This window comes from Pomacea canaliculata, linkage group LG13 (assembly GCF_003073045.1).
Source record: "Pomacea canaliculata isolate SZHN2017 linkage group LG13, ASM307304v1, whole genome shotgun sequence".
NCBI lineage: Eukaryota > Metazoa > Mollusca > Gastropoda > Architaenioglossa > Ampullariidae > Pomacea > Pomacea canaliculata.
In genome coordinates, this window is record NC_037602.1 from 17,926,588 (window position 1) to 17,986,558 (window position 59,971).

General features: G+C 44.0%; 1 protein-coding gene across 2 annotated transcripts; it reads left to right on the forward strand.

Annotated features, from left to right (window-relative positions):
• The first annotated feature begins 2,341 nt into the window (after nt 1–2,341).
• LOC112554530 (ADAMTS-like protein 1) lies at nt 2,342–50,275 on the forward strand. 2 transcript variants are annotated; one of them, XM_025222329.1, is made up of 17 exons: nt 2,342–3,563; nt 38,932–39,102; nt 41,320–41,553; nt 41,945–42,104; nt 42,790–42,919; nt 43,409–43,610; nt 43,828–43,966; nt 44,472–44,504; nt 45,320–45,419; nt 45,957–46,087; nt 46,490–46,594; nt 46,788–46,917; nt 47,109–47,319; nt 48,146–48,355; nt 48,952–49,224; nt 49,441–49,583; nt 50,072–50,275. In XM_025222329.1, the coding sequence occupies exons 1-17, from the start codon at nt 3,468–3,470 to the stop codon at nt 50,148–50,150; spliced, it is 2,547 nt and encodes an 848-aa protein (XP_025078114.1). In that variant the 5' UTR covers nt 2,342–3,467; the 3' UTR covers nt 50,151–50,275. The 2 variants fall into 2 exon arrangements, with proteins under 2 accessions (XP_025078114.1, XP_025078115.1); XM_025222330.1 differs by having other exon boundaries at nt 45,323–45,419.
• Nucleotides 50,276–59,971: the final 9,696 nt, after the last annotated feature.

Genomic DNA, 59,971 nt, shown 5'->3' on the forward strand with positions numbered 1-59,971 from the left:
CAGTGAATGACTGAATGAGCGATAAAATAAAGGATGAGGGAACAAGGATAGGAAGAAAGAAATGTCTGTATTACAGAAGTCATTTAGATTGACCTCTCTCTAGCTTGTGCTGTGTCATGAGTGAGAGAGTGTAGTGAACTGTATATGGCAACGACTGCAGACTTGTGGCGACAGACAGTGCATTCAGATAAGCGCGCGCACACACAAACAGATAGATACAGACACACCTGCACATCTGCACACACGTACTGCACCAGCTATGAGCGTGTGTGTGCGTGAGCGTGGTGTGTTTGTGTGTGTGTGTGTGTGTCAGTGTGTGTGTGTGTCAGTGTATGTGTCAGTGTGTGTGTCAGTGTGTGTGTCTGTGTGTGTGTTGGAGAGAGAAGCTGAGGCCTGTCGCGCGGACTCGTCTGTGAGAGTGTGACGCGCGCTCTACGGTTCGTTGATGCAGCATGACTTTCATAGCAAGAGTCGAAACTCGTCCACTGTTCACTTGCTCTCTGCAGTGACAGGCAGCTGCTAGCTGTTTAGCGAGGCAAAACAGAAAACATGTCCCACTTGTTAAGAATGTAAATAACCCTCCCTCCAAAAAACATACAAAAATTTTTTAAACCGCCAATGAAGAAAACATTTTTAAAAATGATTACCAGGACATCCGCCTGACAGTGAACACATTTTTGAACATCGCCCATGGATATAACAAGCCGCTTGTATGGGGTCAAGGACCCAATCTCCACATCCCACCGAGATAAGCGGACACTGCTCCGTGTAAGCTAGTTCCCGGATAAACAACAACAACCTTTATCTTCGACAGTTGTCAACTGTTCGAGCTGCTGTCCCGTTATCTCTTTCTTTTATCCTGCTTGTAAATTTTAAACCCAACCTTCGATTCTGGCTTCTCGCTCTGTGGAGGTTCATCAGAGAGGAGGAGGGAAGAGGGTGGGAACCAATCTGGTGACATCTTGTTTCCGCCCCGCCCTCTCAAAGTCTACAAACACAACTACGTGGCAATGATGCAACAAGAACGGTCTCAGAACATTCTTCTTTAACAAATTTGAGTTTTAAAACCGGTTTTAAAAAATGTGTGTAGCCTCCTAGGACAGACACTGTTCCTCCACACATGGCTAACCGTGGCGTGACTTCAAACATTCTATTTTTAGCCGCTATTCAAAAATCGTTCAGCGGAACATAACCCTGGCTTTTCTTTCTTTCTTTTTTTTTCCACCATGCCAACGGCAAGCCACGCTTTGCAGAACTGTAATTACATACAGGAGCCATGTCGCTGACACCGTATCATCTGTTGACATCAGCGACAGAAACCAGAGTCTGTGCTTTCGATCTTCGGCCTCATGTTTCCCAACACCGCGTGGTGTCGTTAGTAACCTCGCCACCATTTTTTTTTTTTTTTTTGTTTAGTGTGGTCAGAAGAGATTCTTCACCACTGATCCTCCTGCCATCTTGCATACCAGCGCTGGTTTAATCATAACGATAAATTCAGTATAATTCGCGCCGCCCTCTCTCTCAAGTAGGCGACGCGAGCGAAGGAGGAGAGGAAGGAGGGTGAGAGCGAGGATGGCAGGAGGGGGGGAGAGTGGAGAGAGAGAGACCACTGCGTGTAGAAAGTTGATAACTGGGGCTGTGAGCCCCTGTGGGCTCTGCCAGAAGCTACCAGCGCGCGCCGTAACGGAGGTTTCTCAATGGGTCGTAAAGGACTCGGGGCCAACAGGTAGAAAGCTCTCCCCCCGTCGCTCCATTCAGCGGAGGAGATACGCCGCGCGCCGAGCGGAGGGCAAGAAAAGGCGGCAGACTGACTCCTCGTCAGGGGAACGACGCGACAGCACTGGTCCTCCACGTTCTCTGACTTGGCCGAGGGGAGAACTTTCTCTTGCATCACCTGAACATGGTTAGGTCGGCATTATGCAGAGTCACAAGTTTATAGTCGCCTGTTTCCTTTTTCTAGTTTTTTCCTCCTCCTTCTTGAAGTCAGGTGTGTGGTTCGTGCAGCAGACGAAGAAGGACGATGTGGTACCTGTTATGTGGTGGACAGCTTATAGAGGACGTTGGATAATAGTGCGATGGTTACAGATGTAATCTGTTTGTAATCAAAGACAGCGATTCCTTCTGTTTGGATGATGGATTTATTTGCAGCTGCTCGGAACTAGGTGGAAAAAGGAACAGCTGCATCAGCAACATCAATAGTTGCAGCATCAACAACGACAACTACAGCAGCAACAACGACAAGTACAGTTAGCAGCCTGTCATTGACTAACGACGTCGTCAGTTCTTGTCATCAAGTCGAGAAAAATATTAAAATCAACGAAACTTCTGTTGGTTTTTTTTTATAATTTTCATTTTAAAACCAGACTTTTACTTCACAAATGACCCGGATGCCAGACACGTGCGTCTTAAGCTGGACTTGTCATTATTATTAACCTGCGACCAATTAGCTAATTGGCTTCTTGTCGCCGCAAGGCAAAGCAGCGCCATCTGTCGGCAGCGGCCGGCGGAAACGTGGTGAGGGCGGCAGTCACGTTGTATGCCGGGTCACGTTCACGTCATCTGTGCCCGACGACAGACACAGGCAGTGAGTGCACCTGTTCAGCGCCTGCCGTGTGGTGTGAGTGTGCGCGTGCGCACGCGTGTGCTGCACCGACTTCAAGGAATCCTGGGAACGTTCCGTCACTTCGGCGAAGAGGATACGAGCCACGACGACGACGATTAACTCCGAGAGGAGTGGGGTGGAGGTAGGTAGGTACCCGTAGATTAACTGCGCTGCACTGACTACCTGCACCGTGGGACAGGTGAAAAGTGCAGGTAACCTTCCTCTACCTGTCCCCACCCTCCATACACACCTTTCACCAAGGATTATGCCGAGAGCGGCGCTATTGAAACTGCTTGGCGGGGCAGGCTGACGACAGAGCTGGGGGGTGGACAGACGACTGAGCGCATTGTTGGTGACATTCCGCACCCCCAGCCCTCCACCAACCTTGAGAAGTCAGCCCTGTAGCCGCATGACAGAGAGCTCGGTGTGCTGGCGACGACAGCTTTCAGGAATTCGTTCTCGGCGACGTTTCCGCGTCAACAGCAACAAACCGCTTTGTCTGTGTTAAGTCTGTACGTCAACCTGCAATCTCATTCAAGACAGTCTGTCTGTCTGTGTGTTTGCGGAGGGATGCTGTCAGTCCCCGCCAGCAGAGAGTCGTGATATAAGAAAACTAAGACGCTCTTTAGCGGAGAAAACCACGGAAGAAAGAGGAAAGGGAAGAAATAAGCTTTTGTTTGCCGCATCAGCAAAAAACGCACGACACATCTGCTCGGTGTTGTCCATCTGCATCATCATCATCGCTCCTCCCTCCCACACATTGCTTCCCTCCTCCTCCTCCTCCTGCATTGCCGGCTGCTGCCGGTAAAGACGCCTGGATGTGAATGCGCGGACCTTACATCCGCTGGCGCTGATTTCTCGCTTCATGTCTTCCCGAGGCCAAGAAATGCATTTCAACGGAAGTACCCCGAAGTTATGGACTTTGACGCTGCTGCTCCGGATGGTGCTGCTTCTTGCTGCGGTAAGTGAGACTTCATTCCATTGAGAGGCCCTGGCACCCCCTTCACCGCCACACACCCCCGTACCCCATATCCTCCTACACCCCACTTTTTGCGAAGCCTTTCACATTCCCCTCCAGGTCACCTTGACCCCTTCGTCCCTACCCACCAGAATATCATCGTCTGATGAATATTATTTTTTTTTTTGTTCTTTTAGCAGGAGGCTGGTGGTAGACTGTTGCACGTCCCTCGTCCTGGTGGTTAAATCTTTACACAACATAGTGATAAAATCTTGATTGAGAAAAGAGTTTCTATAAACAATTTTCTTTTCTGCGTAGACCAAGCAATTCAAAAAATTAACTGTGACCATCGAGATGTTACACGACGAACGTTTAAATTGATGATTTTTTTTATTTATTTACTTTTTTTTGCCTCTCAGCGGGGGAACATTCAGGCTGGTAGTCATGAAAGTGTCACATTTTATACTGGTTTTTCTTTAAATAGCTTTGAATGACAGTCTAGTAGAGAAGCGTAGAAATGATATTTATTAAAAAGGTTTCACATCGTGAAACAATTATTGTGAATTATTAATTTCTACCGGACCTATCTATCGATCTTAAGAAAGATCCACGAATATACCAAATTTCAAGTTTTCAAACTGTGATATTTATTTCTTTCTCCCTCTTTCTCTGTTTCTGTGTCCGAAGCCTAAGTTATGCAACAAAGAAAAGACACTCAGTGCACTTCATCGCGTGTCTGGACCTTTCATTGCCGTCTTCCAACAGCCGTTAATCAGTTTTCTGGAAGGTTAGGTCGTAAATCACAGGACTGATAGCTTACTTTAATTTCTAAAAAAATTTAGGGAAACAGATAGCATGTGGTTGAACTGAAAGCCGCTTCATGATGTCCGTCAGAATAAAAGTTCTTCGCATTCTGTCCTTTTCTTCAACACACTGACATCATACAGCTCTTGTCTTTCTTTGAACCATCCGCTTATACTTCTCATTACACTTTTTTCTGCAGAGATAGATAAGATGGGAAGAAAATTTCAGAAAGAGCGAAAAAGATAAAGCGTGAAGTAGTGATCTTTTGCACGCACGCACGCGCACACACATACAGAGAGAGAGATTAAATTAGTTCCTCAAAATACTACCATAAAAACCATGTTATAAAAAATTCGAGTCCTACAAAATATTGTGTGCTCGCCATCTCTCCTGTTGCTGAAGAGGGAAAACTGCATCCCAGTGAGGTTAGGATGGACCTGAGGATGGGATGGGGAGTAGCCCTATGTCAGCCTCGCTATGGACTGACAATGGACGTGCTGCCGTCTGTCGTAGTCGCCGTCAGGTGCGTGGAAAGTAACGGCGCCGGCGAGACACAAAGTCTTCACCTGAGGGCAGGTTGACTGGTTCATGACTTACTTCTAAACGGTGTGTGTACTTAGCCCTCGATTTTAGTCCTCAAAAGTAAAGTGCAGCAGGTCATATCTCACTTTATTTCTTTATGTTTTTGTTCTTTCTCTCCATGTTACAAAAGGCTATGAACACGGGGACACACACACAGAGAGACTTTTCTTCATACACACACGTATAGATAAAAAGAAAATAATTGCATCCAGTCTCCCTCCCCTCTTAACTCACATTACTTAAGTTGTCGGTTAAGATGGTTTTTGTTTGTTTGTTTCATCCACATTATGACAATGTTGTTTCAAACATTTTTTTAAAACATCCCATGCTGAAAATCCCATGAACGGTCTGACATGTTTTCTATGTGATTTTACGCTGAACCGTCAGATGACAAACGGTTACCTGCATCACCCTCATGCATCAGTCACCTGCCAACCTGCTTCCTCTCAAACTCCACTTTTATTTCTCCCTTCCCCACCGCCTGCTCCCATCCCACAATCATTATCTAAAAAAAGATCTGCACGCCGCATTTAGCCTTAGAAACGGTCTGGCTTCCGCATGTCAGGCTAGAAATGGCGCGATCAAAACAAGAAGAAAAAAACAAACAAACAAGCTTTTTGAGGGAGCAATTTGTTTTATTTCAAGTTTCTCCTACTTTCGCTCGTCCTCTCCAGCCATTCACACAAGTTCCCACACCAAAACAAACAGCATCCCCTCCACAACGTGCAGCAGCAGCAGAGGTGGCGCTGGGGGTGTGGGGAGGAAACACGTCTGCCAAACTGCTTTGCAACACACGAGAGAAAACACAAGCAGACGTCAACTGCCGCAGTGCATTGTGGTTCGAAGTGCGGCGTGTGCTTCCGCCTTGAAGTCTGCAGTTTAATTTTCCCCGACATAATGGAGTTTGCGGTGTTTGTGTGTCCAGGGCGAGAACCTGGGTTCATGTTGCGGCTCAATGTTTTTTTTTTTTTATTATTTTTGTCGTCAGTTCCTGAGGGTTGTGATTTGATTGGTCCACCACGACCGACAACAAAATGGTGTCCTTCCACCATTCGACAGACCAGCATTCCTTGGAGTTGGTCAGTGGACAGAGATGTATCTCCTAACGACAGCAGCAATGTCCTATACACGCACCAGCAGACAGAGCTGGAAGCTGGAAGTAATTAATGACACCGCGGCTAACGGTCAATCTCAAACTGTAACCTCCAGAATAGAAGGATGTAGAATGATTGCCATGGCAATATTTTTTATCTGCTATATGGAGGTCGTCACAGACCAGCAGTTCCGTCAATGATGTCATCAGCTATCGCTGAGCAGAGCTCGCGGTGCCAGGTGGACAAGATAACGGAAGTCGTCCCCTGTTTTTATCGCCGGAAGTGTGGAAAAGTTTTCGGTTGCGGTGAACATGGCAATGATCTGATGCGTCCATAACGCGACAGCAAGGCTCGCTGTGCCAGATACGCCGCTCGCGACACAGATACATGCCAAACTCGTGACCTTTGTGAACCCAGGCGTTCATAAGAAAGAAGACAAACGCATACTACATGGCCATGGTTTTTTGTGTGTCTCTTTATTTTATAACTGCGTTGATGGATAGGATTCCAGGGAATGAGAACATGTAATGGAGGGTTTGACTGACTGGTTGTTGGTGACTCAGCAGCAGAGGCTGCATCCAGGACCAGCCTGTAAACAGAAGCCGCATCCAAAGAAAAAAAGTACATGAATCGGAGCCGAGGTCCGAACCAACAGCTCACGATCTTCTATTTTAAGTGCTAAGATGCCGTGGCCTGTTACACGTGTACAGTATTTAAAGACAAGATGTGCATGTCTGTGGTTTTAATTATTATTACCTGAATCTCACCTGCCTCTTGTCACGCTGAATTTGATGCTCTGCTTCCTTTGAGCAGCCCCTGCAGACCGTGAAAACTATTTTTACAGTATCATGTCTGTCTTTAGCTTCTCTGCGATAATTCCTTTCACTAGACCGTGGGATGTCTGTGGTGTGTGTGTCTGTGTGTGCGGAAAGCAGTTGGCGCAGACGATAAACATATATTTTGCTTGTGAAAATGTATGTTTTTAAATGGCGGCGAGCCTGGCTTTGCTTGCTGTACAAGTTTTATATCATTATAACATCACAGTTTTTTTTTTCAAACTCATGTTTTGTACATTTCAGGTCGCACTTAAAACTCATCTCTACTAATCTGTTGAAAAAACGATGTGTGCGCATGCTTGAACTCCGGAAGTGTTGGTTTGTAATAACTTCTTCGACAGGAAAACGCGAGAAGAGCGCGTGGTCACACAGTTTCTATGTCAAAGGTAGCTTTTCTCTCCTGACCTGCTCCCCCCGTGCCTCTTTGGTTGTTAAGTACTCTCGCCTCGTTTTCACAGATTAACTTCCGGTGCTGAGTAAACAGTTCGTGCAACCCATGCCACGTCCTTCTATTTATAGATGCAGGCAGGACCGAGCACTCTACTTGTTTTTGACCCTTTATCCGAGAACGAAAACGCATCAGACATCCTCCAAGGGCCTCTCCTGAGGGGCTTTGGTTGAGTAACACATAGTCCAGTAGACAATTAGTTTCTGTCATCTTCACGTGTGTATGTGGCTTCCATTAACTCTTTTTCTCCTTGTATTTTTAAAGAATATTTTAAAATTTGTTTCGATTTCTCACTCTGCCTTGCTCTCCTGCTAATTATGTCAATCTGCCCCATCCCTGCCCCTAGTTGTATTCACAGTGCCTGTTTATCTGAGGGAACAGGATTAAAAAAAAAAGAATGAGAGAGAGACATAGAGTCAGTGAATGAAATGTTTTTTCATTCTGTGTGACTGACAGTGTTTTAAGTGCAATGAACTTTGACTGGGGTTGGGCACAGAACTTTAAAAAAAAACCATTATTGTTTTGGTTGTTACAGTGAAGCTTTATGTTTGCGACTTGGCTGCACGAGGTCGACTGCTAGCTTCTTCCAACCCTCGTAGCTCGGTTTACGATCTTATAACACTCGAGTTACGAACACTACAAAGTCTCAGGCCCCTTCAAGCCACCTCCAGCCCTTATTTCAAACCCTGGGTGTGGACCCTTCTGTTACGACCATGCAAAGCCTATAAACTTCAGAGACAGGCACTGGGGGGTTGACGGTAGGTCGTAAGTTGGGTTAATTAAGTGGACCGAGCGGGTCATAACAGCCCTGCGGGACTTAACTCTTGTATCTATGATACGCAGAAAGGGCGATAAAGCACGCAGGGACCGACAACTCATTGCACCCGAGCCCCAGAGTATTGCGGACAGCACGGATGTGTGTTTTGTAGTATTAGGAGGGCGGTCTGTGCGTGTGTCACTCAATGGAGGGACGTACAGGTAGGCGCACGCACAGACAGGTACACAAACACACGTTCACAGCCTCGCTCTATCTCTCACTCACACACAGGCGGACGTACAGACAGACATAGACACAAACACACGTTCAGAGTCTCGTTCTCACTCACACACAGGCGCACACACAGACAGATACACAAACACACCTTCACAGCCTCGCTCTATCTCTCACACTTGGGCGCTCGAAAGAACTCTTCGACCAAATTATCGCTAATCTGATCTGTCTACGCCGGGAAGAGGAAAATAGAACGATGAGTGTGAGGTTTCCTTTGTCACATTCAACGAATGACGACGGTTGGGGTAGTGGTGGGAGGGAGATGGTTCTTCCCTTGTGTCTGTCCAATCTTCCAGCCACTCTCTCTAACACCCAGGGAGGGCCAACAATCTCATTTCGCCAGTTTTCAGCCCTGTGTGAAGGACCTGCTCTTTTCTGGAGCAAAAGGTCCTTTGGCCTGTCGTGCCGGATTACAGACCTGCGCCTCCCCGGGTTAGCGGATTCTGAGATTAGTCCCCAGATAGCAGCACATCCGGGCCTTTTCTTCTGGTCAGTGCTGCTCACGTCGCGGTTCCCCTTTCACTCATTTTCTCTCTGCTTCGGGTGAATGTGGGTTATTGTGTTTTTCCTCCGGTTTTTCATTTTTTCTGACAGGTCATTACCCTACGTGCTTTGTCAAACGACCGGCTTTCTATTTCAACCTCGCTCATTCCCTGATTGTTGTCTCGGTGACATCCACTTTGCCAGAAGCACGTGTTATCACAAATCTCCACGAGACAGACATTGAACTCAATCTTTGTGCAGGGTGTTCAGGATGGGCGAGGGGCAGAGAACTTCTGTACAGAATAAAGCCCTCAAAACGAATGACAATCTATTTTGCTGGAAATTATCTTGTGAGCAAATTAGTTTTCTGTCCAAGTTGTTTGCAAGAATATGCTGACAAAGAAATTCGCGGTTCTTTTGTGCATGTTCAGCTATTTATTTCGGCTAATCCGGGCCTTTTTCACTGACGATAATGGGATGAACATTAATAATCCAGAGATTAAGATAGCAACCGCTTTGTAAACTTCGTGTCCACGTCAGGTGACACCAGGATGTCAAGCTCATCTGAGGTCACGATGTCACGATGTCACGAGACACGTGAGGTCAAGATATCGCAATCATGTGACGTCAGGATTGTATCAAGAAGACCTCAGCATCATATTGTCAGCCAGAATAATGCCTGTAAACCTTTCTATCACCCACAAGTACGCCCAAGTCTTTAATTAGTGTCGACTTTGGTTACATAACAAAGATAATGAACATGTTGCACAAAATAATTAGAAGATTTTTTTTTTGTTCGAGGACGTAACCTGCAAATCTCTTCTGCCTAGAGGCCAGACAAACCTGTTTTTAATAAGCCAGCAGGTTAACTTCGCATCCTTTATTTCTTTTATTCGTCCATTCTTGAACAGAAGTCGAGAATAAATGCACGCGCTTGACAGTCTATTGTCTTTACTGAAGAACAGGCACGTGATGTGAGATCAGCCTTTGTTTGTTTATACTAACAAGATGTTGAAAAGAATGGTTTACAATTTACCAATGCAAATTCAAAAAAAAAAATCATAAAGGGTGTGTATGTATGTGCGCTCTCGATCTTGCATTCATGTGTGTAGGAGTGTGTGTTCGCGAACACTGTAGTGTGTTGGAGGACGGGAGGGGAGAGGGGCAATGTGTTGAGAGACCAGTATAGTCACAAGCCACCTGATGACAGGTGTTGTAGCTGTGACCTCCGAGGCAGAGCGGTTGACAGCAACATTAACCCCAGCATGACGCCCGCCAGGGTCTCAACGTGCGGCCTACTTTCTCTCAACTCTTCACCAACCGTCTCCTGGGCGCCGAGCAGCGTGCTTGTCATGGTGTGCACCTGAGGGAGGTGTGCATGAACATCATGCCGGTCTGCAGGTGCACGCTGGCACAAAACACAATTTTCTCCATTTTTTTATGCTGGCACAACTTTTTCCCCTCATTCTTTGTCGAATGTGTGAAGGTGTGTGCCTGTGCCTCTAGCTGCGCCATTTTAACGTCTGTCTGCGTGTTTGTGTGTCCGTACGTATGTTAGCGGGACGTTCTAGAACATGTTCTGCTTTTGTTGTTTGTGAAAGATATTTGTAGGACTATTTGTGTGGAGCACTGTACATGAACAAGACATTGTATTCACACGAGTTTGTACTGAGTTTTCTACCGAATGTCTATAAATAACCTTCAATGTACATGCCAAAAGTGAGGTACATGAGATCTTATTCACCTACCCACTCACCCACCCACCGCTGACTCCGCAGGTCAAATTTCACATTTGTCTGTGTGAATACAGGAGCGTATCACCAACTACTAAAGCTCTTCTCACATCAGTGACCCTGTCACCTATATACTTATCTGAACTCTTCTGCCCGACAATCTGAAAACGAAGCATCTGTTCTAGTTTTTGAAATACATAGACTAAGCAGCCTCAAATTTCAAAAATAAAGAAACGGCAGTAAATGAAAGGCGAATAAACAGTTCTAGAATGAGAACCCGGATGCAATGAAGACACCGTAAATGGGTTAATAATGAAAAAATTCTAGAATAGAAAAGACTTGTGGAATTTTGTTTAAAACACGCATGGAGTGCGATTGTTGAGAAATCAAGTGTTTCAACAATGTCCCATCCTGACGGTCACGTGACCTCGATAAAACGGAGCATTAACCACGGGATTGTTACATTTCAGACTAACACTACTCACCCACTTGCATATTCCAGGCATTAACACACGACACAGTCACCATCCACACTTTTAACCTTAAATATTGTCTGTCTGGGTCGAGACAAAACAGAGACATGTGCAACCGGATATGACGTCACGCTTAATTCTTAAGTTTCCTACAATCAAGCAATTGCGTTAGAAGGCAATTTACACCCGGTGTGCACGACAGAACACTTCTGTCTCTAGGCGTGAAATCATTTGACCTCTTGCACCCTGTCGGCGACTACAAAGCGGCGTTCGCCGAAGCTGTAAAGATTCTCAGGTACCCGAGCCGTGAGTCATTGCGAGGTGCGAAGGGAGCTAACTGTCCCACCAAACGCTGCAGGATAATGTCCCCCGACGCAGACATCCAGGTTGGCAGGAAGCGTTCAACTGGATGCTGCGGGAGCCTGCGTCGACAAGTCTTTACCCGAAAAGATAGGCATTTACATCCGGGAAGTTGGAGATTGACTTCCGACGGTCCTTTGTTTGGGTTACCTGATAAGGGACCTAGGTGGCGCTGTAACAGACGGAGTTTGTGAAAATCTGTCATCTCCCTATCCCTCCGTCCTGCCACGCTCCCATTTCGCTGCCTCTCCTATCAGTCTTTGACGGTTGCCGTCTCATTAACTCGTCATGCGCAGTCTGACAAGGGTGGAGATCAAACAAAAGGGGTGGTGGAACCTTCTCGCCTGTTTGCGAGTCAAGCTTTACAAGACCGGCAGCGGCCATGTTGACTCGGACTTCAGGGCGCGAAGCTTTGGGGATTTGGCCCCTCGGGTGAAACATGGAGGTGTTATCAACAAAACTAATACTAAGCGCTCCTGAGAGCTCGGTCACTTAATGAAGATTGTAACTTCACTATTGGTGGTTGCTATGGTAAACATGGCGACTGGTTTAGGGTGGGTTTAATTAAACATAACAGCAGGGTTCCCCATCACGTAGAAATGTGTGGTAGTCACAGAAGGAATAGTTTGTAACACTGCAACATCCAGCTTTTGTGACCCATGACCTGTCATTGGGGTCGGTGCACCCTGCATGAAGCGGGTGGTGTGCAAACGTGAATGACGTATTACGTTCAGGTAAATGAAAGCAGGTGCTGAGGCAGCCATGCCACCCTGAAAGCTGTGTGGGGTGCTGTTGTGCTCACCCATAACTAGTCACAAACGTCATACTTCCAGTTACCTGAACATTTCAGAATTCAAGTAATGATTTAAACTGCTGTTAGCACGAAGTCGCCATAATGCTTCAGAGATCCAGTTACCTGCAACGTGTGGCCGTCCCGTTTGTTTCCACTAGACACCTGAGGCCCCCCTTCTGTCCCCACCCCATCCTCCATACAACCCTGATGGCGCAGTGGAAAAGAGTGTGTCACCAAGACAGGACCATGGGTGGGGGCAACACGTTTATAAGGAGAGATAATTCTCTTCATTCTGGTCCTGAGTAGGTCAAGGGCTTGAGGCGAGGCACGAGGGGTGGAGTGCGCAGTTAAATACGTGGCGAATTCTCGGCAGATGTTTAGCAGAACATGTGGGATGCGCAGTTGAATACCCTGTGTATTTTGAACAGACTTAACAGACAAAATATCAATTTTAAAAAAGTGAGTATTTCTAACCAGATTGGGATCATCAGTTTGGGCAGACCAGCCTTAGCATATGTATAAATATATTTGCAGAAAGGGGATGAAGTGATATTTTGCCGTTCCTGGAGCACTTGGGGGTGCACTTGACGAACCGGTCGAAAGTAAAAATAAATAAAATTTCAATAATACTTGTAATAATTCAACACACTCTGGCAAAACTACAGCTTGACCAAATATTGCCAGCTAGTTTTTGTAGATAATTCTGTATTGCCCATGAATGATAGACATATTCATATTGCCCTTGGCAGAAAAAAGTTTCCCAACCCAGATCCAGTAGCTGTACTTACACATTTAGCTGCTGGGTTGGCTTCCCGTGATGCACTAGCAACCCACTCGCTGAGACTCGGTATTTAAAACACACAAACAACAACACACCGAAAATCCCATCATTCACTTCTTTCCTCATCACTCCAACTTGCCACACGCCACAGAGCCGCCTGTTACCAGAAGCCGTCAAACGAAGACGAGTTCTGTGGTACGGCGCGCATGCGCACAGACTCATTTCCGGCCTTCACGCTCCGCGCCGTTAGACAGCATCAGCATCAGCGCGCCAACTGCAATTATTTTGTCGAGGTTCGCATCTGCGGAATCGTTTCCGAATCGCTAAATATTTTGACGAGTTGATTTCGTGTCAGTTTGTGGTGTGTGCCAACTATTTTGCTGAGTTGAGTTTATGCTCGTGTAGTTGGTCTGTACCTGTGTCTGTTTACTCGTCCCATTCAAATGTTCGTGTGGTTTTTATTTATTTATTTGAATGGAATGCGTCGAGTGCAAAGGTCAACTTTTATTTTGCACACGATGGAATTCACTCGCTTGGTGTAAGTCTTCACACAACGCGTTAGTGTACGAGACAATGATGACAAGACTTTTGTAGTTGGTACACTTATACGAACTTGTGTTCCCGTCAGCACAATATTTCGTATCCACTTGTGCAACGCATCTGAATGGCATACACTATGCAGCGATGTTTGGAAAAGTCGTTTCTATATTCGTTTATAACGGTTTTATGTTGTAGAAACATGTCGTGCAGCTAGCCTCACTCGCTATTTCATTGTCTAAAAATGTCACCTGTCTGACAACCTTCCTCTTGCTTATGTTCACTGGCCCGTTTCTTGATGTGTAAAGGAAGCCATTAACTGCCTGTAAATACTGCGAAACTCCAAGCACTTTCCTTCTATCATATTGTCTCTGTATATATACATACACATAAACATAGTGTTTATATTGTGTTGGACGCTTGTACACGTGTTTACTCTTTAGTTGTAACCTGTACTGGTTCATTTTAAATTGTTAGCGGCAACTCAGGGACAGTATTATGACCTTGTTGAATAAAGACTTCTTGTATTTTTCTTCATTCTACCTGGAGACACCCGTCTGTCTGTCTACCCGAGTTCCTCCTGCCTTGTGAATTGTCTGAGGGTCGTTGTCTGCGTCTCGTCTGTCTGCATACCTACCACAACACATTATAAGTCTTTCCGACTCATTTCTTTCATAGTATATATATACCTTCTTTTACTCAGCAAAGTAATCTATCTGTACTGCTGCCTCGTACTGCGACTACACACAGAAGCCAAACATTCTTGTGTCTCGCCGACGGTTCTGGTTAACTGAACTCGTCCTGGGAGAGATCGCTTGTCGGGGTAGGTTCTGCTCCAGTGGAAAGTCTGAAAGTTCTCTTTGTCAAACCTTCACCTGAGTCTCCCCGTTACCTTTGGATACACACCAGGACAAATGTAAAAGTACTTCAGTGGAACGATACGTGCAGGACTCAGTTGTTGTTTTTTTATTTCTCACATTTCTCAGTTTTTAAGTCAACAGTAATTATGTGTTGAGATCGGATGTTGGTCACACGAAGCTTCTAGAGACCAGCAGCTGATACCAGACAAAGAACAGATTTGTATGTAACTGAAAGTCTGAACTTTATCTATGCACTACAGACCGGCTAGTGAAATTATTATCTTTCTTATGTTGTTTATGAAGTTTTCTTGAAAAGAAATCAGACAGGAGTCGCTGCTTGTGGTCTTGCCGCTCCTAACTTTATGGACGTGCGACAGCCTTCAGAATTGTTATAGTCGGCATCTGAATGGGTAAACACTGGATGTGCAGACTTCCAGTTAGTGTTGTCGTTAGAAGGAAGGTTCCTCAACTTGACATGAGAGAGAAAAGCATGTTGGGTACGGCTACAGAATGGCAACAGCTGCATGAGATTCGGGTGATGTGTAGCCGTCCTCAAACAGACAAAAAGAGGAATCTGATAAAAGTTACGATCTTACTGAAAATGCATTGTGGAGCTAGCAAGAAAGAGGATGGGAAAAAATCGCGAATGTCAAAAAATAATAAAAAGCCAATACAAATGCGTGACGGTAAAGTAAAATTTTAAGCATGCACCAATGTAGGTCACAGGTCAACAACATGGGCGGCATGCTGACCCTCCAGACAAAAAAGCGGGCTGAGATAATGATACTTACATGTAACTTGTCATTGCTCTAGCTCTGCTGAATGTCAGAAGACTAGGGGGAGGGCCTCTCTTTCAATTTTTCACACTTGTTTTTTTAATTGCTTTTATTTATTTAATTTTTTTGTTGGTTTTTATTTTGTTTTGTTTTTTGGGGGGATTTTTTTTGTTTTTTTTTTTGTTTTTGTTTTTTTTGTCGCAGAATGGGTACATTTGGGAGTCGACCTAACACATTCTGCTTTAAGGTTTCACTAAACAAAATTTAGCAAATGAACGAAAGCTGACATCAAGAGTGCTGCTGTTCGTATCCCAGATTCTGAGAAATTTTGTTTTGCGACATTTCCGCATGTTGTCATGTGACAATGCTACTTCTCGCAGACCAGAACTTCTCAGTGACTCTTTCCCGCGCTGCATTTTGGTTAATTTTCTTGAATGCACGGAACTATGTGAAGATGCTTGCTGTTAAATGTATTTGCAATCTCTTACTCAGGCTGCTTGTAGAAGTCACACAAGAACACGCTGTGCTGTAAATGCAGATGATAAAACAAACTGACATGTCAATATGTCTAGTATGACATCCTTAGATGACTTGATAACACAGTTCCACAGGCCAGTCTGACTTTTCTGGTGTCCCTGACATGCTTACACTAAGACAGGTACTAGCTACTCATGGCAGGCCAGTCCAATTGTGGCGTTCATAGATAATTGGTTTATACTAAGATGGAAGCGTTCACAATTTATTTCTTGAGAGTGAATGAAAGTTTGTGTTCTCAGATGTTCTCATCGTTACACGTTTCCAACTTAAACTTTTTTAAATACCAGATTATGCTGTAGTGACAAAATTACGGGGACATAGCTCGGTGCACAGATGGTCCTTGTCCTAGTCTCTGTCAATTTGTTCAGCTCAACAGCCACATGAGAACTACTTCAAACAGCAAAGGTAACACGCACGGAACTGGGTTTCTGATTCATTTTAAAAAAAAAATGGGGGTTACCTTTAAGGGCCTCTTGCAATATGCTGAGCAGGACCTGGGGTATGAGGTGAAGATTGCAAACAGGCTAAAATGCACGAATGGTGCTTGACCTTCTGCAAGGAATCCCTCGATGGCAAACAAACTCAGGTCAGGGAGGATCACTGGATTACCATACACCTACACAAGGGGCAGAAAACACTGGCTGTACCAAAGCGATAACTTTCATGGATAGGGTGTTTTTTTCTTAGTTATCGTCATAGTACACACATACTTCCATATATATTTAGTCATAAATAATGCACAGATGATGTGGCACGCGAGAAAAAAGAAGACAAGACAGAGAAGGACAAGAAAACAGCCCAGAGAATTGAAGAATTGTTGGTGTCTTCTGCTTTACTTTTCAGAAACCGTTTGCCCTGGTGCTCCTCTTTTTTCATTTTGGAGATTTATTGTTTTAGTAAAGTGTAAACTTTTCTCCTGTGGATCAGTGCAAACCAACTGAAGTCTCGAATTCTGATCTGTCAATGCCTTCATTGACCATCAGGTCCTGCTTGCAACACCAAAGGTCTACAAGGATGCAAGTTTTGTTTCTTGCCTTTTTTTTAATCCCAAGGCTTGCACTGAGTTTAGTTTAGCCAAACACGATTCCCTAACATCTCATTGAACTGCGATCCCCTAACCCCTTCCTGAGGTGTAAGCCTCTGAATATTGTGTACCGAATAATGTACCGAAAACCCCTGAGATTGTGATTGTTGGTGGCAGCACCCATGGCTGTGTGGCACCCCAAGTGCCCCAGTACCGGGTGTCTGTGGCTGTCCAACTCCTGGCACTCAATCTTACACCCTGCTATCTCCTCAGTGTGCTGGCTGGCTGGCTGTTAATAAACAATGGCATGACTTAAAGGAGTTTTCTTGAGCTTGAAGTCTCTAGTGTTATCTCTCTCCTTAGCAAGACAGCAGAGGCTGAGAAAATTACCTGAGGTGCGTCACAACCACTGCAGGTGAACAGGTGAGCAGGTGATTTATTGTGCTGGGCTCCTGGGTGGTTGGGAGCTGCGAGCAGAGCTCAAGGAGCGGCCAGGCGGTGCCAAGAAGCCACGGATCCATAATCTAATCCAACATTCCTGCAAGCTTTTGTGCTCGAAGTTGGCGACCAGAAGAAAGGAAGTCACGTGGACGTGACCTCACCGCGCTCTGAGTCACGTGGCGGTGGTGTTGGAGAGGGTGGGGGATTTAAAAAAAAAAACAAGTTCATCAGCGACGGACCGGATCTTAATATGATTATCATCCTTGACCAAACGATATTTAACGAAAACTGCGATAACACGGAGCTCGTGCTGGAAAGGAAGGGCCGTAACTTCTGGGTTCGTGCTGCACGTGACGTGGTAGAAAATGTCACATGTTAGCTCGTTGGCCAATCGACTTGCACCAGAAATGATTTTGAACTGAGGACCGACGACGACTGGCCGCTGCTTCTTTTCTATTATACATCTCATGAGAAAGAATGGATTTAACCAACTAACGTCTCCTCTCCAAACTAACACTCACGTAGTTGTTGCCAATAGAATGATGATTTCCATAGCCATGCTGCTACAAGATGCTCAGGAGACCTCGTCTAACAAAAGACGAAAGTATGTTCTTACCCCGGTAATAAGACAAGACCCTTGCTTCAACCCTCTACCAAGCTTAGAGTCGAATTCGGAATTTTAAAAACTCCCTTTTTCTCTAAGGAATATCAAAGCCTTGCAGTCTATCTCAGTCTTGCGACATACCTTAGCTGCACATAACACCCCGGGTGCGAGTCTCCACCCTGATGAAGCAATGCTCGTGTGACCTATCGGGTTGGTTCACGGGTTTGTTGCCTGCCGCTACACCACCCGTATCACTTGGCGATCCTACAGGTTTATTGCCCTCCTTTTGTTGGCTTGTCCTCAGTTGTCTGCGCGAGGTGTCGAGAGTGAATCAGGGCTTTGTCTGATTTACGAGCACCAAAAAAAATCTCATCAGGTTCAAGGCTCCACGACTAGTATTTTCCAGCTATATTACCCGGTGTTGAAACACTGGTGCAGCTCCACGATCCTGGGTGAGAGGGTACATGTTTGTGTCATCAGCCAAAAGTGAGCTTAGGTGTGTGTTAGAGATAGTTTTAGATAGAAGTTGAAGTAGTTCATGTGATCAACTGTAAGAGAATTTTAGATTGCTTTTACCTATACTCTCTAGTTGGCAACAATGATATGTTAATACGAGCTCGCACACACAGAGACACGAATAAATGACGACCAAGCCTGCAATAATAAAACCAAACTCAAATAAAAAATGTGACAAGAATCAAAGCAATTTTTTTTGGTCAGGGTAAGCTAGATAGGAATGGTAGCGGGTGGGGAGAGAAAATGGACTTACAAGTGTAAGTCGGCGGAGATACATGTACCCGGTTGCGAGGAGCGCTCGGGCGATACCCGACAAGGGCGTTGGGAATGAATGGCACGACAAACTCGCAACACGGGCTCAGCGTGAGTAGGTCTTACCTCATCAACTGTCTATTGTGCTCACTGTCCTGGAATGCCTTGCTGAGCCTGACGACCTGGGCCCAGGTACATGACATGTCGCTAAGACCGCTAGCCTCAGTGGTTAGGGCCTGCCAGTCAGCGAAGAACACAGACGACAGAAAATTACCAGCATTTACTTGACTTACAGCGACCCTCGTGTTCTCGTGGGTCCCTCTCTCAGTCTGCTAACATTTTGACTCGCTACAATTACCCACGCCGCTTGATTGCCTCCCGCAATTCATGGTTGTAAAGGGGAGACAATTCCAAAATATTGGCTGCTAGAGGGAGGTCGACTCGCCCGGGAAAGTGGACGTCATTCAAAAATTTGACCATCGAGTCTTCATGGCAGCTTACCCACCACCATTCTCTTCTACCTGATCTCCTTTTGTCTGAGTAGAGGTTGGGGTCAGATGAAGACGTTCTTTGATTCAGATCGCGGGAAGAAGGGGAAAAGTGAGTGCATGTATTAATATGGCGCCGTCTGCTGTTAGACAACCGCCCTAACGACTTCTCTGTCAGGTGACCCAGCTTTGACCTCTGCTTTGGCACGTGCACTCAGAGGTGCCTGTAAATCTCGCTTCTGTCACGATTATGTCTGTCCTGACAGCCTTTATTTTTTTTTAAGCTCACAATTTTAAGCTACTTTCTCGCATCCTAAGAAAAAAATTGAGAATTGAACCTCTTCATTCAGTTAACGGAAAATTCCCCATTTTTCTATGTGTTGTTTTATGATTTTTTTTTTTTTTTTTTTTTTGGTGCGAACTTTAACTTTTGAAGTTATAATGCATATCAATGATTATCATTGCCTTATGTTAGCTTTTAAAATGTTTTAAACGTTTGTGAGTGGATTAGCTAACACTGATGTGTATCGTTATAAGCGATGATGGGGATTCTTGGTGCGCTCATGACCTCCTCTGACCTGGAAATCTTGAGGAAGTGGTTAGAATGTTGTGACCAAAGACTGGCAATTTCTCAATAAAACGGACACAAGAGCACGGCCCGTTAACGTCGAGCCCACGCACGTGCATTGAACTATTTATTCCCTGGCGCCGCGCGTGCACGAGCGAACCGCAGCACCAAGCCTCCAGGACAAGAGGTTTAGTGCAAAGAGGGCTTTAAACTATAGGTCCTCCCTGTCAGCCGACCATCCAGCAGATTTACTGAAGTCATGATTGTTTAGTGTTCATGCCTCCTTACCTATGTTTGAAGATGCTGTGTCCGTCCCGCTGAGAAACACAAGAACGATTTATTAAAGCACTCCCTGCGGCGCAATATTTTATAAAGCACACAGCCAGCTGTGGTCACCAATGCCGCAACAACTGTCTTCAGAGGGGAAAGTGAGAAGTCTGTTTTTTGTTGCTTTAAACATTTACTAAAAAAAAAAACAACAAAACAGCCCCTACTATAATTTCTTTTAAACCTGGCATGAAGAATGTTTCCTGAGCTGTAGATATTTTATCTATGATCTACCCATGGGCGTCCAAGAGAAAGATCTCGATGTTATAAGCATTTTCAGGCTATAAATAGAAGTTTTCATGTTTAGCATATTATAAGTTATTCTGCGAGAAACCCGCATTATTTATCAGATATATCCGGTCGAGAATTTTATACAATACGCTTTTTTCAGGAATTGTTTTACCTGTTCACAGGTGGGTGCTAGCTTGAGTTTTTCCCACAGGTTGTACTTTAAGTGTTGTCTCCGCTCCGTTGCACAAAAACCCTGCCCACCCACATCATCGTTCATTAAACCAGTATTTTCCTCTGTCCTCGCCCGGCTGGATCGTCGTCTGTGATGATTGATGAGCGAGGTGTGGGTACTACATCCTGCCAAGTGGGACTGTGTGCACCACGGTATGAGTTGAAATCATGAATGCCTGTCGCGGTTACGAGTAAGAGATGGCGGGGTCACGACACGTGACCCCACGACCTCATGTCGTATTTCCTCGGTACAGCTGACACCTGAGATATATATATGCGTGTGGACATGAAAGGAAGGCGGGTCTTGTCGGCGGGCCAGATGCGATTCCAAGGCAACGTAAAGATTTTAAGAAAAAACGCGAAAGAATGAAGAGAGCGAGAAAATAACCATGAAGAATTCATCTTTCATCTGTAAAGCAAGAAAAAAAAAAAAACTTAACCAAGAAGTCAACAATTGTAGCCATGGATGTTGTTACAGGCGGAATACAGGTCCGTGACTCTAGATGGGGGCCGATGTCTAAGTCTTTGTACTTCGTAAAGGCGCCTGAAAAAAAAAAATGAACACCGAAATAATTTCAGGAAACATCTCAGTCTTGGATCAACCTTTTAATATTAATTTATTGAAACTAATTTCCGAAAATTTAAAATCCTGATAGGGATAAATACATGAAATAGTTCATATGTTGGAGTAGTGGTGGTCTCAACAGGAGGAGTTCGAATCTTATCACACTCTGACACAAAACTTGGATCATGCAAGGTATTCAAGCGGGGATAACTGCTTTCCTGTATCGTTTGGCGGAGAAATGAATGCCTACAAGGGGCTTAACCCAGCGTGAAGGGGGAGATTACAAGAAAGCATCCTAGACAGGTTGCTAGTCATTCCGGGTGTGTTGCGGGGGGTTACAAACAGCTTTTCTAACCTGGTGGCTGCATCCTTTGTGTGGCCTGCTACACCGCCAGTCAAAGCAGACGACAGGAGGCGAGCAGACATTCTTTAATCCCATTCCACTCGCCAACAGATCCTTATAAACTCTTCAGTGCCTCTCAAAGAAATATCTGCCAGACCAAGTGCCTGAATCAGAGATTGAAATACCGGGGTGGGGGTGGGTCGGTGGAGACGTGGGAGGATAAATTGTATCCTTGTTCTTGCAGAACATAGTTTGCTTTGTCTAGGGTTTTTTTAAAAGCCGGCAAAACTGGTTTATTTCTGAACCCTTGTCAGAATCAGAAAATAGCAGATCATAATCGACTTGTGAATACTCAGTTTAATTCTCTGTATACTGCCAATTATCTGTTTGTAATCAACTGTCATAATCTGCTCGTAATCACCTTGCTACTCTGTTGCTAATCAGGTTGTGTATAAACATTGGAAAACTAAAACAGTGGAAACAGATGCAATCACCTCATCTTTGTATCGTTCTTTCACAAAAAGTTTTTTTCTCCTAGGTCAGAATCCTTTCTCACTCAACCCTCCTCCTCCCTCCCACACACATGCACGTGCCTGTCGTTGTCTGCCCTCTCCACATTCTGTTGGTTTGCAAAATTGGAAACATCTCGACGGTCAGCCGGCCACTTCAACCTCCATCCGAGTGAAGATGAAGGCAATATGTGGACATAGGTGTTTAAATGCGTTCCCTTCTTCAAGTCGAAACCATATGGACCTTGTCGTTAAACAGCCAAAAAAAAAGTTTTTTTTTTTTTAACTTTTATAGCAAATTACCCTTCACAGAAACCTTACATAACATTAAACAATCTCTTGAGAAAAAAAAATGAACATAAATTGGCTTCTAGTGTCGTGCAACAATGTGATTTTTCTTCTGAGAACAGCATTTAGCTGTGAAATATTCTCCAAAATTCTCCATGCGTCTGCCCACATTCTTCGAGTAAAAAAAGGATTAATTCTGGAAAAACTTTGTCCCTTACTCTTCTGGATGCTGTGATTGCACTTTGCTCGGCCAGGCGGCGCTGTTTGCAAGGACAATGGAGACTAATCTGGGCTCGGGGGGAAAACACGGGACCCGTTTCCTCCCAGGAATGTGTTCAGGCGGCAAAGTGGAAGCAGTGGCCAGAATGTTTCGGTTGCTTTCCAACCTGCAGCAGAGTGAGAAGTGGTTGAGTCGTTTTATAAGTAACACCTGGGGAATGGCAGGGAAAATGTTGACTTCTGGGGTGGGAGGGAAAAATAAACAAAGAAGGCGATGGCTTAGCGCAGGGGTGGGGAACTTTTTTACTCGAAGGGCCATTTGATATTTATAACACTCGCTGGCTGAACAAAATTATCTACTTAAAATGTATCTGTAGTTTTGCCACATTGTGTTAACACTTCTCAATACCAACATGCCTGGAACTGCTGTCCTGTCACCACAATCGGCAATTAGGCGCGAAAACTATGCTCTGCCACGACAGAACAGCGCAACAAAACATCTGTTTGGAGCTCATTTATTCATCCTTTTAAATCCATGAAAGAATAATGTTGGACACATGGAAGCCTGAAGTGTACTCTAAGGTATACAGCAATGTCGACAATGATTTTTTTTACTATTATTGTATGAGCCGACATGGTCAAAGAACTCTGCACATATCAACAGCCAATATCAAACCGGAAGTTATCTTCCCTGGGGTTAAGGTGACGTAATGCACAATTCTCCAAAATCATTCACATAACCCGCGGGCAGCCGACAAGAAGTATGTTCCATGAATACATTTATAACTGGTTATTGCCCCTGTTATGACTTCCATTCTAGTCTTCTTTGCTCCTTGATATCGGATGCGATGTGTTCTTGTGCTGTTTCAGATTTATTTGTTTATCATTCCCTAAATTATTAAAAAAAACATGCAAGTCTAAAAAAGGTGAAAACGAAATAAATAAATAAACAACACGTTCATAAAATTAACGTCCAAATGTCTTGTCTCAATACGAGTATCTTGCGCAGTCGGTAGCCCCGGGAGAGCCAGTCCTCTGGGCTTCAGTTTGGAGGGTCAATAGAGAATAACAACCCTCTCACTCTCTCGAATTTTTTTTTTTGTTTTTTGTTTGCTTGTTTGTTTGGGGGCGGGCAAAGTAATTTTACTGCTCAGGACTGAGAGCCTTACCTCATGCAACTTAAGGCCATTTGCACAAAATTTGTAAACAGTTTACTTCGTGCATGTTGGTGTGACCGGAGGTGGGGAAGGGCGGAGGAACAAAGCCCAGCAAGAAACTTGACCATAGCTTCAGACAACTCTGCTTCAGTGCTGAGCCAGAGTTACGGCCCCAGGGAACTTCCTCCAGACGGCAACAGGCGGCGAGCTCAAAGAGTGGTCTCGCGGTCATACAAAGAATAAAAAGCTGTACAGAATAGTAATAAGGGTTAGCTTCCTTCTCTTCATGCATAGTAATGTGTGCTTATGTCGCCTCTCCTCCCACCGCGCGTGTGTATGTGAGTGTGTCCGCGTGTGTATGTGTGTGTGTCCGCGCGTGTGTAGGCGCCTCCTTGCTCTGAAGATAATAGATATCGGAATTGCTGAATTCCTGCTGCAGGTGTAGGAAATCTGTATTCGCATTGTGTTTAGTATTTGTGGAAAATATGTCTCCAGTCCCGCCCCTCCCAATAACGCCCCCTCTCCCCCACCCCACCCTTCTTCTCACGCAGAGAAGTGCGTAGAGAGGGGAACACAGGGGAGTGGGGAAAGGTAGGTAGGCCGGGGGAAACAAGTGAATGCCATAGCTCGCGCCGCACGTGCCATGCAGGCGGTAATAGGCAGGTAGAGGAGGCCTGTGAACTCACCTGTGCACAATGGCTGATGTCATCGCGCGTGCGTAGCCAGGAAATACGTCAGCGACCTGCGTGCATGCGTGCGTATTTATGTTCGCGCCTGCACGTGTCGGAGAGTACTTAATGAGAAATGGAAATTTAGGATTGCAAGAGGAACAGATGTGTGTGTGTGAATGTATGCGTTTGTGCTTGTGCATTCACGCGTGTTTGTGTTTCGTGTACACGTGAAGTTTGTTGCGGGAGGTAAGGATAGTTACCTCCCCCCTCTTACCTCCTTTGCCACTACATCCTTAACGAGATTCCCCATGTCTGCACACTTGCACGTAATTGGGTGTGTCAGCGCGTGCGTGTGTCTGTGTACACGTGTTCACCCTCTACCCCTCGTGCTCCAGCTCGCCCTGCCACTCCACTCGCCCGATCCCACGGCAAACATTTTGAAGGTAAAACCGCAAAACGCTGAGAGTGCGCCCCCGCTCAAGAGTAAATGAAAGTAGGGGGGCTTTTCCCGACACTCTTCAGTCAAGATGGGCGTGAGGCCCAAGTTAGCACGAAGTCAGAATAAATGAGGGCTTATGCGTCTTCAAACTAATCAAGGCAGACCTTCCCACCTGGGGTGTCACCTCTTTGTAGATAAGTAAAATGCGGGTGTTGGGGGAGGGAGTGAATCTTTAGCAGATTCCTGCAAAACACCGCAAAGAGTCGGCTGTGGGGAAACAGGATGAAGAGTAGAATGCAGCAGAGCTTGATGTCCGTGAGTTGGGGTAGGAGGTGCATGCTGGATATTATGGAATGTTTTTTAAAGTTCATACTAGTGAGTGTCCAGAGCTTAATAATACACAATATTATTATTAATTGACCGAGGCTGAAAATATTCCTTCGTACAACTAGCAGCTGCTTAGCAGAAAGAGGATGCTTGATTTTACCAGAAGAGGTCCCAGCGGCGATACTCTAGATTCGGTGAACCACTCATGTTCATTGCCCTTGGGGCTTCTGAACTATGGGACTCTTCACTTGGTATGTAGGCACATACAGCATCAGGCACTAAGGACAGTGTCCCTCCCATCTTGTGGAAAGGACACTGAAACAAACTATCGTGTAAAGTGTAAGGACATCTTTTAAGTCAGATTTAAATTACACCTAAAGAAAACAGCAACAGAAACAAGTTTGGTGAACTTAAACTTTATTCTGAATTTAAACTAAACCCTGGCTCCTTTCATACGCCTACCCAGACTTGCAGTTACCTCAAGAAGTTTATCCTGGGGAGAACATGGAGAAAATAACGGGCCACCCACCTCACACTGAACACCTTTTTAACCCCCACCTCTCTTCTCCCTCACCCCCACCCAAAATAAAAACCTCGTTTTCCTGACAAGGGAGCTAATGGTTTTATCGTTAAGACAATTTACAACCCTCCAAATTGAAGCACGTCTCAGTGGTCCACAAATTATCTCCCCGCAGTGAGTTTGCCTTCGTGGCGATGGCGGTCCCCGGCAGGTTGATCTATGAACTCTTGGCATTGCCATCCCCTTGTAGGGTCCGAAATTTTTAGTTCTTGTTTTTTTTTTTCATTCTGTGAGCAGTTTGAGGGCTTGTGAAGATTGATGTATTATGTAACATTAAAGCACGTGATATACATCAAACGCCTTTTTCTTGAATGAACTGTCTGGGAATTAATATTGGTCCCTTGGACAAAGTTTAGTGAAAAGTAAGTTTTTTTCCTTCCTCGCCCGGACCCCGTAAACTATGTTGATCTCTTTCTGAAAAGAAGCACAATTTTATGCATTCTTTCACAGTTCCCAGGCGTGAAACAAGGAGTCAGAGTAGATAGGGTCTTTCAAAATGATAAAAAGTGTGTACAGGCAGGCTTTCTTGTTTGTCGTCCAGAAAGGTACCTCACTCCCTCTTTATCAATTTTTTCAGTCCAAAGTTCATTGAGTTGATGGGTGTGATAGTTCTCTAGGTCAAATATTGTATCCCACTGATATACTGATCCCACTGATCGTGAGCAGCCTCTGTGTTACACCAACTGAACATTTGTTGGTGTTTTGACTGGCATGGTGGCTGTAGTCTTCTGACTGACATGGGGGCCGTAGTGTTCTGACTGTTGTCTCCTTGGTTTTATGGTCTTGTCTGGTCTTCTGTGTTTGTATTGTAAATCTCTCGTGTTTGAGATGAACAAATAATACAGATGTTTTTATGTCAGATATTTCTTGTTTGTTGTTTCATCAAAAACATGGTGACCAGTGAGTTTTAAACTTGGAAAAGGTGCAATTTCGTTAGACCGTGGTGTGTATGGGGGAATGGAAGGAGGTTGGAGCCTGGCCCTGTTTTTGATTCTGTAAAACTTCAAGTGAATTTTGTAAAATTGTAAGTAGGTTTTGGAAACTGATTGGAGCCTGTCTTTTGTTAGGGAACAGTGCTATATAAGTTTTATATTATTTTTATAGCCGATTGCCTAGTTACACGAAAAGACAGAAAACAGGTGTGGATGTCAGAGAAAAATGTGCATGGTCTGAGACAAGGTTCTAAATTTGAACTTTACAATCCTCACTGCATTGCTGAAATGCATGAGCACCATCCAGACCGCCTCTGGTTTTGATATTTAAAGAACTGATTTTTAAAATCCACATAACACAAAACTTCAACACATTGGACCTGCTACACTTTTGATGCCTGTTACCACTAGCAAGACATTTTCTTTATCACGATGTAGTAGAGCACCTGGTATATCTATCTACCTCCACACACCTAGAAGTACCCTATTTCCAAGGTATCCATACCTCCGATCCAAGCTACGACCGCGGGTGTGTTTAACAGCAACAAGTGTAAAAGCCCGTTTAGTCAAGTCTTCAAACTGGAGTGTTATGTCTACAGGTTACCACCTTTCTTGTCTTGTATATTTATCTGACCAAAGAAAGCAGTTGTAAGTTACCTTCGCGACAGTTAAACCCGGGAAGATAGTGCAGTGCAATTATTGCATCCCAGTGTTCGGCTTTATCAGGCCAGGCTTTGAAATGCGAGAGTCAACACCTAGCGACGAGTGGAGAGGTGAAGACCGATGTTATCTTTTAATTTACAGCTTTTGTCTGCTGCTGTTCTTTGAAACGGGAGAGAGGATCATGGGAGCGAACTTCAGGTGACGACTGGAGTGAGTCAGACAAACCACAAACTACGGTCGGCAGATGGTTTGCTACTTCACAGTCCTTCGATGCGAAGTTTATTTATTCTAGTTCTTAGCTAAACTAAGAAAGTGACAAATAATGTGGTACTTGCATGCACCACACGTCTGGATGATACAAGCCTACAAACAGTCTTTTTAGTGGACCGGAAGCTCTTCAGAAAATGTAAACATTTATGTAAAATGTCCACAAAGGTGTCAGGATGATTTTTTTAGTATGCCTGTACACAAATATTTACTATATGTCCACACCCTGTATATATATATAGATATAAGTATTAATGTTTTAAAGTATATAAAAGTGAAGTCGATTCTTCAATGGCAACAAAACTTTGCGTTGATTATTGGATAAGTCAAAGAATTTCTTTTAAATTAAACAAACAAAAAATTACCCAGGCTTCTCTCTTTTTCTGTAGATATATATCGGGTGGATGGAGGGGAATATAATGTCACAATTTATTTTAATTATATCTAAAATAACTAACGCTTGTCCTTTCTGATTGCTCCAAAGATATTTTCATTGTGAAGCACGTGCATTGTCACGTGAGCTGTTTATTTTTCAAGGCAAGTTAACTCTAAACCGAAAGACTTTGCTCTTCATTGCCAGGTCCGTGTGAAAATCCCAGGAAAAACATCGCCATGTAAACTTGCAAACACTCGCGGCTCAGAAAAAGAAACATTGCAAATTGTCTCGAAGCCGACCTGCATACCACGGAAGCCAGTCCCCAGGGACCCTCATGAACTGCATTTCTTAGATGAGGGATTGAGTGAGTGGGGGAGGGTTAAGGGTGGGCTTCAGTTTTTTGTACAGTTGTCGGCTGTCTCCTGATTGTCCATGTCAATGAGTGAATGAATGTCTGTGTCCGTCACCGTCCACCTCTCTCTTCGTGTCCATCTCAAGCTGTTCGGAGGCGTCTGAAAATTTGGATTTTATTGTTTCCCTTGTCTACAAAAGTTTATAGAGATCCCATAATACTCAATCTGATTCTTATCAATGTCTGCTCGGAATGATATAGAATATATCTCCCATCATTTAATTTCTTCACGAGCTGTCAGTCTCTGATAGTATAACATATAAACATTCCACTTGAACGTACTCCGTTGTTTCTGGTACCAGTCCTCGATACCTATCGGCAATTACTCCCATCTACACTCCCCACGACTGCTCCCTTCTCTTCTCTCTCTCCCCCACCAGCACTTATTCCTCCTGTACTTTATTTTCTGTCCTGAAGTTTATGTAATAATAACAAGCGTGTGATTTATATAGCGCATGACTACACTCACTAAAGAGCATGCTTTCGGCATTTGTGACACGGACGGTGGTGGGGAAGTGGAGACGGGTGTTTTACAGGTGAGACAGCAACTAAGACCAGCAGCTAGCCTTGTAAACACACGCCACACTTGAGACAAGGAGAAATGGACAGCACGTGAAGACCAAACAACCTTGCAGACAAATAATAAACGACGAACATATCCCCATCATCCCTGCTGTAGGCCATCATTTTTCTTGCAGTCCATGCACAGCCACCCGGGGTCAGCCCTAGCCTCATTTCACCTCCCTTCCTCAACGATGTGTTACATCTTCGCCAAGAGCCGCTTAACGGTGCCTGAACAGACTTTTTTTCTTCTTTTTTTGTTTAAATTCTCATTAATCTGGCGGCCTCGTGCTGGCCTTGCCAAGATAGAGTTAGGAAAGTCGTAAACATTGTCTTTGAATAAGCGCCATTTTGAGAGGGAGGCGACTCCGGGGGTTGCATGTAGCGAGCGAAATGTTTTGCCAAAGGGACGGCGTGGTGCCCTCCAGTTAATTTTGTTGAACTGGGGCGATGATAACATGGGTGTAGTCCTTCCGAGGTTTACATAAACACATTTTTTTTTTGAGTTTAAAATTTTGTTGTGACATGGGTCTATGATTGGTTCGTGTCTTCGAGTTCATTCGTGCGTACGTCAGTGTGAAGATGTACAGCAACGCGTGAGTTTTGTTTGAGTGTGTGAGAGAGAGAGGCAAAGGGAGATAGAAAAAAAGGATGGAGATATATGTGATTACATGATGGCATGTTTTCATAGATATGAGTGTAAGGACGATAAACAGTGCAATTCAGCTCAGTGTAAACCGTGTTTTCGATAAGCAAGTAAATACTCTACAAGTTAATCGACAGACAAATGTCTGAGCTTGCATCTTGATGTTGCGTGCGGTCCTGTGGACAGTCACCTCGCCCTCTCTCTCTCTCTTTAACTCATTATATAAGGAATAATGCTATATAAAGTTCTATATTATATAAAGATATTTCCTGTCTTGGTCAAACGTTCGTTGACACAGATTTATCCAGAGGGAGAAAAGTAAGGGAGGAGTTATCATCGTGATGGGCTGGGGGCGGGACGGAGTTGGTGTAAGTATTGTAGAAGAATCAAAAAACCATTTCAGCCTCGGTCTCATCACCAGGACCTGAAGGTAAGATGCACACATCCATCATGGCCACTAGCCCCTCCCCTGCTCCCAACACTGTAGACACTTGGTGTTTATTGCACGCATCCCATGTAGACACATAAACACTGGCGATGACACCAGCCTGGGTTCCTCGTCGTCTGCCCTGACCTTCCTGCGTTGTCATGGGAGACCAGATAACCCTGCTTCCCGCTCTGGTATGGCGGACGACGAGTGTTCATCTGACGGACAGGGTCAGCTCCTCGCAGTCGTTCTCTTGCGTCCCACGTGGTCTCCTCGCGCTCTGGCTGTTGGACTTCATTCCGTTGGCGTCCGCCCTTAATTAGTGTTACGGCCCCTGACATCCGTTTAGAGACGCTGTGCGGAGCATTTATTGTGTATGAAGATTGTACCGAGGCCAGACCCGACAATATTATTGCATCGCTTTTATAGAAGCCGGCAGTTTGAGTTGGGATATGCTGGCTTGTTTTAGATTGTGGATGAACTTGGTAGAGGACGCTTTGTTAATATTTTTACTTTTCTATCCGGCTTTGAACCGCGATTATCTACTTCTAACTCCAGTTCACTTGCCACTGCGCTACAGCGGCTCCCCCACTCCCTCCTCCCAACAAATGTTGGTTGTAGAAGTCACCAAAGGCACAAAAGAACAAATACATTTACACAAACACTTACACACACCGATATCTGTTACTGAGAAGGTAGCTCAAGGTCTACACTTACCTGACATCAGTGTTTTTCTCACCTATGATAGATCTTTGTAATTACCTGGGCTGACCTTACACAAAGACGAAGGGTGAGTGCGTGAACCAGTCCAGGCCTCAGATCCTCAGATAACAATACATCCCGCTTCCTGCCTACCAGACACACCCTCCCAAAGACTTGCAAAAAACAGGAGAGAAACAGGACATTAAGTTTTGTAACCTTTGGTGCAGTGTGTTGTCGGTGTCAACAGCCTTGTAACCTAGTTGCTGGGCTAGAGAAGGTAGTCCAGTACAACCTTTGACTTGTAGATGCTTGAAGCTCAATATGGCGACCACTTAAAGAGGTACAGCAGGGGAAATCAATCGCCTTTTGAAGGAAAGTTTCCCGAGATGCAATGAATGCCGCAAGAAAAATATTAAGTTAATGGCGGATGTGTTTGTTGATTCTTCAGGTGTGTGATAATGTCTGTAGTTTGTGGTAATATTCTAAGTCGCTGTTTGAAATCATAATATGTAATTCTATCAGTTTGTGTGGTGGCGCTGTCACTGTCAGCTCGTATATGATGGCAGTGCCATGTCATTCCGTCTGCTCGTGTATGATAGTTCGTGTCTTATTGTCGAAATATTTCCATTTAAAACTTGTCATTTCGCCTCTTATTTCTTCTTCGTCCCACCCAACCCCACCTCCCCTTTTCCTGTCACAGAAGACAGCGAAGGTCAGAGGTCAGTTCACGCCACGTGTCATGCAGTCCTGCGCGCGGAACTCTGACCTTCGTGCAGACGTGGCCTGCCAGACAGACGCGCGTGCTAACTAGTTCAACAGCACCGCCAACAGCACCGACATCTTCTCATCTTCTTACCTGCAGCTGATGAGCAGGCCCGTTGAGGTCAAGGTCAACAGATCATTTATCCTCTGACATTTTTCATCTTCATATCCTCCATCCGACTTTTTTATTCTCTATTTTCGCGTCTCATACATCATCGCTTCCACTTTTTCATAGAGAGATTTTTTTAACCAGTTCTTGTCCAGTTGTTTTTACTTAGAGGAAATAAGGGACGCCACTCTTGCAGAATTGAATTATCTACCTTCCGGTGTATCACGGAGGTAACCTTTTCGTGAAGGATGGAGTGATTCTCTTTTTTTCAGACAAGACAGTCGAAAAAGATTTCCGACAGAGAACACGTGTGTGTGTTTGCGCGCGCGCTGAAACTTATTAGTCAAGGATAGATTATTCTAAATGATGTTGGCTGCTAACACCCGAAGAAATCCTACAGCTTGCCAATTTTTACAAAAATATTTACTTCACAATATTTTGTTTGCCCAAGGTCCTGACAAAAGAAGCTTCGCCATCGCTGGACTACTTAGATTGTCCACCAATACAGGATACATGTACCCGTAAAACAGTTGACCAACCCGCAGCGTTGTATCAATGTGATGCTGTCCTGTACCCGGTTACCTCCATCCTATTGTATACCCGTGTTATGAACAGACCAGCACTTCTTCAAACCTATCAGCACCTGTAGACTCCCCAGCGGTCCGCAGCTAGAGATTAGTGTTAATGTTGTCTGTTTATCCCTTATCTCTCTCTCCGAATGTGAAACCTCGGCCTGTTTTCTATCAGTCATGGAGCCAGGGGGATCTTCCCCACCCCGCTTCCCTCCAGACTCACGGGAAGCAATTCGCCGTCAAGATACGACAAAAGTTGTGTCAGCAAGAAAACCCTACCCACCGCTCTACCCAGTGTCAGATTCTTCTGTCAGGACAATGAATACCCGATACCCATCTCCATGGATTTAGCCCCGACTTTCATGCTGTCATCTGAGCTTGAGCTCGAGTCTGTGATGTATGGACTAATCAGCTTTAGTGGAAAGACCTCCATCTCAGCACCAGATGGCGCTCCCTGTCGTCTCAGGCTCTTTCTCTCCTACACACACATAATATTCAAGAAGAGAGAGAGATAGTTACAAGAGAGACATAAAAAAACAAAATGACAATACAGCTTTAGACTCTTGTGTCAGCGAGATAATGCAATGATTAATAAAATCCACCTCATTAAGGCCCTGTTAACTTTCTAGTGGTTTGGATGCTGCACAAGTAACTACACTTGCATCCAGGAACCACAGACAGGACCAACAACTTTCTCTCTCTCTTGTGTGTGTCAATCCAAACAGTTCATTGGTGCGTGGCTACATTCCTCACATCTCTAAAGGTCTGAACCTGCTCGGTGTGATCTTTTTATTTCGCTTAAATGCCAGGAACACAACTCTTGCCTCTTAGAGGACCCTCTATTCACGACAGAATAAGAGAAGGAAGGAACTGGAGGGTGTGAGAGAAGTAGCCAAAGAAGGTTTTTTTTTCTTCTTCTTTCAACGATCAGTCGCCGTGTGGAGTGGTTGTTAACTTCCCGTGGATTTCCCATTTCTGCCCCGCTCTCGCCGTCCCGCGGTGCTCGATAGATTAGAACAGCTAAAGTTTCTTTTAAATTTAATTAATCGCTAGGTGGTACCAGGTCACACCCTAGGTGGTACCCAGGTCACACATGGTGGCGAAATGGTGGCGCTGCGTGTCCGTCGTTTGCTGCTTCGGGTCGGTCGTCTTTTGCCGCCAAGATAGCAGCGAGCACAATGGTGGTGAGTTGGGTGGCCATAAGCACACCCGTTAAAGAGTCGAATAATACTTGTGGGAAATGTTTATGCAGACAACGATAGACATTGTGACGCATGAGTGTTGAAAGTACCAAGATCACTAGAAAATGTAAACTTTTAAAACATTTTCTGTACTAAATAAATAAACATTATAGATTGTGTAAAAGATAGAGAAAGAGAACCTATAGATTTTGAAGAAGAGAAACAAAAAAATTATAGATTATAAAGGAAAAAAGACAGAAAGTATGAATAAAGTAATTATAAAGGAGAAAAGACGAAAAATCAGAAGTGTTGCGAGTAAATGACACACTAACTTCAGGTAACTAGGTATTTCAGAACATGACACCTGTATGTTCACCTCAAAGGTGTGAGTGTGGAGGTTGGGGAGAGGGTGGCTCTCGTTTCCAAGTCAGTCGGATCACAATGGATCACAATAGTCGTCTTCAGCAGAATCATCCCCTTTCTCAGACTGTATTCATAGCACACCTCTTGTGTTGTCGTCTGGTGAAATAGGATTAGTCAGACGACTCTTTAGTCCTGGCTTGCTTTTTTGTCCTACAAAGTCTCTGGTGATGGTGAGATTTCTCAGGCTAGGAAATCCCTTCAGTCTCTACTGTCTGAAAGCACGAAAACATGTTTAGTAAAGGGGAATGAAAATAAGATGTATTCACTACAATGCTGTCTATTGTACAGTTGTATACTGAAGTGCTGTATATTATAGTGTGAACACTACTTGTATACAGTGCCCAGCAACAACTCTTGTTGGGTACCTATGTCATGTGATAACTAGTATAGGGCTATAGTGTGACAAGTGGGAGCGTGTGCTAGACAAGTAACAGTGCATTGTGTAGTAATTAGTGTTTAATGTTAGAAACTTAGTGGCTCACTAGACATCTGGACTAGTAGTAAGGAGAATAATTAGATTAATGGCACACCTAGATAACGACCATATTTTCATATTTAGAAATTGCATCAATTTCCTGTAAATGTAAATACTTTCTATAATTAATAACTTTTTTTAATATACTAAATTGTCTTGAGTTGTTTTTTGGTGTTGGGGGCTCACGAGCTAATTAAACGGGTAAAAGCAATTTAGCATACATGCAGTGAAATGTCGAAGTGATTTGGTAGAGGTATCGAGAGTGTGATAGGCCGAGGCGACGGAAATCATAACCTCTGACCATCTCCACGTGCTCCACCCCAGAGTTCGCGACATATTGGGGGCTTGTCCGGGATTAAATTTAATTATATCTCTTCGAAAAGTCCAGATAACAGTGAGTCACTGTAGAGGCTAAATGTGGTTGAGGTAATTAAGCCAAGCCTTTTAGTTAGCCTGATTTCGCTAAATCCGAGGCGGAAGAGAGGTGGGAGGTAAGAGCAGAGGGATAAAGAACAACTTAAGTGACGAAAAACTCTACAATTATATGAGGACATGGCGGTCTGGTGGGAATAAAAGGATCAGGATCAAGAACTTCAGGATAGGATAGAATGGGAAGAGAAGGAACGCGAGTTTAGCTAAAACTGGCTGAAATAAGAAGCAGGGCTAACTGTAGATGAATGATCACCGCGGCTCTAAGACCAGAAACGATAGTGTCGCACAAGTTAGGAAGACACCACCATTGCGCAGAGCAGCAGACATAAGTGATAGTAAGACCTATGACAGTGACAGTGATGATGGTGTAGACGATAGTACCTCTAGGTGGGGGAAGGGTCAATGTGAGATACCTTCCCCTATTGTTTGGTACAACTATAATGACGCGGGACAGGTTGCTAGGTTAAGCCCGAGGCACGTGCGGGGATTAAATGTTACATCTAAAGTAGGACACTAGCGGCGATGTCCCCAGGGCAACAAGTCACGGTGGGCTGCAATCGATGACAGGCGCGGTGATAGCAGCGAGCAGGAGTCGTCAGAAGTTAGCAACATAGATCACAGCGATGACGAAGCCAACGAGATAGGAGTTTGTTATGATGAGGCCACCAAAGTAGGCATTAGCGATGATGAAGATGGCGAAATTGGCGTAAGTAGCGACATTGAGACCAACGAGGGCGTGGCTAATGATGTAGATGCGAGTAGGGAGGTCTTAATGATGGCAAAACTTGCAAGTTAGACGCAAGCGTGGGCGCGACTAACGATGTCGGCGATAGCAAAGGGGCAGGGGTCATCGACGGACTGATGACCCGCGCTGGATGTGGAGAAGGATATGGAGATAATCTGGATCTTCTGGAGAGCCAGGCAGGACGGAACCACGAGGGAAGTAAGCAACTGCAGGTAGATGACCATAGTCTTGGAAGACTCGAGCACTAGGTATTGGTGCTGGGTCGGTGCAGAATAGATGTTTAGAATAGATAGATGTATAGATGTTTTCCATTCAATCATGTTTAGCATGTTTATGTACGCAAATGTTGAAACCCATCTTAAAAATGACAGAAAAAGGACAGATTAACAAAAGTTATACAATGAGGACGTTTCATGCATGTCCCAGTAGGTAGGAAAGTTCACGACAGCAAGGAATAGAAAAATCTTCTAAAATTATAGCTGACTAGAAACTAGAGGACAGAACCCAGAACAACTTCCTTTCATTTAAACAACCGAGGACAAATTTTTGCTTTTGCCAGATCATTACACGTGTACGCCGAACAATAAATTCCCTTTTGTACAGGGATTTTTACAGGAGGGGATTATTATTATTACAGTTTAACTGCCACTCAAGAGGGTTTTTTTAATAATTCTAGAAGGTTTAACAGACCTGGAAGTGTTTTCTTGAAACTGGATTGTAGAATCCGAAAGGTTTAGTTATACAATCAAATTTACCAATGTGCGCCACCAACGTCTGCAGCGCTCCTTGACCAGACCTTCCCTCCCCTCCACTCCCTGGCGCCACTCCGACCCTAGAGGTGAAGTGGGAGCTGCCCTCCCAGGAAAGACAATCCCGCGACCTCTTAATGAGAAGTGGACAAGAAGTAAAATAAATAAACACAGAACGCGCCGATGCGTCGTTGACACCTGTAAAGAGATCCGTGTACACAAAGAAGTCCGGGCTTTAAATTTACACGATGATGGAGGCACGTCCCCCGGGTTGTCCCAGACGTGATCATGGCGGCCCTAGGCACGCGGCCTCGCGCCTGTCTGTTAGGCGGTGTGTTTGCTCTCTCAGCGCCGTGTAAGCACCTCAGGTTCAGACAGTACGAGACACCACCATGGTCCTGTGGAGGGACGCGGGGTAGGGGTTAGTGGACCGCAAAACGGTCATTTAGCAATTTCCTTTCACACACATACACACGCGCGCACACACAGACACACAGACACCCCCTCTGTATCTTTTTATTCTAATATGGTCATTAAAATACAAACATGCATGTGTATGTGAGCTCTTACACTTATACACGAGAAAGGTAGGTAAAGTGTGTTTATGTGTTTGTGTGTGTGCGCGTGCGTGAGAGACATTTATGAAGTGTTAAATCAACCACATTTAAACTTTATGCACTAAAAGTGATAACAATATATCCTGTAATTTTATATTATCTATCTGATAAAAGGAAAAAAAAAAAGAATGAGCTTGTTGATAAAGAAAGGGTAAATCAAATGTTATATGAAGTGTAACACGTGAGCAAGTCCTCTCTCAAAAGAACTTAATGACTTTAAAAAAAATTTCAGAAGATTGTTCACGATTGTAAGGACTTCAAAAAAATGGACTTTGTCGTGCTGTCGTTATCTGTATCAGTTTCGCAAAAGAAAGTCCTCACAAATCATGCCGACACTGGATACATTAATATCCCCACAAACATGGTCCACTGTAAGAACATCAACATCCTCTCGGCTCCAGGTAGCTGCCAGGCTGAGCCCCCTAAGGACCGTCACCAAACACCTTTGCCACGACTCCACCACGTTAATTTTACGGACAAGTGCTCGACAGATACAAAGATGGCGGGTTCCCGTCTAATCAGTCACGCGAGCTCTCGTCCAAGTCTCGCGTCTAATCCCCGAGATTGGCGGGCGACCAGCGCTGGGTCCTCCCTTAGCTACGGAAGAAGGGAGGCGGGGATTTTATCAGTTGTCGCTAGGCTTACCAAACCTTAGTGTCGCTATGCCAGCTTATTTGTTATCTGGGAAGGTGAGGATGGCATGACAAGCCTCGGAAGCTGATGCAGAAAGGTACCGCTGTTAGAAGGTGGTGGGTACACCTGCCGTGAGGTTTGCTTGGTAAATAGGTCAGTAAACATGTGTTTATATTTGTTCTTCTTGTAGTAAATTGGCCAGTAAACATGTGTTTATGGTAGTAATTGGGTGTATGAACTTGTGTTTATGGTCCGCTTAGTAACTAAATCGGTCTACGTCTCTCTCTCCTTTTCTCTTTCTTAATATTTGTCTCTATCTCTATGTCTTCTGTTTGTCAGTCTGTTCTTCTTACTCACCATGTAAGTCTGTTTCTATCGGCGGTGCACGGGAAAATTCACGAATAACTCCAACCCCCTAACCGTCTTCTCCAAACCCACTCAACTCTTAACACTAAAATTTTATTTTTAAAAATTTGTAATTTTTTTAAACTTTACATAATGTGTAGTTATTTATAGTAAATACTGATAAAACAGATCAGCCATGCACATAATTATTAATTTTCTGACTTACTAAACATTTCTTATCTTTCTTTACATTTTCTAGTCTACGAACGTCAACTGTGATTATTCAGGCGGTAAAACTAAAAATAAAATTAATAAAATTTATTGCTAAAAATAAAAAGAAACTTGAATAATCAAAACTGTGAAACTGTAAGCCTCGAATGTTGAGGGCCAGCTGTGTATATTTATTTATTTTCACTGTGGTCCCCTCAGCCTCATATTTTGCCGATGATGCTACTGTTATCGTATTGCAAGGTGTGCAGGTGTCTTATCACTCAGTGAGCCCGACGCTGACACAATAAACACCCGAACTCTACACCCGCAATCATCTTTACATCAGCCGCTAGTGTGTCGGATAATGTTTATAGTTCCTCCAGCCTTTCTCCACTCAATATTATATTTCATGCAGAAGATCTACAATTCAAAAATAAAAGTGTCATTCTATTTTTTATGGGGTTTTTTTGTTTGTTTGTTTTTTTTAAATGAAAGATCTGGTTAGAAAGCTTTTGCTGAAGCCCAACCGCACTGCATAATGTTTGAAATAATTACACACTAAAATTAAATAATAGTAAAAACTAAAATAATTTAAACACCGTTTACAAAATAGTTCATTAGTTGACAAATAAATATGTTTTTGAATGCAAGTGATTGACCCGGACATAATGTTGGATTGAAGTGGTTGCCTGCGAACAGTAAACAATTAAGAAGAAAATAAAAGATGTCAAAGTATTTTACGAGAGCATCAGAAGTGAACGATTGTCTCCCTGATGCTGGGAGAAGTGAGGGAAGGCGAGGACTTGACCCCTACAGGGTCACAGGTCACGAAGCTTGGCGCAAGTGCTCTCGGCCTCGCGTAGTCGTCCTCAAGCCGGTCGTTACTTACGTCACAAGAGCCATTGGCAGCTGTTGAAGTGGAAATCAGGAGATGAAAGCTCAACACTTCACTCCTTCAAACCTACCACCTGCCTCCTTGAGGTGCACAGGCATCCAGTAACAATAACTGTTAGCAGGGACATCGTCTTTCTTCTCCCACCACACTTCACTGTTGTTTCATCTGTTAAAACCCTTTTGCCCTTCTGTTTTTCATCCCTTTTTTATCCTTTTTTCTCTTAGGTTTCGCTTCTGTTTTTCTTATTCTCTCTTGCGCTGTTCCTCTCTCACACACACACGCAATTTAACATTGTAATCTATGTTGCAGGTACCCGAGCAAGCAGTGGGTGATTACTGGGGTGAATGGTCGGCTTGGAGCGAGTGTTCGCGGACCTGTGATGGTGGCGCCACCTATCAAGAAAGAAAGTGCATCCGCAGTTTTCACAGCCGCCAGGGCTGCGAAGGGGACCGTTACCGCTACGACACCTGCAACACACAAGTCAGTGTGTGTGTGTCTACGTGCGTGTGTGTGTGTGTGTGTGCGCGCGCGTGAGCATGTTCGATCTGTCAGTTTGGTGTCTGAGCATTTTTTCTGCACCTTATGAGTAAATGTAAATGATGGCAGTGGTCGTCCCCTGACACTGTTTTCAGTCGTTGGTCATGAAGGTAGGTAGGTGGGATGATGAGAAAAAAAGGGTTTCCCACCCGTGCGATGAACGAGTGGCTTGGATGGAAGCAGTTCACATAATCGCTCATAAGATATAAAGAGTTTAGTTGACAGTTTTGCATCAGTTATCAGGTAGAACCCAGTGATGGTTCATTCGGCATCACACTGCCCACTGACTAGCCCACCCTGCCCTCAGACTGCCCACTGACTAGCCCTCCCTGCCCTCACACTGCCCACTGACTAGCCCTCCCTGCCAACACCACCCTGCCACTCACAAGCAATCGTCAACTCTTCATTAACATTCACACGGAGCAGCCTCCCACGCTGACAGGGTCACCGAGTGCACCTCACAGCTGGAGCGACATCGCGCAGTCCATGTCAACCCCCCGCACCGCCCTCCCCAGTCCCTCCTCCTCCCGCACACCCACACCCCATACCAAGGGTGATGATAACCGAACAGCGGGTTGCTGCCCCTGACAGTGGCACATCGATCATCAGGTTCATCGCTAGATGACAAGGTCGTCGACGATGAATGAAGCCTGAACGGAAGGTGGTCCTCTATGGTATTGGCGGAGGCCACCCGACCGAGCTACCCGAGCTCATGATAGCCGCTCTAAAATTTGATGAAAAGGATAAGCAACCATAAAAAAAAAAAAAAGCAGAGGCCAGGTGAGTCGGGAAGGGAGGTAATGTGTCAAAGTACGTCACGCGAGAAGTGGCGGGGTAGGCAGGGTGAGAGGTCGATTGCCACCAACAACAATAGTCCGAGAGATTAAATCTCACAGGTAGGCTTGTTCGACTGCTCAGCTCCAACAAACTCCATCCAAGAAACACTCGTCCAAACCCAGATTTGAGTTTGTCGTCCGGCACTAGCCCCAAGCAAGATGTTTGGGAGACAGGAGAGCAGTTTGCGATGCTGCTGCTGTGTTTGCAACTAAGACCATCACTGGAGGTGCGTTATTTCTCGCTCCCGTTTTGTTTGCAAGTACCTCCTGGGCTTAGAAACCTCGGGTCGGGTCAGCCGAGGTCAAGGGTCAAGTCCGTCCAAGCTCCCAGTACCTGACGTTATACTGATGAAAATTTTCCACGACCCACCCGCCTGAGGCATCATCTAAGGTTCATTACTGACATTTCGGGACGAAATTCCTTCACATGTTGTCAGGTCTGTGGAGCAGACTAGAGTACACCTTTGACATGCTGGTCCTTACAAGGCGGTAGCCTGACCCCGCACCTGTTAGAGACCGTCACATAAAGTGGTCGCCATGTTTTCGCTCACCCCCTGTGGACAAAGCTTTGCCCGTGTACTTGCTTATCTCACCACCGCCTGAAGGTTGTCTGCCTTTAATCCTTGATGGTTTTTGGATGGTTGGAGACATTAAACGCACCGTCTTTTGGCTTGAGTTAACACACGCGCACACATACAATGAAATACACATACACGCACTGAATCACACATACACACACGAATCGTTTATCCCAACCTTTCCTCCTCCTTCCTTCTCCCTCGCACACACTCCTCCCCCTAACATGCTAATAAAGCTGTGGAAGTTCCCAGGGAAAGGAAGGGGAAATCTGGGATCAGAAGACACGTGAAAACTTGTCATTCACACTAGTCTTCACACTGAGTTCTACTCGATGGGGCTGGTGATGTCATCATAATATCCTCTAGCATCGTCTAACCTCTAGGTCTCAACATTTCTTATATCTGATCTCTCAGTAATGTAGAACCACACACTCGATTCTCATCAGGTACAGAGAAAAATTACTCTGAACACTGAGCAGTCAAAGCTTCACTTGTCTTTATACAACAGTCTTGACATGCTGTCCCTTACAAAGCTTCGTTTTATTTTTATTTGTCTGTATAGCTGGGTCTGCAAAATAGGGTTCGAAATCCAAAAATAAACACTTTTTTGAAGTTAGAATACCAATTTTTTTTCACGACCACACACACACACAAGCATAACAAAGCAGAAGAGAACAAAACTAAAACAAGACCCTAACGTGAAGAACTACATTCAGTATAAAGTCGTTTTCCATCGCTTTCACTAGGTATGTCCTCCAGACGGAATGGATTTCCGTTCCGAACAATGCACAGCCTACAACAACGCCACCTATGGCGGGAAGCTGTACGATTGGCTGCCGTACACGGACCGCAAGAACCCCTGCGCCCTCTACTGCATCGCCAAGGGCACGAGGACCGTGGTGCGTCTGGCGCCCAAAGTTCTGGACGGCACGCGCTGCAAACACAACGCCTTCGACATGTGCATCAGCGGCAAGTGCTGGGTCAGTACTTCACCCCTTTGTTCTTGTAGCCTGCAGACTGTGCTTTCACTTCTTTTTCTTTGAAACAGGAAATGGAATTGAATGCTGTGTAAACAGAGTTTATATAGATAAGACAAGGTACACCATTGAAAGTATCAATCAAAAAGAATTTATTAATATAATTTTTTATAATGTATTACAGAAGAGATATCCTCCCAAAAAACCCCAAGAATAATCAAAGAGGGAATCTTCTCGGTAAAAGGCAGCGACGATGTATTTCTAGAAGTAATGAGAATGGAAGTCTCTAGAATGTATTTGACTCACGTGATCCTCTTCTCTCTTCGTTTTATCTTCCGTAGAAAGGAAAGATTATCGTTAAGCTTGGGCTTTGCTTGTGTTTCCTTTATTTCAGAAAGTAGGCTGTGATTACAAGCTCGGATCAGATGTGCAACTAGATTTATGTGGAGTTTGCGGGGGAAACAACTCCTGTCTGACGGGGACGCAATCGCACAAGGAGCGCTATCAATGGCGGGAGGCGGGGCTATCCCAGTGCTCCGCGTCCTGTGGTGTAGGTAACCTCCCTTTCCCATATATTTTCACGTGTTTGTTGTATTTCTTTGCATTCATTTCCATTGTTTTCCTTGACATCCAAGGTGTCTCAGTTGATAATGTGCTTGTTACTGTCGTTACTATTGTGCCTGGAGCTTTTAGTCTGTGGTGAAGACAACGAACGTCGGGCAGGGTTAAGGCACTTGACATGGGAGCCAAAGGTCGAGTGTTCGAGGTCTGCTCGGGCTAGTGACTGGGAAGTTATCTCCGCTTTTCCAGCAGTGAATGGGCGGCCCATTTATTTAGTGAACGTTAAAGTGTGGCGAAAGAAGAGGTTTTGCGATCCGACTTTCACGTCTTCCCCTCAGACCTTCTTTCGGTTTGTCTGACACAACTATCGGACATGAGAATTTCCAGAAAACCTCTTCCGACACAGCTGGCTGACTTGACGATTTACCAGTTGATAACCAAGCGTAGATGATCATTACTAACTGCTTAATTTGTTGCGGTGAAGTTAACCTTAAGTTTGACATGTTTTACTCGTTTACAACCATGAACACGTCTTATCAGATTATATTTTCACGTAATCCAATGATATCGTATCACATTGAATGCTATATCATGTTATCATATCACATTGCATGTTGTCATATCACATTGCATGTTATCCTAGTTGAGTGTGCTGGTACATACCTCTGCTTTGTACAGGTGTGCAGGTGTCCGTGTTCGTGTGCTACGAAGCACTGAGTGAGCAGCAGGTGAGTGACAGTCATTGCCAGGAGAGTGAGCAGCCTGCCGGCAGACGACAAAACTGCTTTCGGAGACGATGTCCACCTGTGTGAGTTGATCACGTGACCAGCCTGTAAAGTCTTTTTATGCCGAGCATTTTTCTTTCGCGTCACGCATCGCCGATAATATTTTTTTTTAAAAAAACCTGTAGAGTATTGGACATATAGACAGCCTAGGTATACAGCATACTGTTTCACCAGTAAAAGACTACTCCATTTTCTTTCTGTAGATTCAGGCCTACAACGGGAGGTCAAAAATCAGGATTGTACATGGATACGCTTGTATGGATAATATTTGTAGATGTGTATCTCGGAATCTAGAACGAAATTCACTCATTCAATGATGGCCACATAATACCTTGTCATCAACTGATTGAAAAAAAATAGTTGCACCTTACTAAGCCTTTAATGTTAGTGACTGTCTTCTGCGACAGCATGGCTGAGTGAAGGCAGGCTACTTGCAGAAAAAAGTAAGAATCATATACTTGTTAAACCGTAATTCTCGACTGTCAGTAGAGGGCGCTGTGTGTTCTCTTCAGGTGGAAGATCTTTCCCTGGCAGCCATGTACAGTCACGTGTGGTGGCGGGACCAAGAGTCGCGCGGTCCGCTGTATGGACACGTTGATGGACGGTCGCCAGCAGTGGCTGCACGACAGCTTCTGTCCGTCGCCGCGGCCCAGCGTGGTGCAGACGTGCAGCAAGCAGATCTGTCCCACGTGGTATGCCGGCCAGTGGTCGCCGGTAAGTCTGCTTGTTAAAGTTTGTGGCATATCTCGATGGAAGGAGAAACTGATAGATACTGAAGGAGCAGGAGGAATGAATGCAAAAAGAAAATCAAAAAAAAGATGAAAAGAAAAGAAAAAATAGAAAATAATGGAGTGAGGAGGGAATGTGCAGGTCGTATGGCGTATGACAGATTGTGTAGTATCGTGCACAATGCTGACGTCGTGTGTTCCAGTGCAGTGTCACGTGCGGCTGGGGAGTTCAGGTTCGTGAGGTCGTGTGTCGTCACGAGGGGGACACGTTCTGTGAGGATGACAGCAAGCCCATCACACGACGGAACTGCACTACCACCTTTGCCTGCAATGACCCCGATGGTAAGTATGTTGGAGCCGTTTGTATGACAAAGTAAACTGGCCATTGTTGTCACAAACTAATGTGTTCCTTTCTGTTACAAATTAACTTGGTCATGTAGAGACTATTTTTTTACAAAAGGATTTTAACTCTTCCTATCACAACTGATTTTCAAAACTCATATCGAAATTTCAGTGGATGTTTTTACTTGCCATATAACATTTCCCTCTCATTTTACAAGACCTTAAAAAACCAGACCTGGCTAAAATAACAGAATTATGTCACGTGTGATGTTGACCACAAGCGAAAAACCTCTCTGAAGAACACGTGAGAACACTTGTCTTATCAGATCAGGAAACTAAATTGAATATCTGATTTTCAACAACATAATAAGTGGTAATCTGAATACATAGTGCAGCAATGTCAACAAAGTTATCGGGTTTTTCTCACGTTGCCCTCTCAACCCCGGCCTACTCCCCGACCTTTGTGACACGCACGAGTCTAAGCAACGGTACTTTCTGTTTTCAGATCCCAGGTACATTGCGGAGCGTGACGAGACAGGTAAGCATGAGAGTGTGACTTGTCACCGCAAGGTGTTCGTCCTCTTACCTGACGATGATCGCTGTGAGGTGATGAAGGGAATTCACGCCTGACGACCTCAAATGATTTTGTCTGGGATTTGTCTTGGGGAGGAGGAGGGATTTTCTTTGGCTGTATTGTTGTTGTTTCTTTGTTTTCTGATAGGTTTGTTTCTACTTGATAAATATTTGTATGTTTCTTTGATTCATTTTTTATACGAAGATCTCTATGGTGGCAGTACGCCCATGACTATTTGAATTATTGCGGGATTATTTTTGGTAGAAAACGGTTTCTGTTTAACGGTTATTCACCCTTCTCCATACAGGTATCCATTGAAGTCACCACCTGTAGGAGTGAGGGGTGTAGGAGGGGGCTTAGAGACGAAACTGTGCTCAATCCTTTGCAAGGATATATACAGGATATATACATGGGTTTACTCTTTAATGTCGTCAAACCTTTGTGTTGCGGTCCCCTTGACAGTCTCTTGCCAAGGAAATATTTCTCCTCTTGATTTTGGTCAAAGAGATGGCTTTTCGCCGACTGGTCACTAGAGTGACTTCTCTACTACAGATGTAGACTGGCTCTCAGTCCACGAAATGTTTTGCGGTCAATGAAGTACTTTGTCTCGAAGACTTCAAAATTACTAGGTCAAATGTCAGGGTTCAAGAGGAGGATAGACATGAGCAAACTCTTTTGAAGATTGACTTTAGTCAGGAGACTGGTATTTGTTTATTTCTCCCTGTCCTGCTTCGCGTCCATACAAGGGAGTAACTGTGTCACTCTTGTTTCGTGACCAGCAGACTCCCGCCAGGAGCTCACGGGCAGAGAACTCCGCGACGGAACACCTGCATTCGTTCACGAGGAGGACATCAACAACCACGACATGAGCAAGCCAAGGTCAGTTCCCTTCTTCATTATATCTTCAAGGCAACTGCACAAACAGAACGCTACGTGCTGACTTCTCATTTACCGTAGAACGAACGGTTCTCTGATATAGAGTTGTCCCGCTTGTGCTCACTGTGCGGTAGCTTCTGTTCCTTTATTTAGAGCTTTTATTTCTTTTTAGTGCTTCTTAGTTTTTATATTTATTTTGTTATTAATTTTTTTGTTATTAATTTATTTTTTGTTCTTAATGTTTCATGTCTTTGCTTCTTTTTTCCAAGGTACAGATGTCCAGAATTTAGCCATTCAAATGAATTTTAAAATGAAGTGTCGTGTAAATAAAATGCCCTTAACTTATCCTTCAACACCAGCTTCATATTTGTTTTTCATTAAGACTGTTACTGCTTCTAACTTGCCAGAACATTCTAGCACTGAAAAGGTTTAAGCTAGTTCCTTGCCATCCCGTAGTATCGACCTACGTTTGGCAACGTCGTGCGCAGTGAGCGTAGCGAGGTGTCACGAATGTAACGGTTGTCACGTTGACGTCGGCAGGTACGTGGTGACCAGCTGGAGCGCCTGCAGCGTGACGTGTGGGACAGGCACGCGCCAACGGTTTGTCATGTGTCAGGTGCGCCTGTACTACTTACGAGGTTTCGTGGATCTTGCTGACAGCGAATGTCCAGGTAAGCAGGGAGACTTGAACAGGAGAGTAGCAGGTAATGCGGAGATAGCAGTGACACCTGGATGATAGATAGTGACACCTGAATGGCAGACGGTGTCATCGGAATGACAGCATTAGTGACGCTCCGAAGAGCGAGGGCAGGGAGGGTGTGTGAACTTCCCTGGTGTCAAAAGGCATCTTTTGCATTTTTGAAAATGTTTCAACAACAATCTTGAAAAATAATATAAGCAGGAATTTTGAAGAACTAAACTAATAATAATTTATTCTTTGTTTACAAGATGAGCATTTCAACTTAACTGTTTGTGACTAGGCTGGGGAAAGTTTGTCTCGCTCGCTCGTGAAGACTACCAGCACTGCTTACATACTTATGTCCCTTGAGTTTCGTGAAACTACCTTTTTGCAGGTGAGAAGCCACCAACAATGGAAGTGTGTGAGAGAGACCCTTGCTACGGTGACTATGAGTGGAGAGCCACAGGTGTTACCGCATGTGACCGCAGCTGCCTCGGAGGTTAGTAGAGTAGAAGAAACTTGCAGGTAAAGTCTGTCAGTCTACCTGCACTTCACTCTGTCCGCTGTCTACCTGCCTGCCTGACTTTAGAAAATCAAGTAAACTGTTCTTTTAACAGTTGAAACGTGTATTAGCTGCAATGTCTCTGCACGAGGCAGGCCCTGACTTGTCCCATCTCGCTTGTCCTACTCAGGTATCCAAGAGACTCTGGTGCAGTGTCTTCACAAAACCAACAACACCGAGGCGCCCGAGGACCACTGCCTGCACTCCAAGACCGTACCTGTGGAAAGGAAGATCTGTAACGACATCCCCTGTCCTCAAAGGTGCTGATGGTGTGGTCGTAGTTTCTTGTTGGTGGTGGTGATAGGGATTTTCACTTGTTGTTTTGGAACGGCAAGTCATTGGCATTACAAAAATCAAAGAACCTATAATAAAACTTCAAATACTCCCTGATTACTATCACATAATGAAAGCTTGAGTGCGTCATGCTTACCTCCCTGTACTTACCCGCCAGGTGGCGTATCGGCGACTTCAGCCCGTGCTCCACGACGTGTGGGGGCGGCTTGATGATCCGAGAGGTCACGTGCATCCAGGAGGTCAGCAGCGTGGTGGACAAGGTGCTGACCTTGCCGGACTTCATGTGCCAGAAACCCGTGCCGCAGCGCGTGAGGACGTGCAACACGCAGTTCTGCCCCGCAGACTGGGCCACCGGCTTCTGGTCCGAGGTGAGTAGGTGGGGTGGGGCGAGATGGTCTGACGCAAAGAGTTGTACACAGGTAACATGATGTTAGAGTACACGCACGAGCATGGAAGCCGACTGATACGCTTTAACCATCACTCCGCTGCTCTAGTGCTGTTTGGTCCAAAGGGAAAAAAATGGAGAGAATGGTCACCCCTCAGATAAATTGGACTTTCCCTGCTATCTTTCTCTGCGGTTTGACCTGTAAATCACATAACATGGCATGATTTGTAAATAATGATACCGCCCTCAAAGGAGACCTGGTCGGACAGAGAGAAAATGTAGAACAGTAAGAGAAGTTCAAGGGAAGTAAGAGGTAATCTTTAAACAGTAACCTAGAACATTATTACTTCCCTTGAATTCGTGCGCTTCCAATAAATTTACGCCAATACGGTATTCTGTTGTTGTTATTAAAGTAACATAAAACTATCTTATTCATAATTTATAAATAAAACACACCCAATACACAGTATTTTTATTTTATTAACAAATCTGAATTTTTTTTATTAACAAACAAGCTGAGCAAAAACGATAATAATTATCAAGATAGATTTTGACGGTTGAGAAGAGAATGAACTAGTAGAGAAGCTGTGATTAGGACATGCAAGAGAGATGGACTAGAAATAGAGTAGACTATAAAGAAGTTATTACTACTAATAATAATGCAAGTGAGACTAGAGTAGACTAGAAGAGAAGTTCTAATTACTAGACGCAAACGAGAATGTGTGCAGGATAATTACGAGATGCAAACGAAATGTACTAGGATGCTTATCTCCGGGTGTGTAACATAATGTTGTTGTTATTGGGTGTAGTGTTCCGTCACCTGCGGACCTGGGGTGCAGCTGAGGCCTGTCGTCTGCCAGCGTGTGACGGCGGACGGGACCCCGACAGATGTGGATGAGTACCACTGCCCACCCACTGAGAAACCTGTCTCTGAGCTGGCCTGCAACGAGAGTCCCTGCCCCATCGTCCGCATCAAACGACAGACCCTGCGCTTTTTCCAGCTCAACAAGATGGAGCGAGTAAGTAGTCTTCAGCGTTAATCTTTGTCGGTGTTCAGCCTTAATTAGTTCTCTCAATCAGGTAAGGTTGTACGGCGTTCTCGTCAGTCGGTAACAACAGCAACACAGGCCTGACGAGAGGGGGGGACAGGGGGGTCTGGTGTACCCGGGCCCGCGGCTGTCAAGGGGGCCCGGCCTTGGTCAGTGGATTTTTTTTTCTTCTTCTCCTTTTCTTTTTCTTTTAAAGAAAGGTCTAAGGACAGAACACCCAAGCATTACACATGCAGAAGTTGAGTTTGAGTGTAGATATTGAGATTCGAATTGTAAACATACATTATATACTGGGAAAATAATTTACAATTACAAGTACAAGGGGCCCGGAGAGGTCATCTGTCCCGGGGCCCGGGCTGGCTCTCGGCGGCCCTGCAGCAACAACAATAATAACAACAACAACAACAGCTGAATAGTGCGCTGTTTTAGAATGGTAGTCAGCGTTTACATCGTTGACCATTTTCATCACCTCAAAACATTAAATTCCAAGACCCTGTATTGTCAGCAAACCTAAAAAAAAGTTTTTTAATTTTTTTTTTCTCTCTCTCTTCACCACCGCTCCTAAGGTTCGCCTGAAAGTGGGCACGTCGGCAGCCATCTTGCCCGGAACTTCCGTCATCGCCACGTGCCCGGTGCGCGGCGCGAGCAAGAACAGCGTGGAGTGGTTACGGAACGACCGGCCGCTGCGCAAGACGCGCCGTACGCACGTGTCCAGCAGCGGCAAGCTGCGCATCACCAACGCACGTCCGGACCGCGACACCGGCAACTACACGTGCATCGCGGGCCTGGAGCGGGCGCGTCTGGAGCTCACCTTCAGCGACTTCTACGCCGTCCTGCAGGTCAGTAGTTTTCTTGGTGTTTGAAAAAGAAGAAGAATAACATAAAAATGAAGTTAAAAAGAGGTAGTTGCAGTAGAAGAAACAGAAGATGAAAATGAAGACGATTTTACTATTTTCTCCACCATCTTTGCTAGTCACCCAAAAGAAAACAAACGACAAATTCAATTAAGATGTTCTTGATAATATTTAAATGTTTTGTTCTGAACCTGTCATCAGGAAACTGCCCTTCGAGAGAAGTATTTGCTGGGGTTCCTGGCGGACAGTCCAAGTGAGAATGCATCTGTATATCATAAGGATCCAAGTGAAACAAAGCCGTTTACCACAAGGATCCGTATGACAGACAACAAAGACCTCTCCAGGTAAATAAGTTTCCCAAAACTGCGGCCTGGTAATTATTGTAGACATTCCTGCACAGCGAGCCGAACGTGCTACAGTAGAATGAAATGCTAGTGAGACAGGTGGACAGGTCAGCGAACTCCGGTGAACTGTCGTCTCCAACCTCAGTAATTCTACATAGTAATAGTATTTTTTTTTTCCTTTGAACTCAACCGTTTACTAAAGTTAAAAATATTCATGACATCGGAAATGTCATCAAAACTTAGCAAGCTCACAGAAAAGACATATTTATACGTCCGGGGGCCAAACGTGTAAACCAAGATCTTCCATTTGAACTTTGCTCAAAACAAAATTAATCTTAATATGTAACTACTGATCCTCACGCGACTGGAGTGATTTTCCATTTGAATCGTAAAGCTAGAATAGCCTGGTGGTTTCCTCCTAACATTTTGCGAACTCGCGCGTTAAAAACAAAGCTTTGCGACCTTGACACCACAAATATATTTCACAGGTCGTCGTGGGTGACTGGTCACCGTGTTCAGCCACGTGTGACGGCGGCTTACGGACGCGACCGGTCAGCTGTGAGATAATAACCAAGGATTACTACGAGGCTTTTCCGGACAGTGTGTGTCGAAAAGGCGGACTGTCATTGCCAGAGAAGTCTTTGAACTGCGCCCTACAACCCTGTGTCAAGTGGACTGTGGGCGAGTGGTCTCCGGTGAGAAATTAATGAGTTTCCTTGAGTGATCTTTGCTCAGAAATTAATGAGAGTATTGACGAGTGGAAAGACATTGGATTATATGTGTAAATATATTTTTTCTGTTCAGTGTGCCGTGGAAAATTGTGTGTCTGACGGACAGTCAGTTCTCAACCGCACAGTTCGGTGCACAGCTGAACGTAACGCTTCCTACGTCAGCGACGACCTGTGTGACGTCACAGCGAAACCCCCTGTTACCCAGAAGTGTCTCAACTCGCTTTGCCGCCCGGTATGGAACACGTCACAATGGTCCGATGTAAGTAAATAAAACATAAATTCAGTTTATCTTGTACAGGAGCGGATTGACATGAGGAGTTGACAAGTGATCAGACGCACAGACGCCAGCAGGTGGAGGTACGCCTAGTCCCTGAGTGGGAGACATGTCTGCCTAACAAGGTTCTCTTAACTGGTAAAGTAATTACTTACTGATGTCGCTGATCTCGCTATTTTATGTTCAGTGTCCTGCCGACTGCGGGAAGGAAGGTGTTCAGATGCGCATGCTTGACTGCGTGTGGGAGCAGACAGGACTTCCGGCGGGCCGCAGCTGCCAGGTCTGGCCAGACCACAGACCTCCAGGAACTGTCGGGGGCCCGATTGCAAGAAAAGTATTGCAAACTTTTTTCAACTCCCAACACACGATGGCGCAGAGCCTACGAGTAAACATAGAAACAAGTTAAAATTTAGAGGCCTAGTCGGGTTCAGTCTTATTTTATTGTAATGATTGGATACAGTTCACTGGTAGATAATATTCTCTCGAATCTGGAGGCTTTCCCCTCTTCCGTTCTCGAGTTGCATGCCTACAAGCATCATCATCATGCATAATAGAGGTGACATCACGGTTGTATAACACATTGAACTATGAACTCTCCCATTTGTATCTGTGATGTCTTTGCATAATATTTATATATTTGCTGACCTCTCACTGTGCATAATGGTTGTAGCTGTGCATCGAGAGAACATAAGGTGTAGTGGAGACGGGGGAAGGTATCCACCCAGCTTTGGGGAAATAATAACTTCCACTTACTTCTATCACTAAAATTTAAAACAGTTGAACCCTACTAGACCTTTAAGTTCATACACTTGTGTTCAAACTGCTTAGTGACTATTGAAGGTCTTGTGAATTGTTTCCCATTTTTTTTTTATCTCGATCGTACCTGATGAATATTGCTAAAAGTAAACCATGCAGCGAGAAAAAGCTTATTGCAGCACGTCTTTATTTTAAATCAAATAAGAAACCAGTATTGAAATATAGAAAACAATTCTTGTGGAGCATGGAACACAACCTGATTATTTTTATTTAAAAGGATTACAGTAACTGCTATTGTAATGTACATCGATGTTTCTGTAATTTCAAGCTGGCTTTCGCCTTTCATTGTAGTGTAAGAGTATATTGTGTGTTTCTTGCTGTCGTTGCCCCAAAATTACAATTTTGACTGTAAGATTTTTCAAGGGACAAATAGTTTCTAATAATAATAAGGATTGAAAAGAATGACTGATGTTGCTTTGTTGTTTTCAGGCTGCAAGGATCAATCTGATTATTGCAACGTGGTGAAGGTGATGAATATGTGCGAGTATTCCAACTTCAAGCAGAAATGCTGCAAAAGTTGCCGAAAACGATTGCGAGGGAACTCCTGACCCGACAGTGTCACGTGATCAGCATACTGACCGTAACAGTGTAGTTCATATTACTCATAAATTATTGGAAGCAGTTACTCCGTTGTGTGAAGTGACCACAGTCTGCGATCAGTTGCAACACAAACAGTGCCTTCCGTCACAATGTTCAGAGGTCCCCGGAGGGAGCCGAGGACCTAACGAGGGACGAGACATTGTCAATGGTTGTGGACATCGTTGGCAGGATTCAAGACAGACTGGAGAAGGAATGGTCAGGGGTGTCTGTGTGATTTCTGTCAGTTGTGTTGGAATGGAAATTTGTTGCAAGGCTGGCAATGGCGAAGTAAAGAGACAGGAAATGTGTCGGATCAAATGCACTTGCACTTAAACTGTTATCATCATTCGTCAAATGTTCATCTGTGTGTACTTCTGTGCTTCTCAGTTTGTAATTCCGTCATCTGCCAACGGAAACCAAGGATACGCCAAAGAAATAAACTGGTTTCTTTAAAGCAGGTCACATGCAGCTGCGGCAACACCATAAAATACCTTGCCATCTGCATTTGTGACATCTGCATTGTGACATCTCCGTCTGGACAGTTCCGCTGCATTTAATGGAGATTTCCTTTCTAAAGCATCCGAAATATCACAACTGCTCTGCTTTTGCTGAACATTTTCCATTTCAGCAACAGCAAGTCTTGAGCTGGAGTGAAACATTAACACACTCCACCGTGTCAAGTGATCCTGAATGAAGATGCGACTTTGACAAACACTTTGTCCATAATAACATGCGCCACGGTCAAGAGTATAGGAGAGAAGACACACACAGTGACATATCACATGTCTTGGGTGACAGTCTTATCTTTTATCTCTTTAATTTTTTTTCTTTTATTCTTAACCACTCGTCCACCATGTGCCTGACTGCATACGCTTTCACTATCTTGAAGAATCCTGTTATTAATAAGTTTAATATCAATAAAATGCATGATTTTGTAATAATTTGTAGCGGAAACCTGAACTAGCCTGAGTAACAACTGCGGTTTAAGACCGATGTAGGTACGATTCATGCACATCTTGCATCCTGTCAATTATTGCTTATGGTGTAATTACCTGAGTAATGGAACCTTCTTGCTTGGCATGTAGAACCTGAACTGCGATAACTACTTACCTAGGACCGACTTCAGGCTCCCAGCAGAGATGCCAGCAATGTCACCAGACGGTCCTTCTTAAGGAATTTTGTTAGAGTTTAAAGCCTTCATTGGATTCATTTAAACCTATGTCCTAAAACGTAGAAGAAAGCTTCTATCACTTCAAAAGTTTTTTATTTTCAAATTAAGTTTCATCAAAATTAATAGAAAAAAAATTTCTCCGGCATCGGAGCCGTACAAAGCACTCGGCTGTGACCGAATTCTAGTGAAAGACAAACTGATCTTTCGAATGCACTTTTAGGATTTCTTTTTCTGAGCTCTCAGGCGCTGGTCATGTAGACTTTCAGGCGCTGGTCATATGTATGTACCGCACATCGATGTCCACTTTGACCACGTGATCAGTCAACGCTGGCCAGTATTGAGTGTCGCTCTCTAAATGCTAATCTTGAACCCGCTCGTGATGACGAGGGCCAAGGTTTTCTTGGGGTCGTTTGTTTTCTTGTTACTCTTTTTTTATTTCTTATTTTTTTTCTTATTTTTTAAATCGTTATCTGTGCTTCAGTTCTTCAAGTTTTCTTATTCTTGCATGATTTATTCATAATATATCTCGTCTGCCAAGTACTTGTATTCTCCATTTTAATATTTTTAAATTATTTCAAAATCTATTTTTATGAAAACAGCTGTGCATAAAATTTTTTTTTAAAATGCCTGACATTAATAGCAACACAATGTTTCTAAAACTTATGGTAGGACAGTCTTGATTGTCTTGGTCAATGGGTCTGTAGAAACATCCTGATACTAAATATTAACACGAAGACAGGTGCCCGCGACAAGATAAACACACACACAAATTTATATATTAACAAAGTTTGTTTTGGATCCGTGCTCAGAGCGCCTAACTGCCGGGTCATCATGACATGCCTTTAACCTTTTTGCTCATTTAGCTTATCTGCTGCACTTCCTGCATTTGAACAAAAGGCGCTCGGGGAATGTTTTCTGAGGGTTTCAGTAACCAGCGTATTATGGAATAATATCAAGCCACTATACATCTTCGTTTGTCTGATGCTAGACAAGTGCAGCGTGTGTAATGTATGAAAGTATATATGAAAGTGTGTGTTATTATGTCCGGATTATGTGCTCGTGAAAGTCTCTGGAATTCAAACCTTGATGTGTCCTTTTCAGTCTTCTGACTAGACTTCACTGACTCCAGCCGGCGCCGAACGACAATAAGAATTTTTTCTAACAAGACGATTTACAACAATTAAGTTCTGTTTTTACACTTACAGAAAATTTCAATATTTCTGAATATTTCGGAAAAATAGCCTATTCTTTCTTTTAACCCTCCATCATTAAATAAACAACTCCTCAGTACCCTAAAACTAAGCAAAACTACTATTATAGCTGCTGGAGATATTCTGCTGTTACTACTGTTCTTACTCTGAATTGCTGAAAGTGCCAGTGCGATAATTAGTCAATGGTAGATGTTATTATTAACAAGAGACATAATATCAAATATTTATTTATCTTATTGTGCCTATCCACAGAACTATGTTTCGGGATGTGAAGTAAACGTGTTATAATAACTATACTAATAATAATAATATCTAGATATGCACAAAAGTTATTGTCAATACTTGCACAAGTCAAAGGTTAGTATGCATACACTTTACAGATGTAAGGACCAGCACCTATTTACAGCATCATTCGGAGCACAAATATTTTTTACATACTTGCAGGAAAGCAGTGAGATGTATTATGCATAAAAAAAAATATATTTTATGGTCGGGGTGGTGCCCAGAAAGTTTCTTTCTCCTTCCCCAAATGAAGCACAGTACATCTTTAGTAGTTTTTTTTTCTTACATCCAATCTCCTTGCCGACCTCTGACACAAACGTCGACAGCAGCACCTACATAAGTTGATGGAGTTTGATAGTAATGATAGTCAGTAAGTTGATCACCATCAAACACCTGTTGGCAGGTGACTGAGCCATAGTAGGGTATCGTGACATAAATATCTGTTTTCGCACCCGGTGTAGGCTGGTCCTTGTGAACCATGAACCTTCTTGTGAGGTTGGGGTGGGTGGATATTGTGTAAACAGTGCTGTGTGTGTGATCTTGCAATAAGTCTTGGGTGGTTGAATGGCCGTGATGTGTATACTGTTTAGACTGACTTTGAAACTTCACATGTTATCAACCGAAGAAAGCTTAGCTCTTTTCATCGTGTACTTAAAATACGTATTCTTCGTTCATTAATACAACATACTGATATTAAGATATGCATTTATCAAAAGGGTACATCGTCAGATGCATAAGATTATTTTGATATTAATGTAATTGTTGTTTTCGTGGTTGTAATGTTCAGTTTTTTTCCAAATAAACATCAGATCAGCTTTATTTGATTTGTTGTAATGTAGTCTCTTTCCTGCGTTCACAAATCGTTACGAATGAGAAATTTTATTTCTAATTTCACATGATAGAAATTTTTGTACCTTGCACACAATGAAGCACCATAAAAAAAACAATGGATGTTTTTAGCTTGCCCCAGTCCTGACCTGCCACTTAATCTTCCTGTTATTTATGCGTGAGTGAGCTGTGCAAACACGTGTTTACATGTTAAATATCACAGAGATAAACATCTGTTGATCGCATCCCAGTGTTCTCGACAGCGCCGTTAAAAGAAATTTGACAAACGACAAACCGCCATGGCGCTTGTAACTGATAGTTGATGGTAGTTTTTATTTACATCTTTTACATCTGGAGTATTTTGTTGTTGTAGTTTCTACCTCTTGTATCCTTCTCTTATCTGTCTATCTCTTTATCTCTGCCTTGTCTGTTGGTATGTCTGCCTTACGTGTCCTTATGTCTGTTGTTATTCTTCGTCATCGTCGTCGTCTTCGTTATTTTCAGTTGTGGAAAATGAATCATGTACACGCTATAATAATGTGTCCCCTCACAATAGAGTAGTGTTGATGGGCTTGATTGCGAGTAATGGAGGCGACTACTGTTTCACAAGTCATGGGCAGCCCTCCACAAGCCTCCCACGTGCGGTCTGTAACGGTAACAAAACTTGATATGATTGACACATCATCTCTGACTCCGACTATTTCAATGACTACTGTTCATCGACCTCTAACCATCCCCACAACTCCCACTCCCCACCATCCATTCAACTTATATTTCGTTCAGTGACGACAAGATTAGGTTCTTGTCATCGGTACAATGAGAACCAGTGTTTAGGTTGGGTTCCAGTGACAGGTCTGTGTAGGTTAGTGAATCAAATCACTTCTCAGAAACAGTTCTTTCTCCGGATGTGCAGCCTGATTAATGGACTTGCTGCTGGGACATGAGATCGTCTTAGTTTCTGGACAAAACACCCATTGCCCTTCATCTCTCCTTTAGCCACACGCTTGAGTGAGCACGGCCAACCAGGAAGAAGCGAAGGGAGTTTTGCTACTCTCACCCCGGATACATGTATACCCAACCCTAGCCATTCAAAGCGCTTGCCAATATTACATTGCTTTTACTCAGAAGGGTGAGAGCAAGCTGACGAACAATAGTGTTTCTGGTGTCCAACAGGTCATAGTCAGTTGGTCTTCCGTGTCGGGCGATGGGAGCGACCAAGGATGGAGCAATGAAGGCGACCCAACAGGAGTGGTGACACCATCTGCGGAATGTGATTTTGGGCAACCAGGAATCTCGTCTTGCCGACCTTTAACCCCAGCTCTTGTTTTATGCAAGCCCCAACAGCTGCCTCCGAGGTTGTTATACACAGCTGTCTGGGGGGAGCTGTAATCACCAGTGAGACACAGGAACCCCATGGGTGTCTGTGAGATCTTCTTGTCAATGTCTAAATTATCTCACTTTGCATCTCGATCAAAACATTTCTCAGGCCGAAGATGGGACTTTTTTTCCCCAAGATGAATAGGAGACAGTCAATCTCAACAAATGAAAAGAAACCTGTGCACACAATAAAAGTAATTTTTGACCGTTTCAGTAAAGATACAAGGGGGATTCTTTTAAAGGTCACTAGCCTGCATCATGAGTGAATTCTATATTCGACTGTAAGTTAATCTTTGAGTTTAGGCTAGCCTTCTTGGTTTGCTTTTTTATAGATAACGGCAAAAGATGGATTAACTGCTGTAAAAAGTTCTGTGTTTGACTGATGTTTTTTAAACAATCTTCTTACATTTTTAGTGCCTCATAGGTTGACTGAAAGTTTGTGTCCCTTTTTCATCTTGAAACAAAAATCTAAAACCCGGATCTTATACTAAATCTTGTCCACTCATTTTGAATAGTAAACAGTAAAGTTAATTGTAAAGTTCTGTTACAGATGACTCTGAAGTAATAGCTTAGCCTTAAAGTGCTAAAAGACCTGCTGAGGCAGAAAATAATTCAGTTCCACCTACAAACGGAAAGATCCATTATAAGTAATTACTGCTGAGTTTTTCAGCAACAACAATCGGCGCGAGCACTCCTCCTAAGCCATCATTAGCAACCTCCTGGAACCTGATCCTTCTCATGTCTTCGTAAATTATCACATTGGTGTAGTTGTGTCTGTTGTTAAGATTCTTACAAGCACGGAAATGGTGAAATGAAAAAAAAAATTTCGAACACCTCGAGAACACCTAGGTCAGATGACGTCAATGCGACGTCACTAAGTGAATTAACGGTTAACGATCCGCCTTCTATAGTGACGTCATGACCAATCATATAGCGGCTTTGAGCAGAGCGCGTGAGAAAATGAAGAGTTACTTTGCCTGACTTTGGTGGTGGTGGTGGTGGTTCCAAATAATATACAGAGGCCAAGCAAAACGTCTTCCAAAGCAATTTTTAGCAAGAAGAATTTCCGAATTTTAAAAAATATTACAAAACAGTCTGCACGGTTTTTCTTTGCTTGTTGTTTGTTTTTTGTTTTTGTTTGTTTTGCCAGATTGTAGAATTACCGCAAAGAGGAGTATAAACGATGTTTGAGAGAATGGCAATGGGTAGCACGATCTTTTGAGAGACATGACAGTAAAAGTTTATCGTCATGATCACGTGACCCGGGAAGCCATGTCTTAAAATATCTCTCTACAAACATGATAGCAGCGCGGAATTTCAAGAGTATCGGGTCTCTGGACGGTTATGAAGCAAGGTGGCCCACATTTAGTTCCTTCCACACTAACATGCACCCGATACCCGTGCCAACGACCAGCTGCTGGTTCGACGAGTGGATTCGATCATAATCCGCAGTTGACTCGACCACATCATTATCCAGGCGACTTTATTCAGTCTTCTTTATTGGCAATGGTTGACCTGCTGAACTTTTTTTGTTAACATACTTTTTAGTTAGTAAATATCAGGAATGGATACTCAAAATTAAGATATTTACTGTCTCATGCTCCACTTCGTCAACAGCCAAACGAAGGTAGAAAAAAAATAAAAGCTCTGTAATAAACTATATAAACTGTCGTATAATAAATTTTAGAAAGTTTACGAAATGTTGTGTTCATTTTTTATACGTAACTTCCAGAAAGCAAAAGAAATTGCTATCTGGTATTCTTTAATGCAAACAGGTAGAGCTCAAAGTCGTTTTCGTTATAAATGAATGTAATTTGTGTATGTTCCGTTAAAAGGCATTACGAACAAAGCAAAGACAATATTTCCCGAGAGTGAAGAAGACCATCCTAGACTCCACCTGAGGTCAGTCTCCTGACTTGTCAATGTTTGTTTGGCACTGCCAAAAACATTCCAGTTTATAACACACAGATTTGGCACGCGACTGAACGACAGACGATTGGGTCTTTCTTGTGTTTCCCCTCTACCCCTCCCCCGACTCCCGATTTCCCGAGTTTGACCCCCTAACACTTCCTCAATCTCCAGCGGTTGTCACAAAAAGGATTGCGTGACGGCAGGTGGGGTTCTCGCCTGTGTAGATAACACAGGAGACGAGCAGTCCTCTCTAATTTCACCTGTACACAGTCACCTCGTGTGTCAGCACTGACTGGTCGCTACAACATCTAACCACTCGCCTATTAACTGCCCCACAAGAAGAAAGCTAATCATCGGCACATATGAAATGATTAAGGGTGGTTTGGCGAGGGAACGAAAACCGAACAGTAGATGTTTTAGAAAAAATTTTTTTTGGTTTTGAATTCTCACCTGTGAGTGTCCAAAGAGGAGAACAGTGCATTGGTTGGTTACACCCTGTAATAGAGTGGAGATGGGTGATGTGCTCTGTTTAAAGTGCGTGTACTTCAAACACGGGTAGTTTCCAGTGTGAATACCTAGGGTGTTACCTTCACACTTTTCTCGTCATCAACAAGAAAGTGAGCGCAATTACCCACATTGATTTTTTCTGATTCTTTTCTACTTTCAAGTTTCAAATACTTGAAGAGTGTAAAACAATGTTCTAAGACAGCTCTAACAAAAACAATTTAATTGCCGAGGAAACGTGAATAAAATTTCTGTGAATGTGTAACACACTTGCTTCAAACTAACTGAACCTCTAGACTTATTCTTGCAGGTTGTCCATGCTCAGTACAGAGGAGATGAAACCGAAAGTTCATTCTGCAGTGTCACTCGTCATCATCATGAATTCCCACAACGTCTTGTCTTAAGTCTTAACTGACATTTCGATAAAAGAAAATAACAAAAGAAAGAAAAAAAAACAACATAAGAGATAAAGTCAGTAATCTTCTGTCAATTAAAATAGATAAGACACTCAAAAATAGAGCTCAGCTACGGCAACTCTACTTTTTAATAGGAAAATCCTTCCGCTGTTTGTATTTTTAGTTTTAAATTATTTTATCTCGTTAGTGAGCCTCAACCGTTTTCTTACAACTTCCTGTTGTGTGTAGAGGGCGCGACATAGTTCCAGTCATTGACAAATATTAAAAACTGAATTATTTAGACAGAAA

Coding starts and splice junctions, on each gene's coding strand:
- LOC112554530 (XM_025222329.1), top strand. CDS start 3,468: ATGTCTTCCCGAGGCCAAGAAATGCATTTCAACGGAAGTACCCCGAAG. Junction 39,103..41,319: donor ACGACACCTGCAACACACAA/GTCAGTGTGTGT, acceptor CGCTTTCACTAG/GTATGTCCTCCAGACGGAAT. Junction 41,554..41,944: donor GCATCAGCGGCAAGTGCTGG/GTCAGTACTTCA, acceptor CCTTTATTTCAG/AAAGTAGGCTGTGATTACAA.